At 39.8% G+C, this 61510-nt stretch overlaps 1 protein-coding gene and 2 non-coding genes across 6 annotated transcripts in view; 1 reads left to right on the top strand and 2 right to left on the bottom strand.

Annotated features, from left to right (window-relative positions):
* Positions 1-993: 993 nt before the first annotated feature.
* LOC112066744 (U1 spliceosomal RNA) lies at positions 994-1157 on the top strand. Its single transcript, XR_002892841.1, has one exon. It is a non-coding gene; the product is annotated as a U1 spliceosomal RNA (small nuclear RNA).
* A 17135-nt stretch (positions 1158-18292) lies between these two features.
* On the bottom strand, positions 18293-18399 carry LOC112066759 (U6 spliceosomal RNA). Its single transcript, XR_002892853.1, has one exon. It is a non-coding gene; the product is annotated as a U6 spliceosomal RNA (small nuclear RNA).
* A 34204-nt stretch (positions 18400-52603) lies between these two features.
* The window catches only part of SPOCK3 (SPARC (osteonectin), cwcv and kazal like domains proteoglycan 3), a 466152-nt gene continuing 457245 nt past the window's right edge, over positions 52604-61510 (bottom strand). For all 4 annotated transcript variants that reach the window (XM_024130846.2, XM_024130844.2, XM_024130847.2 and 1 more), the window contains 3 exons: positions 59128-59190; positions 56219-56319; positions 52604-53630 (listed from right to left, as the gene is read on the bottom strand). In XM_024130846.2, coding sequence (XP_023986614.1) covers positions 53427-53630; positions 56219-56319; positions 59128-59190 — 368 coding nt within the window. In that variant the 3' untranslated portion in view covers positions 52604-53426. The remainder of the gene's footprint in view (positions 53631-56218; positions 56320-59127; positions 59191-61510) is intronic.

The following is a 61510-nucleotide window of genomic DNA, read 5'->3' as shown; positions in this document are numbered from 1 at the left end:
TGTTCTCCATAGTGGCTGTATCAGTTTACATTCCCACCAACGGTGTAGGAGGGTTCCCTTTTCTCCACACCCTCTCCAGCATTTACTGTTTCTAGATTTTTTGATGATGGCCTTTCTGACCTGTGTGAGGTGATACCTCATTGTAGTGTTGATTTGCGTTTCTCTAATGATTAGTGATGTTGAGCATCCTTTCATGTGTTTGTTGGCCATCTGTATGTCTTCTTTGGAGAAATGTCTATTTAGGTCTTCTGCCCATGTTTGGACTGGGTTGTTTGTTTTTTTGATATTGAGCTGCATGAGCTGCTTGTATATATTGGAGATTAATCCTTTGTCAGTTGGTTCGTTTGCAAATATTTTCTCCCATTCTGAGGGTTGTCTTTTCATCTTGTTTATGGTTTCCTTTGCTGTGCAAAAGAAAAGTTGTACATATTTAATGCATACAGCTCAGTGAGTTTGGGGATTAGTATATAGACACTAAATTATCATTAATACCAAGGTCATGAAACCATCATCAAAATCAAGGCCATAAACATACTATCACCCCCCAAAGCTTCATTCTGCCTCCTATAATATTGTTATTATTGTTGTTGTTACTGCTTGATGTGATGAGAACATGTAACACAAGATCTGCCCTATCCTCTGAGCATATTTTAAATATGTGCTACCATAGTTTTAGGTGTAGGCATTATGCTGTATAGCTGATCTCCAGAACTTATTTATCTTGTATAATGACACTCTAAACCCTTTAACCATCACCTCCTCATTCCAATCAGTGTGAAAGGACATTTTTGGAAAGATTTAGAAAATAAACAAGCTGATAATTGATAGAAATTTTTGGCTCTCTAAGGCAAAATAATTCCTCTACAGGAAAAAAAAAAAAGAGCAAAACTTTGTGCTCTAATTGGGAGCCCCTAGAGAAGAATATGTGTAAATATTGTGAACAGGAAGGCCATTAAAGGAACCAACGACCCATAATGGTTAAGAAACGCAGGGATACTTACCTGGCAGGGGAGATACCATGATCACGAAGGTGGTTTTCCCAGGTTGAGGTTTATCCATTGCATTCTGGATGTGCTGACCCCTGCGATTTCCCCAAATGTAGGAAACTCGACTGCATAATTTGTCGTAGTAGGGGACTGCGTTCGCGCTTTCCCCTGTTAAAAAAAGAAAAAAAAAAGAAACACAAGGAAAACTGTCTAAAATCTGTTCAGTAGTGCTGCTTACAGGGAAACCTTGCATCCTGAAATTCCATGCTCTTCATCTAAACTCTCAAGGGAAATAGCCTATAATTATGTATGAACAATACAGCTTTCCATTTTTCCTTTTTTAAATATTTGAAATATAGTTGACACACAATATTACATTAGTTTCAAGTGTACAACATAGTGATTCAATGTTATATACATTACAAATTGATCACCATGTCATTCTGATTACTATCTGTCACCATACAAAGGTGTTACAATATTATTGACTACATTCCCTGTGTTCTATGTTACAACCCTGTGACTTAGTTATTTTATAACTGGAAGTTTGTACCTCATAATCCCCTTCACCTATTTCACCCATCTTCCCACCCCATTCCCTCTGGTGACCACCAGTTTGTTCTCTGTATCTATGAGTCTGTTTTGGTTTTGTTATGTTTGTTCATTTGTTGTGTTTTTCAGATTCCACATATAAGTAAAATCGTACAATATTTGTCTTTCTCTGTCCAACTTATTTCCCTTAGCATAATACCCTCTAGGTCCATCCATGTTGTCATAAATGGCAGGATTTCATTCTTTCTTATGGCTGAGTAATATTCCATAGCATATACATACTACACCTTCTTTATCCATTCATCTGTTGATGGTGATGTAACACTTTTCATCCAGTAATTCTCTAACACCCATAAAGGGAAATCATGTGACTGTATATTTGTAATTAAGGAATCGTTCATGCTCAGAACAGAATTTATGGACACTCCAAAAGCAGAATCTGACTTACTATGTTTGCTCTGGTTGCTTTTAAATTAAACATGTAATGGAAAAATATGTGTTCACTAAAATAAGTAGTCTAGTCACGACTATTGAACCTAATTTCTTACTAACAGTTAAATTGAACTGACCTATGACACTTTTTAGGACATGCCAAATTGTCTAAATAAAATAGTAAATCTATACACCAGTAACAGGTTCGATTTTAGAACAATTTTCTTCTTTGAAATAATATAGAAACAAAAAAGCTTCTCAGACTCTTCAGGTACTATTTAAACATGAACAAGTACATGAATTACTTGATTCCTTGACGTCTCCTAAGATAATTTCTGTCATAAAGGTAGATTCTCACAATAAACCAGATACTATAAGCGCTAGTATTTTATACTGTAAACAATATAGACTTACTTTAGAAATTCCATAGAAATATATAGGAATACTTTAGAAAGTACTTTAGCAGGTTTTCATCTGAACCAGGCTACTCCAACTAAAGTGTATACAAAAGGCCTTCTTACGAAATCAAAAAGTCACACATCTATGGAGATTTGTAGATACACAACGTCTACGCTACAGAATTCGGAAATAATGCCCCAGAGAATGATTGTGTTGTAAGAACCATGATCCCTCAAGCATCTGTTCTCATGCCCAAGTCCGTTTATTTATTTAATTCATTGCTTGTTCTATTCCAGATCACAGATATAGCCGTTTCAATATTCTTAGCTCCTACCCCCATGGGAAAGAAGTTTATAAAATAGAGTCCGCTGTTTATGTACAGCACATTTTGTCTTTAGTCTAGACATTCTGTTCATTTCTAAAGTTCATTTCTAAAGTTACTGAGGCCAGCACCTTTTGCCCCACCACTGACAGTGAGTTTTTCATACATTTTAGATTACGTGTATTCTACCCTGTGACACTCCAACTTCCTTGATTGCTTGATTTGAATAGGTTTCAATTGACTCGTGGAACCATAAAAATCTATGGTTTAGACAGATGCACGGTGGCAGAGGTCCATCGTTAAGGTATCTGAACTATGGCGTGATCTGTTTACCACCTCGTAGTTTGCCTTTTCCAGAACGTCATATAAACGGGGTCATACAGTGTGTAGGCTCTTGAGCTTGGATTCTTTCACTTGTGAAGGCAGAATCAAAACGGAATAGGTGATTACAAGAGAGCTCTTTAGAATGGAGCTGGGAGGTCATTTAGAAAGTGTGACTTACCACACCTCAGCCTGAATGGAATCTGACCTTCTGACTCTATGAAGTCATCCGGAGCATCTGCCAGAAGCTCATGACAGGTACAGTATTGCCCTTTATAGAGTGTCTTCCACGCAGTGACGGAAGAGAAGGGCGTGAACTCTGACCCGTGAGGGAGGCGCGGCCTGCACTTCCCGCACGGACCACAGGGTGGCGCCGAGCCCGCCTCTCTGACCCAAAGCGCATGCGCGTTCCCGGCGGACGCGGCTCTGAGCGCAGCTGAGAGGAGTTGTGTCTCCTCAGTCGACGCCAGGGCTGCGGGTGGGACGCTGGCCTTGGCGTCTCTGTTGACAGGAGCTCGGTCTCCTGAGGACTCGCTGGGGTTTCGGCTTCAGGACAACACGGGGCCGTGTCCACGCTGACGGGAGCTGGGTTTCCTGACGACCCAGGCAATGCTGGGAGGAAAAGGTGAGGAAAATTGGGGAAAAGTGGGGAGAAGCTTCCTGGGGGCGACTGACGGCTGACGGCGGGGGGTCCGTCTTCGTGCGACCCAGAAGGGCTTGGTGTGCAAAGCTGGGTTTTTGGTCAGGTTGGTGTGCGGTGGAGCCGCGTGGGTTATGGGGTGTGCAGTCTTCCCAGCACCGTTTACCTTGGGGCTGCCCTTCCCCTCGGTGTGTCCTTGGCCCCCTTGTCGTAACTTAACGGGCCCCCCCGTGCGGGGTGGGTTCTGGGCTCTGTGTCCCGTCCCTCTGGTCTGTGCGCCTGTTGTGAGCCAGTTCCGCACTGTTGTGGTGACTGTAGCTTCGCCATGTAGTGTGAAGTCAGGGAGGGAGGTGCCTCCAGCCCGTTCTCCTTTCTCAGGGTCGCCTTGGCCAGTTGGGGTCCTTTGTGGCTCCACACAGACATTAGGAGGATTTACTCCGTTTCTGTGACAAACACCATCGGAGGTTAGGCGGGGCCTGCATTCGCGGCGCACCCTGCTTTGGGCAGAAGGGACATTTTAGCAGTATTCATCCGTCCCATGAGCACGGGGTGTCTTTCCACTGATTCGTGTCTTCCTCAATTTCTTCATCAAGGTCTTAAAGTTTTCAGTGTGCAGGTCTCTCACGTCCTTGGTTAAATCTATTCCTTGGTCTTTTGGTCTTTTGGATGCAGCTGTAAACTGGATTCTTTCTCTTTCTGATGGTTTGTGATTCGTGTTGAGAAATACAATTGATTTTGGGGTATTGATTTTGTAACTTTACTGAATTCGTTGATTCGTTCTAATAGTTTTTTTGTGGAATGATGTAGAGAATTGGAACTTGGAAATTCCACTGCTTTTTTCACAGCCAGGTCATCCACGGCACGCAAGACACAGTGGCTCCTAATCGGATCTTCCCACAGTGCTTGTAAATTACACGTGGACTCCTAGGAGGGCAATTAGGTCCAGGACTTTGTGTGAGCTGGATCTGGGTAGGGCGTGGCCTCTGTTAGGAAGTGTGATGTTTTCTCCGCTTTTCTGGTGTGGTTTTGATAAGTTATTTACTTTCCAGTAATTTCAAACATACAGAAAACTCCAATAGCAGAACAAAGCCCTGTGTATCTGCACCCTCAGATTCCCCAGCCGTCCTTGCTTCACTGCATTAGCCACTCCACACAAAATACTCCGGTGTGTTTTACCCACACCAGGGCACTCTTCCAGGCAACTAGCAGGTAACCTCCAAATGAGGAAATTATTATCATGGTTTCCACATACTAATCCAATCCACAGGCCCACTTCAACTTCCACCAGCTGCCCCAAGTCAACGGAAATGTCTTTTCCCATACTGATCCAGTTTTCTTTTCTGGGAACCATTACTGATACTTTCTCTCATTTTCACAACTTTGATGGATTTAAAGCACACAAGGTGAGTATGTGATCTGGTTGGCTTTTTCTATATGGCTTTTTTTTTTTTTTTTTAAACTAAGGGTGTTTTTACTGTTCATCCATATTGTAACATGTATTGGTACTTCACTGATCTTTTGTTGTTGTTGTGATTAAATATACATTACATAACATATTCCATTTAAATGGTTTTAAGTATACAGTTTTATGACATTAACTCCATTTACATCGTTGTACAAATATCCTCATCATCCATCTCCAGAGCTTTCCAATTTTCACCAGCAAAACTCTGTAGCCATTAGACACTGATTCCCCTCAGCCCCTGGCAACTGCATTCTACTTTCTGCCTTTGAATTTGACTTGCCTGGGTACCTCGTATAAGTTGAATCATATCATGTTTTACCTTTTGTGACAGGGTTATTTCACTCGTCAGAATGACTTCAGGGTTCACATACATTGTAGTGTGTGTCAGAATTTCCTTAGTTTTTAAGGCTAAATAATATTGCATCCTGTGTACGATACAGTTAGTTTATCCATTCATCCATTAGGGGACACTTGGGTCACTTCCACCTTTTGCTATTGTGATTAATGCTATTATGAATATGGGTCTCTGAATGAATATTTCGGTCTCTGCTTTCAATCTGTTGAATATATACTCTGATGTGGAATTAATGAATCATACCTTAATTCTATGTTGAATTTTTTGAGGAACTTCTATACTGTTTTCTACAGAGGCTGCACCATTATACTTTATAAATTTTATGGTGGAATAATATGGCAGTTTATGGATCTACCCCATTTTGTTTGTGTATTTACCCATTGATGGACATTTGCCTAATTTCTACTGTTTGGCTGTTGTGAACAGTGCTGCTATCCATATATGTGTACAGGTGTCTGTATGAGCACCTGTTTTCAACTCTTTGGCCTATTTATATCTAGAAGTGGAGTTTTTGAACGATATGGTATTTGTATATTTATATTGTAGACATAAGTTGCACCATTTTGCCTTTACACAAGTAATATTTAAGGGTTTTAAAATCTCTACATTGTTGCCAAGATTTGTTATTTTTAGCTTTCTTGATTATAACTGTTTTAGAATGTGTGAAGGAGTTATTGCATTGCGGTTTTACTTTGCATTTCAATCATGACTAATGATGTTTGACATCTTTTCATCTGCTCGTTGACCATTTGTATGTCTTGTGTGGAGAACGGTCTATTCAAGTCCTTTGTCCATTTTTAAAATTGGGTTATTTGTCTTTTTGTTGATGAGTTGTAAAAGTTCTTGATGTAATTTGGTTAAAGACTCATCAGTGCATAATGTGTAAATATTTTCTTCCATTCTGTGGGCTGTCTTTTCACTTTCTGGATTGCATCTTTTGATGCAAAAAGTTTGTAATTTTAAAGAAATCCAATTTACCTATTTTTTCTTTTGTTGCTTGTGCTTTGGTGTCAGATCTAAGACACCATTGCTAAATCCAAGGTTATGAAGATTGATCCCCATGTTTTACTGGAGAGTTTATACAGTAGTCCCTGATGTCTGTGGGGGATTGGTTCCAGAACACCCAGGGACAACAAAATCCACGGATGCTGAAGTCTCGTATAAAAGGATATAGTATTTGCATATAACCTGGGCACATCTTCCTGTACACTTTAAATTATCTCTAGATTACTTATTATAACTAATACAATATAAATGCTACATAAATGTTGTAAATACAACGTAAATAGTTGCTGGCACATGGGAAATTCAAATTTTGCCTTTTGAAACTTACCTTAATTTTTTTTCTAATATTTTCTGTCTGGAGTTGGTGGAATCCACAGATGTGGAATCCGTGAATATAGGGGATTGACTGTAATTTACTACATTTAAGCCTGTTATCTGTTTTGAATTACTTTTTCTGTGTGTATGAGGCAAGGGTCCAGTTTCATTCTTCTGCATGTGGCTAGCCAATTGCTTAGCGCCACTTGTTGAAAACACTGTTTTCCCCCAATTTAATTTTGTTGACTGTTACCTAAAATCAGTTCATCCTAGATGGGTGGGTTTATTTCTGGGATCTGCATTCGGTTCCATTCATCTCTATGTATATCTTTATGCCAGTGTCACCGTGTTCTACTTGCTGTTGCTTTATATTAACATTTGATATTGGGAAGTGTGAGCCTCCAACTTTGATTTTCTTTCTAAAATTTGTTTTAGCTCCTTAGGTTCTCTTGAAATTCCATATTCTGTCATATTCTGCTCCCCTTCACATGGGTGTATGCCAATTAGCTTATGCATTCATCTTCTGAAGGCATCCTGATTCCTGTGAGGTTTAGACATTATGAGTAGAAGTTCTGTGCATAATAGCATCCTTGTTTTTGTTTGGATACTGTTTTTCAAAGCAGTTATGTGAATACTGGGGGCGTGATAGATGGATCTCAAGGTGTGAGACCCGTTTGGCTTGGAAAAGTACTGCCAGACTGTACCTCAGGAGGCCGTCTGTGCGCCCATCAGTGATGAAGAGCCGCTGATGTTCCCCACCCTCCAGTGATCGGTATTGTCATGTGGGAGGAGCTTAGCAGTTCTAATGGGGTGTAGAGCTGTCTTGCTGTTTTAATTGGTAATTCTCTAATGGTGTACAATGTTGATCTTGTTTTTGTCCACTTATTGATTATCTGTTTATCTTCTCTGGCCAGGTGTCTGTTCAGATCTTTACCCATTTGTAATGAAAGTGTTTGCTTTACAGTTGTAATAATGTGCGTACAAATTCTTTATCAGATATATGTTTTGCAAATATTTTTTTCTCCCAGGTTATTGCTTCTCTTTTGGTTTTCTGAATAAAGTAGTTCACTGAGTAGAAATTTTTAATTTTATAAAGTACGTTATTATTTTTCCTTTTATTTGTGGGCTTTTCCTGTTGTGTGTTAGAAGTCAAAGCTCATGATCTACGTGACCAAACCCATGGCCATGTAGATTTTCTTCTATATTTTTTCTGTAATATTTATAGTTTTCTGTTTTAAACTTGTCTGTGGACAATTTTGAATGACATTTGGTGTAAGTTGTAAAGTTTGTGTCTACATTCATTTCATTGCATATGGTTTCTTATTGTCCTGTAACTCTTTATTGAGACGTCATGGGATATTTGCCTCCTTCATTTTGAATTTTCAAAATTTAGTGGCTGCAGCAGGACGGCCAGCGCAGGACTTGCCTCCACTGAACTGGAGAGGGTGAGGCCTGCATTTGCTAGGTTGCCAGCAGAAGGCGACAAGCCCGCCCCTCTTACTAGTGCAGCCCCTGCCTGTTCTTTCATCAGACTTGGCTCCCTGCACAGCTGACCGGAGCCTGGTCTCCTCCGGACCCGCCAGGGGTTTGGCTTCAGGACGGTGCGGGCCGGCATCCATATTGAGACGAGCTCGGTCTCCTTGGGCCCGGCTGGGAGGTGCCGCCGTGGGGAGAAGAGGTGAGGAGACAGGAGGGAGAAGCTTCATGTGTGTGGCTGACTGCTGGGGGCTGGGGTGGGGCTGGTTAGTCTTCAGAGGACCCAGCGGAGGAAGGGCTTGGCGTGGAAAATTGTGGGTTTCAGTGAGTTTTGTGTGTGGTGCAGACGGTGTCCATTGTCCCTATTGGGCTTGTGATGTTCCATTTTCCAGGCAGTTTATTTAGGGGAGTGTCCTTTCCCTGATGTATGTCCTTGGCAGCTTTGGCATCAGTTAACTGGCCACGTGTGTGGGCTTATTTCTGGGCTCTGTTCTGTCCCTCTGGTCGGTGGGCCTCTTTCTGTGCTATTTCTACACCGTTTGCTTAATGTACCTTTGTAATATGGTTTGACGTCAGGCAGTGAGTTTCCTCCAGCTGCTGCTGTCCTTTCTCAGGATCCCGTTGGCTGTTCGGGGTCCTTTGTGGACCACAGAAATGTTAGAATTCTTTGTTCAGTTTCTGTGAACAATGCTGCTGGCATTTTGGTAGGAGTTGCACTGAATGTGTATATTGTTTTGGGTAGAATGGACCTTTTAACACTGCTAATTTTTTCCATCCATGAGCACAGGCTACCTTTCCATTTATTTGTGTCTTCAATTTCTTCATCAATGTCTTCACGTTTTCAGTGTGCAGGGATTTCATGTCTCGGGCTAAATTCATCCCTTGGTATTTGGTTTTTCTGATGTTATTGTAAATGGGATTGTTTTCTCAATTTCTCTTTCAGATGGTTCCTTATTAGTGTATGGAGACACAAGTGATCTTAGTGTATTGATTTTGTATCCTGCAGCTTTACTGAATTCATTTATTAATTCTAACAGTTTTTTTGTGGTTTGATGTGGAAAACTGGAATTAGAAACCCCACTGTTTCTACCACAGCAGGTCATGCACAACACCCAGGACATAGTGGCTACTATTATAATCTTCCCACAGTTCCCCTTAAAACGTGTGAAATCCTACAAGGGAGGTTAGCATCATCACTTTTGATTAGCAGGATCTGGGTAGGCTGGCCTCTGTAACAAAGTTTGGTGTCTTTTCTACTTTTCTGTCCTGTTATTGACACAGTTGTTTCGAAAAGTAATTTATTTTCCAATAATTTCAAATGTATAGAAAACTTTAAATAGCAGTACAGAGTACGTACATTTGGCACTTCACACAAAATACTCCCGTGTGTTTTACCCCAAACAGTGACATTCTCCCAGGGAACCAGCACATAACCCCCAAATGAGGATCATTACAGTTTCCACATACTAATCCAATCCACAGGCCCACTTCAACCTTCACCATCTGCCCTGACACTATGGAAATGTCTTTTTCCATTCTGATCCAGTTTTCTTTTTCAGGAAGCATTACTGAGATTTTTCCTTATATTCAAAACATTGATGGGTTTAAAGTACACAAGATGAGTTTATGATCTGGGTGGCCTTTCCTGCATGGATTCTTTCACTGAATATGTCGTCAGTGTTCATCCTTGTTGTAACACGTATCAGCACTTCACTTTTTTCATTGTGATCAAAGTATAATATATAGCATAGCCTTTACCATTTAAATCACTTTAAGTATATAGTTCAGGGGCATTAACTACATATCCGTTTCTACATTTCTACCTTCCATCTCCAGAACTTTTTCATTTTCCCCAAGTTAAACTGTATCCATTATACAATAAATCCTCTCAGCTCTTCACAACCACATCCTTTCTCTCTCTGAATTTGACTTCTCTGGATATCTTATGGAAGTGGAATCAGATAATTTGTCCTACTCTGACTTATTTCACTTAGCATAGTGACTTCAAGGTTCATCCACGTTATAGCTTGTGTCAGAATTTCCTTAGTTTCCAAGGCTGAATAATATTCCTTGTGTATTATATACCACATTTTATTGATCCATTGATCTGTCAATGGACACTTGGGTTGCTTCCACATTTTGTTATTGTTAATGATGCTGCTATCAATAGGAGTGTACAAATACTTGTTTCAGGCCCTGCTTTCAAATGTTTTGAGTAAATACCCTGAAGTGGAATCGATGGATCACATGTCAACTCTATGCTTAACTCTTTAAGGAGCTGCCATATTGTTTTCCACAGTGGCTGCAGCATTTTACTTTGTTCATTTATATGGCAGAATAAGATCTTACTTTATGGATATACCCCATTTTCTTTGTCTACTCATCTGTTGATGGGACATTTCAATTATTTCTACCTTTTGGCTATTGTGAACAGTGCTGCAATGAATATTCATGTACGAGTTTTTGTTTGAACACCTGTTTTCAATTCTTTGGTATCTATAACTAGGAATGAAGTTGTTGAGCCACATTGTATTGAACATTTAATTTTTTGAGGAAATGTCAAAGTATTGTACATATAGGCTGCACCGCTTTATGTTTCCATAAGCCCTGTTTAAAAGCTCCCTTTTCTCTATATTTTTGCCAGTATTTGTTATTTTTTTATTGTTTTTTTAAAAAATTATAACCATTCTTGTATGTTTGAAGGGCTATCATATTATGGTATTAATTTGCATTTCCATCCTGACTGCTGATGTTTGACATCTTTTCATGTGCTTGTTGACCGTTTTTTTTTGTTTGTTTTGAATTTTATTTTATTTATTTTTTATTGTTGACCGTTTTTTTGTCTTGTTTGGAGAATGGTCTGTGCAAGTCCTTTGTCCATTTTGAAAATTGGGTTCTTTATCTTGTTTGGATAAATTGTAAAATTTCTTATACCTTCTGAGGAACAGACTCTTATCAGATATATAATGTGCAAATATTTTCTTCCATTCTGAGGGCTGTCTTTAACTTTCTAGATAGCATCTTTTAATGTACAAACGTTTTTTAAATTTGAGGAAATCCAATTTATTTCTTTTTTCTTTCATTTCTTTTACTTTGCTGTCAGATTTAAGAAACCATCGCTTAATGCAAGGTTATGAAGATTTATTCCCTAGGTTTATTCAGAATTTATACAGTCATCCCTTGGTATACAATTCACTACGTTTTAGATCTGTGGTCAGAGTTGGTTTAGGGTCTCAGTTTAGGGTTATGGTCAGGGTTGGAGGGTCAGGGTAGAGGGTCATGGTTAAAGGGTCAGGATCAGGGATTAGAGGTTAGGTGGCAGGATTAAGAGTCCCGTGTCTCAGATTAGGGTTGTTAGGTTTAGGGTTAGAGGTTAGGGTTATAAGTTATCGTGTTAGGGTTAGAGTTAGGTTTAAGGATAACGTTCCCTCATCCCCCTTCTCCCTCTCCATCTCTCTGAGGCTCCCAAATGGACAGGATTCTCCCAGGGTCACATGTGAGTCAGGGTATTGTGCTGGGCCACTTTTTTTGTCCCCCAGTCCTGGGCTCTGAGAGAAGAATGAAATGTCTGTACTGTCTTAGACTGTTTCAAATCCAACTCAACCTCAGTCAAGGGTGTGGAGACGGTCAGAAGTCACGAAGGGTTTCTCTCTGCCCTCCCTCCCACCTGGGAAGGATGGTGCTGGCCCACTCTGCCTGGGCAGCCCCAGGTTCCAGCAGAGCCCAGACAGGAGGGCACTCAGAAGACATGTGTGGACTTACACAGGACTGGGTGCAGCAACTGGCCAGCCCTCAGGGGCTACCTTCTTGAGGGCTGGTGGGGCCCTCCTGGGACTGGAGGGATCATTTGTCCCATCTGAGTGGGTATCAGTAGACAATCAAGTCTCAGACAGGACAGACCTTGACTTCTTTTTTTTAAAAAAACATCTTTATTGGAGTATAATTGCTTTACAATGGTGTGTTAGTTTCTGCTGTATAACAAAGTGAGTCAGCTATACGTATACATATATCCCCATATCTCCTCCCTCTTGCGTCTGGGAAGACGCACCCTCCCTATCCCACCCCTCTAGGTGGTCACAAAGCACCGAGCTGATCTCCCTGTGCTATGCGGCTGCTTCCCACTAGCTGTCTATTTTACATTTGGTAGTGTATATATGTCCATGCCACTCTCTCACTTTGTCCCAGCTTACCTTTCCCCCTCCCCGTGTCCTCAAGTCCATTCTCCAGTAGGTCTGCGTCTTTATTCCCACCTTGCCCCTAGGTTCTTTATGACCATTTTTTTTTTTTTTAGATTCCAAATATATGTGTTAGCATACGGTATTTGTTTTTCTCTTTCTGACTTACTTCACTCTGTATGACAGACTCTAGGTCCATCCACCTCCTTACAAATAACTCAATTTCGTTTGTTTTTATGACTAATATTCCATTGTATATACGTGCCACATCTTCTTTATCCATTCATCTGTTGATGGACACTTAGGTTGCTTCCATGTCCTGGCTATTGTAAATAGAGCTGCAATGAACATTGTGCAGACCTTGACCTCTGACCATTTGTCAGGCATCTCTGTTCCTCTAGCTCAGGCCAGCCTGGGCCCTGTTAAGCCCCCATGACCAATTACTGAGCTGACCTTGCTGCTGGGCAGTTGAACAGCTACCTGGGCAGCATAGACGGCCCCTTGGGATGTTTCAGTTCTCTACATCCATGTGGTTGAGAAAAGGGCTTCCTGCTCACAGGCTCTTAACCTGCCAAGTGAGGTAATAACCCACCAAACGTTGCATGTGGCCCTGACCACAAACCAGACAGCAGACCGTGGCCCTGCAATCCTTTGGCCTCACAGTTGTAACCAAAGTCTTGACATTCATACTCATTAAGAATCAATGATATGGAAGCAACTGGGCCTCCCAGTAGGCAGTTTCACACCAAGGCTGCATGGTCTTGGAGAGCCACGTGCATCCGTGGGGCCTTTGGAGAAAGCCTGCCAACTATGGATTCCATGGTATGGAATAATCCTTGAGCTTCCTGATAATTAATTGAGCAAGAATTTCCTTACCAACCTAGCATCTGGTTCTGCTCTTCATGAAGGAGAGAGAAGAGACTGGAAAATGAGCACATTTGTTCATCAAGGATGGGTGATTCATGTGGCCAGGGGGCAGGTGTGACTCCTGGGCTCCCACCTCCCAGAGACACAAATGAGGTCTGTGTGTTTTCTGAGGGCACACAGACTATTCTGGGTGGTCTCTGATATTCTTGGACCCAGTGCCTAAGGCAGGAGCCTGGTGTTTACCAGGCGGTGTTTACCACCATCACCACCAGTCTTTTCAGCAAGTGGAAGAGCTTCTTGCTGTCCCAGGAGGACAGCAAGAACACTGGATGGGTGGCTGCAGCCGCTGACCCTACGTGAATCCCTTCCTGCCTTGGGCTTCAGATTCTGTGCTGTGCCGTGGGCTCTCAGTGACGTGGAATCTCATGCTTTCACCGAGCCAGCATCTGTCCTCATGTCCAAGTGCAGCACCTCAGCCTCCCTTTGGGAACTACCTCTCACCTGCTTCCAGTCCAAACAGTTTCAGAGGGCTGACCCCACGTTCCACCCACCTCAAAGATGGGTGTATGAGCCACATCTAGCTAGTCCCATTTTCTGTCCTCGGCTTGCTGTAACGGGTTCAAGGATGGGAATGTGACCCAAGCTAAGCCAAAGGCATCCCAAGCCATGGGTTTTCATGGAGCCCTAGGGAGGGAGAAACCCTTCCAGGTATTGATAGAATGGACATTGGGTGGGTGTCAGTCTGGAGCTGCTGGAAGCCCCAGGCACAGTGACAGAGACTGTGCCTGTGAATTGGAGCCATCCCAAGGCACTCAGCAGGACGGAGGGTTGAAGAGGGACCAGGTCAGATTGGAAGAGTGTGAGTCCCTGGACCTGTTAGGTCCAAACCCGCCCTTAAACTTGCCTCTTGCCAATATTAATTTATTTCCACCATTTAAAATATTAATTTATTTTACTTGAATAAGTGTGTCTAGTTCTTTGTAATCAAAAAAGTCCTGACACTTCAGGACCAATGATTCCTGAGACTCCCTCTGGTACAGTGTCCTCACTGGGTGGGCGTATGGGGGAGATGAACACACCGGGTGGGGTTAGATCTAAGGGGAGCTGCCAAATGACTCTGTGCCTGTTCCTTCTATGTCCTGGGAGAGGGAAACCCCAGAACAACATGAGGACAATTAGCAGGGAGAAGGGGACCCGGGATGTTAATTGGTCTGCTTGTATTTCCCTTATTTTAGAGTTCATTTTGTTTGTATGTTTTTTACTTGATAAAGTCATACAGAACATCTTCCAGAAACTCATGACAACCTATTTACTTAATGGAACCTTACCATAAAATAATTCATGACAGTCTATCTACTTATTTTACCTCTACCCTAAAACAACTTGTGATTCTTTAAGGACACATTTTATTTTACAGGCTTAGCAATATACATGTCCTTGTCTTAGCATGGGTTAATGGTTTATTTCTTTCTATTGCTAAATTGTATGAGAGGAAAAATAATTTTCCCTTTATTCTTCTTTGTTCTTGGTTGAGAGTCCCCCCGTAATACAAGGCAGATTAACAGGAGAAAAAATCAGAAATTTAATAACTTGTATATCTCTGGTATATACGGTAGATACCCAGGAAAACTGAATAACCCCCTGAAGTGGCCCAAGCCATCACTTTAAATGTTATCTTCAGCTAAAAACAAAAGGAAAATGTCAGGGGAGGAAAGTAGCCAGTAATGGGGGTTATCAGGCAAAGCACAGTAAACATGGTTATGGCTGGTGTGCAGATTTAGGTCAGGCCTTTTTCACTGACAAGAGTTTCTTGAGATTTATTTAGCCTTCAATTACTGGTACAGAGAGGGAGACACCCTTACAAGTGGAGATTTCCCTAATAAATGTAAATTTCCCTTATAAAAAGGCAACTTTTTTTATACCACTTTGCATTTTATTTTTTATTGACAGAGCTTTTTAAGTCATTTGTGACAGTTTGTAAAATTGTATCTCTTTGTACATACCTAAAAAATGAAAACAAAAAATTTGGTTAAATTTTCTTGAAGCTTCTCCACGTTCAGAGCCTGACTCCTGTGGATCCTGTTTGGACACAATGAAAAGGCAACTTCTTATGGGTTTACAGGTATTCTCTGGTGTTTGCAAGTTTTAAAAATTAATTGGCCCCAAATAATCCTTATGTCAAACATATTTTGGGGTCCATATTCTGCTCCCCTGACATGTGGGTGCCTCAATTTGCTTATGCATCCATCTACAGGACATCCTAATATCGTTAAGCTTTTAGCCATTACGAATAGAGCTGATGTACATAATTTTAGGCTAGTTTTTGTCTGAGCACAGTTTTTCAAAGCTATTGGCTAAATACTGAGGTCTGATTGTTGGATCCTATGGGGAGACTTGTTTAGTTTTTGAAAAAAAACCTGCCAACTGTCTTCTAAAGTGACTGTACCTGTACTCTACCAGCCAAGAAGGAGACCTTCCTGTTCTTCCCCCTCCAACAATTGATATTGTCATTTTTTGCAGTTTAGCAGTTCAGATAGGTGTTCAGGGCTATCCCATCGTTTTAATTTGTGTTTCCCTAATGGTATATGATGTTGAGTATTTTTTTGCATGCATATTTACACTCTGTATGTCTTCTTTGGCCAGGAGTCTGTTCTGATCTTTACCCATTTTTAATGGTGTTTTTTGTTCTAGGGTTTTTGGTACAATTTGAGTACAGATCCTTTATTACATATGTGTTTTGCAAATATTTTTCTCCCAATTTGTGGTTTGTCTTTTGGTTTTCTGAATAAGGTCTTTCACAGAGTAGAAATTTTTAATTTTATGAAGTCCACAGTACTATTTTTTTTTTCTTTCACAGATTGGCTTTTGGTGTTGTGTGTTAAAATTCATCACCAGACCCAAGGTCATGTATTGAGAGATTTTGTTGTGTTTTGTTTTCTTCTAGAATTTTTATAGTTTGTAATTTAAGTTTGTCTATGGACAATTTTGAGTGAGTTTTTGTGTAAGTTGTCAAGTTTGTGTCTATATTCATTTCATTCCATATGGTTTCTAATTAATTATTTGGAGGGTGGTGTCTAGTTTTCTCAGCACCTTTAACTGATGGGACTGTCCTCTCTCTGTTGTCTGTTCTTGGCCCCATAGTAAGGGAATCATTGACCGAAACTGCCCACCTTGGCCACACACCATGATAACCACTTGCATGAGTTGTCTCACGACAGAAGGTCCTTCCTCATAAGGAACATGATGCTGCCATCGAAAACTAACTGGGAGAATTCGGGAAGGCCAAAAGGAGGGAGGAGACACCAGCCCATAATATATCCTGCCAACCTCCCAGAATCCTCCTTGCTGGAATCCATCTTGGCTGAGATGCGTGTGCCACCAGGAAGGACCCTGAGTTGGACCACATATGAGCCAAGCAAGCTGACTGGCCAGAGGCAACCTGGAAACTAACCCCATCACCATAAAATCCGAGACTGTGAGCCACGTGGAGAGCAGTCCTCCTGGGTTCCCTTACCCCGCTGCTCTCTGCCCGGGCGCCCCTTCCCAATAACGTCTCTTGCTTTGTCAGCACGTGTCTCCTCGGACAGTTCATTTCTGAGTGTTAGACAAGAGCCCACTCTTGGGCCCTGATAGGGGTACCCCTTCCTGCAACACCACTGTCATGAATTAACTAAGCATACACACATGGGTTTATTTGTGGGCTCTGTTCTGTTGCTCTGGTCTGTGTGTCTGTGTTTGTGCCAGTTTCCACACTGCTGTGGTTACTACAGCTCCGTGATACAGTCTGGAGTCAGGGAGGAGACGCCTCCAGCTGTGTTCTTCTTTCTCAGGATCGCTTTGGCTGTTCAGGGTCCTTTGTGGTTCCATACAAATGTTAGGAATTTTATTTCTATTTCTATGAAAAATGCCATTGGAAATTTGATTGGGATTGCATTGAATCTGTAAACGGCTTTGGGTAGAATGGGCATTTTAATAATAGTACTTCTTCCAATCTGTGAGTATGGAATAGTTTTCCATTTATTTGTGTCTTCAGATTTTCTATCCGTGCATTATAGTTTTCCCAGTGCAAGTCTTTCATGTCCTTGGTTAAATTTGTTCCTTGGTATTTTGTTCTTTTTGATGCAATTATAAATGGGATTGTTTTATTTCCCCTTTTGGTGGTTTGATATTAGTGTATAGAAACTCAGCTGATTTTTTTACATTGATATTTTATTCTGCAACTTTACTGAATTTTACTCTGACAAATTTTTGTGTGTGTGATGTGAAAAAATTGTAATTCTAAGATCCCTCTGTTTCTGCTGTATCCCGGGTAATACACAGCACCCATGACATGGTGGCTCCTAATGTAATCTTCTCCCTGTGTCTCTTAATACCATGTGGACTCCTGAGAGGCCAGTTAGCATCACAGCTTTGGTTGAACTGGATCTGCGTAAGTCTTGGCATTTATAACAAAGTTTGATGTCTTTTCTGTTTTTCTGGCATGGTATTGACATAGTTACAGAAAACTTTCCATAACAGTAAAAAGTATTCACGTTTGCCACTTCCCACAAAATACTTCAGTGTGTTTTACCCAAAACAGGGATACTCCCCCTGAGAACCATCGCATAACCCCCAACATGAAGAAATTATATGGTTCCCACATTACAATTTAATCCACAAGCCCACTTCAGCTTTCACCAGCTGTCCCAGCTGTTTGAAATGGACTTTTTCCATTGTGATCCAGCTTTCTTTTTCTGAAACTATTACTGAGATTTTCCCTTATTTTGACAGTCTTAATGGATTTAAGGTGCACAAGATGAGTATGTGATCTGGGTGGCATTTTCTGTATGGCTTTTTTCACTAAGGATGTTGTCAATATTCATCCATGTTGTAACATACATCAGTACTTCATTCATTTCTCTTCATTGTGATTAAAAATATGTAACATGACATTTACCATTTAAACTTTTTTTTTTTTTTTGCGGTACGCGGGCCTCTCACTGAAAAATAGGGAACGCTTCATGAATTTGCGTGTCGTCCTTGCGCAGGGGCCATGCTAATCTTCTCTGTATCGTTCCAATTTTAGCATATGTGCTGCCAAAGCGGGCACTTAAACATTTTAAGTGTAAAATTCTGTGGCATTAACTACCTCACGTTGTTGTACAAATATCCTCACAGTCCATCTCCAGAACTTGTCATTTTTCTCAGGGGAAACTGTATGCATTAACTAACTGCCCTCAGCTCCTGGCGATGACATTCTTTTTGTCTCTGAATTTGACTTCTCTGGATACCTTATATAAATGGAATTGTACAATATTTGTCCTTCTGTGATTGACTTATTTCATTTAGCATGGTGATGTCAGGGTTCATCCACATTGTAGCATGTGTGAGAATTACTTTAGCTTTAAAGTCTGAATCATATCCATTGTATTTATTCATTCATCTGTTGAATGTACACGTGGGTTGCTTCCACCTTTTGGCAGCATTGTGAATAATGTTGCTATGAATATGTTTGTACAAATATCTGTACGTACGCTGAAGTGGAATTGAAAGGTCGTACATTAACTCTGTTTAAGTTTTTGAGGAATTACCATTATGCTTTTCTACGGTAGCACCAACATATTACTTTATTCCTGTATATGGCAGGATAACAGGACAGTTTATGGATCTACCCATTTTGTTTATCCATTCACCCTTTGATGGCCGTTTCAATTGTTTCTACCTTTTGGCCAATGTGAATAGTGTTGCTGTGAGTATTCATGTACAAGTTTCTGTTTGAACACCTGTTCAAACAGAGTGGTGTTCTGTTTGAACACCTGTTCAAACAGGAGTGGAGTTGTTACATCATATAATTGTATTTTTTATCTTTTTGAGGAAATGTCAAAATATTGTAAACATAGGCTGCACCATCTTCCATTTCCCCAAGCAAAGTTTAAGGGTTCCAGTTTCTCTAAATCATTGCCAACATTCGATATTTTCTGTTTTTTGATTATAACCATTCCATTGTGTGTGAGGAGTACTGGATTATGGTATTAATTTGCATTTCCATCACGACTACTGATGCTTGCCAGATTTTCATGTGTTTGTTGACTATTTGTATTTGTTGTCTGGAGAAGGGTCTCTTCAAGTCCTTTTCCTTTTTAAAATGTGGGTTTTTTGTTGATTTGTAAACATTCTTGATGTATTCTGAAGAACAGGCTTTTGTCAGATATGTTATGTGCAAATATTTTCTTCCATTCAGTGGGTTGTGTTTTCTCTCTCTGGATATCACCTTTTGATGCACAAAAGTTTTTCAAATTGAGGAAGTCTACTCTATCCATTGTTACATGCAAATTGTAACCTTCTGCCTTTGTTTATATGTACCTTCGGACCCCAAATGTAAGATACCTGGCTTCCACTTCTGTCATATACTGAATTCATTGCTTGCTCCATTACAGATTGCCGATGTGGTAGTTTCAGTATTGTTAGCTCCTACCCCCATGGGAAAGAACTTAGAGAGTCCAGTATTTACGGATGGTACGTTTTGCCTTTGCTCTCCAGTTCTGTTCTTTTCCATAGTTACTTAGGTCAGCCCATTTTGTCCCACCACCAACAGTGAGTTTTTTTCATACATTTCTAAATCAGTTAGATTCTTTGTCACATTCTGTATTCATCCTGTGACACTCTCACATCCTAAATAACTAGATTTGAGTGTGTTATGATTTATTTGTTGGGTTGTAAATATCTATGTATTTAGACAAACACATAGGGGCACGTCTCCATCGCTAAAGTATCACAAGGGACATTTCAACCCCTACCCATAACCTTTTCCCATCTTTATTTTACTAGTTCCAGAATGTCATAGAAATGGGGTCATACAGTGTGTAGCCTCCTCAGATTGGATTTTTCACTTAGCAATATATGTGTATGATTCACCCATGTTTTTTGTATGGGTTGATGGTTTATTCCTTCCTATTTCTGAGTAGTATTCTGAAGCATGTGTATAGGAGGAAAAATAATTTTCCTTGTACCCTCCTAGGTTCTTGGTTGAAAACAGCCCCTACCCCTTGTAATAAAAGATTATCAGGAGAAAAACAAAGAGAAGTTTAATAGCATTCGTACCTCTTACATGCATGGGAAAGGTAAGTCCCTGAAATGGCCCAAGCCATCACCTTAAGTAACATCTTCATTTAGAAACAGAAGAAAACAAGTGTATATTTGTTCTGCAGATTTAAGTCAGGCCTTCTCCTTTGATAAGAGTTTCTTGAGATTTAGTCATCCTTCTATTCCTGGTATAGAGAGGGGAGACAGCCTTTTAAATGGAGATTTCCCTTATGAATGTAAATTTCCCTCACAAAAGGGAAAACTTGACTTGGTTTTCAGAAATTGTGTCTTCTTTTTTTAAACAGTCAGGCCAAAGTAAGCCTTATGCCAAACAGATAGATTTTTGGGGTGGCATCGTTTGCTCCCCCGACGTGGATGTACCGCAGTTTGCTTATGCGTTCATCTACTGAAGGACATACTGATGTCTTTAAGTTGTTAGCCATTATGAATAGAGGTGCTGTGCTTAATTGCATCCTTGTTTTGTTTGGACCTAGTTGTTCAGAGCAGCTGTCTTAAATGCTGGAGGCAGGATGAGGGCTCCTCGGGTGAGATTTGTTTAACTTTGCTGTACAGTCATTTCAGCAGCAGTGAAGGGCGGTTTCCGTTGCGCCTCATCCTCCATCAGTCGGTAGTGTCATTTCTTTGGAGGTCAGCAGGTTAATAGTTGTGCAGTGCTATCTCGTTGTTGTTTTAAGTTGTCATTCCCTAAGGGTATACGTTGTTGAGCACGTTTTTGTATGCCTATTTACTATCTGTACCTCTTCTTTGGCCAGGTCTCCATTCAGATATTTACCCATTTTTAATGGGGTTGTTTGTTCTAGAGTCCTTGGTATAATTTGAGTACAAATCCTTTATCAGATAAGTAGTTTGCAAATATTTTTCTTTCTGTTTGTGGCTTGTCATGGGATTTTTGCCTCCATTTCAGTCTGAATGTTCAAATTTAGTGGATTCATCAGACCTGCCAGCTGGGAGCAGAGCCTCCAGTGGACTGTAAGCGACAAGGCCTGCACGTACCAGCGGGCAGAGCCAAGTCCGCCCCTCTCACTTTTGAGGCTCCTGCGTGCTCAGCTGGGGGACTTGATTCCATGCTCAGACTTGGCTCCTGCTGCTGCTGACAGGAGCCTGGTCCTCTCAGGTCTTGCCAGGGCTTTGGCTTCTGGACAGTGCCCGGCTGAGTCGACACAGAAGTTCAGTCTCCTCAAGACATACTGGACCTTCACCTTCTGGACGACACTGGACCTCATCCACGCCACAGGAAGCCAGTGTCTGGGAGGTGCCACCATGGGGGTAAAAGGTGAAAAAAAAGTGGGGAGAAGCTTCCTGTTTGTGGCTGACTGCTGAGGGGGTTCCATTTTCAGAGGACCCAGCAGAGGAAGGGCTTGATGTGGTAAAGTGTGGGTTTTAGGTAGTTTTGTGTGCGGTGCAGACAGTATCAAGTTTTCTCGGCATCATTTATTGAGGAGACTTTCCCCGCTGTGTGTCCTCGGCAGCTTTGTCGTAAATTAACTAAGTTAATTAATTAATTAATTGTTTTTTTTTGGTGGTTTGTTGTGGAAAATTGTAATTCAAAGATCCCATTGTTTCTACCATATCCAAGATCATATGCAGCACCCAAAACATAGTGGCTCTGAATAGAATCTTCCTGTGGTGCCTCTTAATAACAGGTGGACTCTTACAACAGCAATTAGCTTCACCACTTAGATTGAACTGGATCTGGGTAGGACTTGTCGCCTATGATGAAATTTGATGTCCTCTCTGCTTTTCTGGCATGGTATTGACATGGTTGTTTTGAAAAGTTATTTACTTTCCAGTAATTTCAAACAGACAGAAAACTTGTAGTAGCAGTAAATGTACTCTTAATCTGTAAATTCAGATTCTCCAGGCATCACTGATATTCTACATATGCCAATTTAAATGACAACTTCCAGTGTGTTTTATCCCAAAAGGGACACGCTTCCAGGGAACACCCACATAGCCCCCAAATGAAACTCATTATGGTTTTCATCTTCTAATCCAATCCACAGGCTCAGTTCAACTTTCACCATCTGCCCCAAAGCACGAAAATGTTCTTAAGGAAGTTGCCTCATTTTCACAACCTTGATGGATTTAAAGCACACAAGATAAGTATGATCTGGGTGGCCTTTTGTGTATGGTTCTATTGCCTTGGGATGTTTTCAGTGTTCATGCATGTTGCAACATGTATCAGTAATTCATTCACATTTTCCATTGTGATTAAATGTATTGAACGTAATATTGACTAAACGATTTTAAGCATACAGTTCTATGACATTAACCACATTCACATTGTTGTACAAGTATCCTCACCATCTATCTCCTGTATATTTTCATTTTTCCAAGTGCAACTGCATCCATTAAACACCAACTCTCTTCAACTCTTGTCAACCGCATTCTGCTTTCTGTCTCTGAATTTCACTTTTCTGGATACCTCATAGAAGTGGAATCATATATCTATTCTTTTGTGACCAGGTTATTTCACTTAGCAGAATGACTTTGTTGTAGCATGTGTCTGATTTTCCTTAGTTTTTAAAGCTGAATAATATAATTCATCTATCCATGGACACTTGGGTTGCTTCCACCTTCTGGCCAATGTGAGTAATGCTGCTATGAATACGGGTGTACAAGTATCTGTTCCACCCACTGCTTTCAAACCTCTTATGTATATTCCCTGAAGTGGAACTCACGGATCATGCATTAATTTATGTTTAAGATTTTGACAGACTGTCATACTGTTTTCCACAGCTGCTGCACCATTTTACTCTATTTCACTCTATTTCTGTATATGGCAGAATAATATGGAAGTTTGTAGATCTCCCCTCTTTTGCTTATCCATTCATCCACTGATGGCTATTCAGATTGTTTCTGTTTCTACCATTGGGCCAATGTCAACAATGATGCCATGAATATTCATGTACAAGTTTTTGTTTGAACACCTGTTTCAATTCTTTGTGGCATATATCTAGGAGTGGAGTTCTTAAACCCAACTCTAGTTGTGTTTTTATCTTTTTGAGGAAATGTCACACTGTTTAACATATGGTCTGCACCATTTTACATTTCCACAAGCAGTGTGTAAGGGTTCCAGCTTCTCTACATTGTTGCCATGATTTTTATTGGTTTGTTCATGATTATAACCATTTATTGTATGTGAATGAATGTCACATTGTGGCTTTAATTTGCATTTCTGTCATACTATCAAAGAAATATACCTAGGAGGATCTTATTAGAATCTTAAACCTCGGGATACTGCTCAGTAGACATAGTTGTTATATAACTGAAAAGTAGTAACATTCCCCTTAAATAAATGTTAAAAACCATTAAGCACAACAATCCACCAAAATTTATTACTATACCACTACCACTCACAATTAACCCAAGCCCACCATAAATTTGTGAAGGTTTTGAAGAAAAACTAACTACAAATCTAACTACAAAAATAATAGTACTTAAAATGAATACAATGTATGTCATTATTATTCTCACATAAAATGTAACCATAGCCAATGCCATGAAAAATTATTGTATTTCAACTGTAGGAACACTGTAACGACCAACATTCAAAAGTCCCACCCATTATTAAAAATTGTTAATGCATTTATTGATCTACCAGCCCCATCACATATCTCATCATGATGAAATTTTCGTTCCCTGCTTGATATTTGTTAAATTTTACAAATCTTAACAGGTTTATTCCTAGCAATACATATCTATCAATATGTAAACTACAGATTAATTATCTGATGTTTGTATGCAAACGGAACTTTCATATTATTTGCTTATTTACCCATGTAGGTCAAGGCCTGTATTATGGATCTTACACCTTCCTAGAAATATGAAACATTGGAATCATCCTACTATTTAAGGTAACAGACACAGCATTTATAGATTATGTCTTACCTTGGGGCTAAATATCCTTCTGAGGAACAATGGTCCACATTGGGTGTTAATGAATTAAATATAGTGGACAAACACACAGGTATGTGCTGATGGGGAGGAACGCTATAGGCTACATATATTAGTAATCGTATTGAATCGTCACACAAACAATGTCCGTATGCTGGTGTAGCATTAGACTTAAAGCAAGCAGTGACACGTCATGAGTAGCTTGATAGGAAAAAAATGATAATACATATTATGAAGTAGTAATCATCTGTGAAGCAGAGTGAAAAAAATTGTCTCTTTCTGAGGGTTGCCAACTAAACAGGTAATTTATTTATTTATTGTTTTTATTTATTTTATTATTGGGGTATAGTTTTACAGTGTTGTGTTAGTTTCTCCTGTACAGTGGAGTTCCCTGTGCTATACAGCAGGCTATTTTTTATACATATTAGTGTACACATGTCAATCCCAGTCTCCCAATTTAAACAGGTAATCTAAAGGGTCAGTTTTTCTTACATCCTGTAACCATTTTGCCTCTGGGAAATTCTTTCTAGGCGTGTCTCAACTTCTCCAGAGGTGTTGACGAAAGTGCAGCAAGCAGTAAGAGCAGTAGCACAAACACCTCCTTGTTTAGCCAGTAGAGAATCTAAGGCAACCTGGTGATCTGATGCGAACTGGGCTAAGAGATTTAGGGATGTCTGTAGTGCTGCAATCTCTTTGGCTATTTGACCAACGGTGGCTGGTAAATTTCTGATAATCTCTTTGTTCACATACATTCTTGCATTAGGAACCAAGATTCCCCAAAGATTTTGCCACAGGTGTCTTGGTATCTTGCTAACATAGATTGCTTGACTCCATAAAGAAGAGAGAAAGGAGGTTCATCTATTTCCTGAGGTATAGACAATGGGGTATCATAATGTCCTAATAAACCTGCTATTTGTCAGTTAAGGGACAGAGGGAAGGGGGTCCTTGGGTAAGCTGTGCTCAGTCCCCTAAGGACCGAAGATAGTATCGCACAAGGGATGGACATATTAACATGTTGAAGAGTTTAAACTTGAAAGTTTAGGTCAGAGGGAGGTTGGTCTGGGCGAGCGGTCACATTAGGAACATCTGAAAAGTCAGGGATAGGTATTATGAGGGCCTAGCCCAGTAGCTGTGCTTTGTGAGAGCTTTACTAAAGAATTTTCTTTCCATCCTGAATATTGGGGCAAAAGTATAGCTAGAAGTAAAACAGTAACTTTCAATTTGGATAGGGAGACAAACATTTGGTAAACAGTTCAATTAAACTAGTAGGATGGATCTTACAGGCCTGGAGCCGATTCTTGGGTCAGCTGTCTATCATCACTGTTGTCTTCCTCTTCTCGTCCTGGCTCGATGGTTGTTTTAAGGTACGTTCGAGGTGAGCAGTCCCCTCTGTAGACCAGTCCAATGCAGAGACCCCTGTTAGGTGGGAAATGAGTTTAGGAGTTCATTCCCTTCAGTTTCACTGTGCATGAGCTAGTTAAGAGTACCTGATAAAGGTGGGTCCTTCCATTTAGGTTGGAAATAGTCCTTCAGATGATGTCTTGTACCAGTCTGCACAGTCTCCAAGGTGTAGGTCATGGAGCATCTGGTCTTCACTCAAAGATAAATCACAGTAATCAGATTCAGAAACAAGCTTCAAATATCCTTTTAATAATTCAATTAAACTTTACAATAACGTAACGTAACAAAGCATCCCCTTGAAGGTAGGTGGTAAACACAAAACCTCAGGATATATAAAACCTCAATATCTGCAAAGGTGTATTATTGAAACTTAATTTTTCTCTCTAAATTATCCTCATTTTGACCAAACATAGTCAAATTAAGACTAATTTTTCTGCAAAAGAAGTCTGGTTTCAATAAAATTGGCCTGATTATTTGCATACGTGTAATTGATCGTATAGGCTCTTTTAAATTTATATTTATTGGAACTTTTCCTAAGGGATCTCAAAAGGCCTCTCAAGGCCAGGAAAGCCATGACATTAGGTTCAACCTGCCATACCTGCAGATTTAGGTAGATTCCTCTCTTCTCAATTTCCAAAATATCTTGAGGTTCTTACAGAAAGTGGCCTTCCTTATTCACCTGGAAAGGCTGCTAGGAACCTAAGAGATTCCAAATCAAGGAGGAATCAGGTAGGGAGAAAAGATAAATGCTTCGATTCTTACAAAGGTTATAATTTACAAAGGTTATAATTATAACCTTACAAAGGTTATAATTTACTAAAAAATTAGCTTAAGGGAAAAGGTTCCCTTTTATCTGGAAAGCAAAGATTAAAAGCCAGTAATATTTCAGACTGAATTGTTATTAAAGTCTTGTAGGATTTGCACAGTGAAGTGGATGCCTTGATCACCGGAGATTGTGGAAAGTATACGCAGGTGGAAAGCACATTTTCTAACCATTTCTTTTTTATTGTCAGGCAGCAATGGAAGGCTTTAACCCAGCGAATAAAAATGGGGTTTGCCAGGGAGCCGGGAAGAACCGAGCGGCTGTCTTGGGTTTCCCGTAGCCCTGACTGTTTAATTCACAGCTATTATTAACCCATCTTAATTTCTCCGATTTAGGAGCAGACTGTTGCCATGTTACAGGGATATCAGGATGGCAAAAGTCTGACAAGGAGTGGTTAATCATTTGTAGAAGCAGAATGGCCTTTATCTACTTGTGCCATAATCTTCACAGATCCTGTTGTTGTTGCCTTGGCATGAAGGGGCATTTTCCTAAAACTTGGGTCCAGTCCCTTTACTGGGAGCCTCAGTTTTGATGACGGAGAACATTTTATGTCAGGACATATAAGATTTCCAGGAATTTCATATAATTTCTAGAACATTTATTTGACAATGTTTTCCATGAAACTTAATAAACCAAATAAGCATAATTAAATCTCTGTCTTTGAGACACTTCAGGACAGTATCAATCACTTTTCCTTTCTTCAGTCCTTTTACTGAAAACACACCTCTTATTTTTCTTGAATGAAATGTTTGTTTACCTAATTATTTCTACAAATTTAATTACGTATATGTTATAAGTTTTAACCCTTAAAAACCTTAATCCATAATGAAAACCAAGAAACAAGCAATTGTGAACTGTCTGTCACATTCGCATTTCGTGATTGGCAGGCTTACAAACATTCCACAACCTCTAGAAGCATACGTTTACTCACAGCATGATTTCTTTTCGAAATGTGGTATAAGACGTGTGTCCAATAAACCTAAACATCTTTAGTTTTTCTCCAATAACGCAAATTAGGTAAATTTAGACATGCTTAGCAATGAATGCGTATTTTTATCTTAATTGGAAATGATCTGGATAGTCAGTGAGTTCCCATCATTTAATTTAATTTAGCAAAACTCTAAAGTTTCAAGTTACCAAAAATCTGGAGAAACTATTTTTAGGTAGAGGTACCATAAAACAATCATCTTTAAAGACTTCACCTAAAAACTTTTATCGCATTTGTCTCTATTTCATCAGTTATGAATATATCATCATACCAAGTTAATTTTCTTGTTGATAGGTTTTGTAACAGAGATAACATGAACTCACTGACATTTAGAAAACCTAGGTACCAAATAAAATATTATACCTAATGTTGATGACTCTAAAGACATGTCTGCATTAGTCACCAACAACTTTTCATTTACTGAAGATTAATCCTAGATCACATGATCCTTTTAAAATTTGTTTTTTTTTATATTTAGAAATATTTGATTTTTAAGTGCTTATTGTTAACTCAGTAAAATAGAGCTCTTTCACAAATTCATTTTGATAATATCATCCAGAGGAAGAAACAGATTTATAACATACACATAGGCATACTTACATCCACATAGACAAAGAGATCTCATAGTTTTCCTGCTTGCTTTTAAAATTTGTTTTTTTTTGTTATATTTAGAAATATTTGATTTTTAAGTGCTTATTGTTAACTCAGTAAAATAGAGCTCTTTCACAAATTCATTTTGATAATATCATCCAGAGGAAGAAACAGATTTATAACATACACATAGGCATACTTACATCCACATAGACAAAGAGATCTCATAGTTTTCCTGCTTGAGTTTTAAAATGCCTTTTTTTCCCCTTCAGTTTTACATTCCACTAATTGAGCCATGGCTGCAGTCTCAGGCAGTGTGGGCTGTGTTTGCATTTCAAGGACATAAGAGTTACAGCTTCAAATTTTCTCCTAGGAGTACTTTTTTTCTCTCAGGGTCAGAATTTTGAAAAGATGTTTTATTAAGCCAGCTTTCTTTAATTGTGCATCTAAACTTCAGTTTTAGTGTCAAAAAAAGTTCCATCCTGGCTCTTTCAGTGTTGGATAAGTATTTGCAAGTACTAGCTCCATACCAATTGTAGAAGCCCGCCAAAGCGCCAGTGGGAGCTGGTAGGCTCTAGGAGCCTGATTTCCTGCTTTCTTTTAGCTTCATTTTATTATAAATTACAAATAAATTTAATTTTCCAATTTTAAGCCATATATATATATATATATATATATATATATATATATATATATATATATAAAATTAGAGTCAGCCAGCCCAGTTCACTGAAATTCCTTCCAGGCCTTCCTGCTTAGAAGTTCCCTGGATCCTCTGCCTAGAAACCTCTTCACCTAGGAAATGTACTGGTACCCCCTTAAGACTCCAAGTCTTGAAGATAACAGCTCAGATAAAAGGCGTGGAGCATCACTTAAAACAAGGAGATCTGATTATGAGGAAGAACTCACCGAATCACCTGAAGGATGCCCCGAAGCCAGAGGGGCTCAAGAGCCCACGCTTGGTCCTGAGCGCTGGTCCACAGTAGACTCCAGGTGACCTCAGGTGGGTTTATCTGCTATCCTGCCAGCTGCGCCAAGTTTCGTCAGTGACGATCATCAATCTAGAATAGAAACAGAAAAGAGTTTTCATAGAGCCAGACTGAGGACCGAAGCCAGGGAGACAGCCTCTCTGACAGCTCTGAAACTCTGCTCCAGAGAAGCACGGTTTTCAGTACAGTTGTATATCTTGTCAGAACAAAGAACATTAAACAGGTCAGGGATACATTCCTTCAAGACTTCAAGAAAAAAAAAAACAAAAAAACACACGTACACAGCGAGTCAGTGTGGCCTGGGCACTTGGGAAGGGAGTGTCATCGAAGGAGGACCGGCTTTGGCAGCCCAGGAAAGGAGGCATTTAACCTTTATTTTTTATCATGGTCATGCTTCACTTCTGGTCAGTGTGCCCTTTCCTTTAATAATTATAGCAAGTGTACAATGTATGTTTGATAGGCTACAAATGGGCTGTTTTAGCATCCGATTTGAGTTAAGTCCTATATAAGCCAGAATATCTCCGTCCCTCAACATGTGAAAATTTCTTTTATCAATATCATTATAACACTCACTATCTTCTTCCTATTTATGCCCAGCTCAGCTACCACAACACTATCATTATCACACACATGACATAAAACACCTTTCATCACAATCCTTATCCTCACCATCATAGTATCATGGGGAGGTCTCCTGCCACTATCAGGGGTTTTACCCAAATGAATAATTATCCAAGAGGTAACAAAAATGATAACGTTATTCTACCAACACTAATAGCCATCATAGCAGTTACTCAGCATATATGTCTACTTGCAGCCAACATACATCACTAAGTATATTTCCATCAATAAAAAACATAAAAACAAAATGACAGTTGGAACATACAAAACAAATAGCCCTCCTATCATTACTAATCATAATAGCCACACGATTACTACCCTTAACACCCATTCTATCAGTGCTGGACTAGGAACTTAGGGTAGTTTACACCAAGAGCTTTCAAAACCGTAAGCAAGTGTAATTTACATAATTCTTAAAAATAAGGATTGCAAGACTCTGTCCTACATCAACTGAATGCAAATTAAAGATTTTAAGCCCAATCCTTACTAGATTGATGAGCTTCCACCCCAGGAAATTTTAGAATGTGTATCTATAGATATCTCTCTATATAGATAGATATAGATATCTATATTGATAGATATATATATTTGCATAACTGAGTCACTCCTGTACAGCAGAGATTGGCACAGCATTGTAAGTCAACTATAGTTCAATAAAAAGATGAAAGAAAAGACATCTCGATGGACTATCAAATCAGCTTATGCTCACACATAACTGGTTTCATGCATTTGGTATTTTTTAATTCTGGGGGCTGCTGTGACTCAGCTGTGGCCATCAGAGGCCTTAACACAGTCAAGCAATTTGTAGCTGAGCTTAAATTGAATGTTATTTGCCAACATCATCAACCGTAATGTGTTCCTGAGTCAATGGTCACAGGACATAGAACAATTACACACATACATACGCACATGCATTTCAGGTAAACAGCTTCCTTAATCAAACCCTCCCACTAAATCTCATACTTTGTACAGTATGATCGCCCTGACAGACCCCCCCAAACAAGGCAAAGCGTATAATGGCGTGAGTCAACTAACTCGTTTAACAAACATATTGCCCTTACCTGAACAACCCAAAGTTAGTATAACTACAAACTAGCCTCCTCGTAATACCAGTTACTTAGATTGATTGCCATGTACCCCCTAGATCTGCCATGTACCTCAAACAAAATAAAAAAGTACATTTTTAAAATTTATAAAAAAGAATTTCATTGGAGTATAGCTGCTTTACAAAGTTGTGTTGGTTTCTACTCTATAGCAATGTGAATCAGTTATATATATATATATACCTATATCCCTTCTTTTGGATTTCCTTCCCATTTAGGTCACCACAGAGCATTGAGTAGAGTTCCCTGAGCTATACAGTAGTTCCCATTAGTTATCTATTTTATACATAGTATCACTAGTGTATATGTGTCAATCCCAATCCAAAAGAAAAAATATTAAATATTTCAATACCAATTTTAACACAACCCAAACTACTACACTGAATACCAGTATGTCACTTCAATACATAAATCCTATATGTACGAAGTCCTACTCAGCCTGTTGCTGTAGCTTAATAATTAAAGTGAAGCACTGTAAACGCCCAGATGAATTTGCTAACGCCATAAACACATAGGTGTGGCCCTGGCCTTTTAATTTCTAATAAAATTACACATGCAATATCTGCACCCCAGTGAGAATGCCCTCTAAATCATAAAAAATTAAAAGGAGCAGGCACCAAGCACACTAAAAAGTAGCTCACAATGCCTTGCTTAACTCCATCCCCATGGGAAACGGCAGTGGTGAAAGTTGAGCCATAAAAGAGAGTCTGAGTCAGTTATATTAACTACTTAGGGTTGGTGCATTTCATGTCAGCTACCTTGCTCATAAGATTAACCCATATTAATAGAAATCCAGTGTGAAGCCTGTTAAAGATTACCCTAAAATAAAGTCCTAGCTAAGCTGTAAAAAGCCATAGTGAAAATAAAAATAAACTATGAAAGTGACTACCATTTCTGATTACATGATAGCTAAGATGTCCCACTATGCTTATCCCTAAATTCAAATAATTACAACAAAAAAGTTACTCACCAGAGTACGACTACCATCAGCCTAAAAGTCAAAGAACTTGACGGTGATTCATACTTCTCTAGAGGAGCCCGTTCTATAATCAAAAAACTGATAAACTTCACCAGCCTTGTATACCGCCATCCTCAGGAAACCCTGGTAAGGAACAATAGTAAGCAAAATTATCAGACATAAAAACGTTAGGCCAAGGTGTAGCCTATGGGAGGAGAAGGGGGCTACATTTTGTACCTCAGGAACATAAAATATTTTATATGAAAGTTTTTATGAAATGAAAGACCAAAGGAGAATTTAGTAGTAAATTAAGAATAGAGAGCTTAATTGAATCAGGCCATGAAGCATGCACACTGTCGTCCCCTCCAATATCAATAACTTCATAACCCATTAATAAGTTCTAAATATATAAGAGGAGACAAGTCCTAACAAGATGAGCATACTGGAAAGTGTGCTTGGATGAATCAAAGTGTAGCTTAAAGGAAGGCACCTAGTTTATACCTCATGAACACTTTGTACTAAAACTAGCCCAAACCTCCCACCAAATTCAACGATCATAAGTAAAGACTCATTTAGCATCTATGTATAGAAGGTAAAAATTTAAATCGGGTGCTATAGATAAAGTTCTATAAGGGAATGATGAAAGAAGTTAAATACCCTGAAACCAGAGGAGCTACTTATGAACAGTTTATAAGAAAAACCCATCCATATGGCAAAATACGGAGATTTATGAGTAGAGCTAAATAAGCCTTATAAGCCTGGTGATGGTTGTTCATAAAAGAACTTTAGTTCAATTTTAAATATTACTTTAAAAACATAATTTTAATGTAATTTTAAATGTTATTCAAAAATGGTCCAGCTTTTTAGATACAGAATACAACCTTCCCTAGAGAGTAGCATATACAATACCACGGTTGGCTTAAAAGCAGCCACCAGTTAAGAAAGCATTAAGCATTCAAGGTCAACCACACAGTCACCTTAATACCAATAATAAATAAATCAACTGCTAATTTAATACTGGACTAATCAATTAATAGACGCAATACTGTTCATATGAGTAACAAGAAATATTTCTCCTTGCATAAGCTTATATCAGAAATTATAACCCACTGACAGTTAACAGTAAAGTAAAACTAAACCAATACCTAATTACTTATTAAAACAATTGTTAACCCAGCACAGGCATACATTTGAGATTAAAAAAGTAAATGGAACTCAGCAATCACAATTCCTGCCTGTTTACCAAAAACATTACCTCTAGTACTTCTACTATTAGAGACACTGGCTGCCCAGTGACATCGCTTTAACGGTCCTGGGATCCTGAGTGTGGAAAGGTAGCATAGTCATTTGTTCTCTAAATAAGGACTTGGACTTGCAAGAATGGCCACATGTGAGTTTTACCGTGTCTTTTAATCAGTGAAATTGACCTTCCCGGGAAGAGGTGGGAATAATAGGAGAACATCCTATGGAGCGTTAATTAATTAATCCAGAAAAAAAAATGCCTGAACTTTAAGGGATAACGTAGCTTTTAATCGATTAACAATTTTGGTTGGGGTGACCTTGGAGAATAAAACCACCTCTCAGTGATTAAAATTTAGAACCACTAGTCAGAATGCTTTATCACCTGTTGTTCTAAAACACTGATCAACGGAACAAGTTATACTAGGGATAACAGTGTGATCGTATTCTAGAGTTCTAGACAATAGGGTTTATGACCTTGATGTTGGATCAGGACATTTCAGTGGTATAACTGCTATTAATGGTCTGTTTGTTCAACGATTAAAGTCCTGTCTGATCGGAGCTCAGACTGGAGTTATCCTGGTTGGTTTCTGTCTATTATAATTTCTCCCAGTATGAATGGACAAGGGAAATAAGACCTATTTTACAAGATGACTTCAAACTAATTGATAGTAAAATCTCAATTGAATTAATTTGTCATACCCTACTGTAGTCAGGGTTTGTTAGGGTTTGCAGGGCCCAGCAACTGCATAAAACTTAAACTTTATCCGCAGAGGTAAGTCCTCTTCCTAAGAATATGTTTGTCATCAACATTCTTTCACTAATTCTTTCACCAATTTGCTTGCTATAGCATTCCTTACATTAACTGAATGGAAAATCCTAGGCTATATACAGATCCAGAAAGGGCCAAAAATCATCAGCCACTATGGATTATTACAACCCATTGCTGAGGCAGTCAAATTATTTATTAAAGAACCACTATGTCCGTCAGCATCATCAATTTATATATCATTGCCCCAATGCTAGCCGTAACCCTGGCTCTCACAACATGAATTCCTCTTCCCATATCTTATCCACTAATTAATATAAATGGAGGCATATTATTTATATTAGCAGTATAAAGCCTAGTCATTTATTCCATCCTCTGATCTGGATTATAAATGTAGGCATATTATTTATATTAGCAGTATAAAGCCTAGTCATTTATTCCATCCTCTGATCTGGATGAGCTTCAGATTCAAAATACTCATTGGAGCTTCAGTGTAGAAAACACAGCAGGCCCATTCGCCCTGTTCTTCCTAGACAATATGTCAATATCATTATAAAAAACATTTCCACAACAATCTGTTTTTAGGAGTACTTCACAACCCCTATGTGCCAGGATTATATACAGCCCAAGTCATCATTAAAACACATCTAACAATCTTCTTTCTATGAATTCGAGCATCCTACCCATAATTTTGATATGATCAACTTAGACATCTCTTATAAAAATTTTTTTACTACTAACGTTAGTCCTATGTATATGAGAGGTTTCACTACTTGTCATCATACCAGGCAACCCACCACAAACTTAAGAAAAATGTCTGACAAAAGAGTTACTTTGATAGAGAAAATGACAGAGGTTTAAATGTTCTTATTCCTGGAAGTGAACTTACTTCTAAGAATTTTATGTTCCCCATGCCACCATGTTACACCACATGCTATATAGTACGGTTCTCTAGGTAAGCTATCAGGCCCATACTCCCAAAATACTGTCGTATATCCTTCCTGTACTGATAAACTCTATGGCTTTTACTGTCATTCTACTGCCCATTATCTCAGGAAATATAATTTTAGTAACAAGCTCACGCTGGTTAATGGTATCCCCATTCTAATAAAAAACATGAACCCATAAGCTATAAGCATCCAACAAATATTTTCTAAAACAATCCACCATGTCAATACTACTTATAATGGCTATTATTATTAATCTAATATGGTCAAGGAACACAGTGAATTACAAAAATCTTTAATTCAGCAATATCCACCATCATAACAATAGCCCTTGTAACAAAAGTAGGACTTTCCCCATTTCACTTCTGAGTGCCTGAAGTAACACAAGGCATTCCATGAACAGCAGGCCTGATGCTATTAACGTGACAAAATTGCACCCCTCTCGGTTTTATACCACATGTCACCATCCATCACCCTAAACACACTATTAATCATAGTGATGTTATGAATCATAATTGGAGGCTGAGGCAGACTTAGCCATACTCACCTAGAAAAAATTATAGCTTCCTCATCAATTGCCCATATAGGATGCGTAACAGCTACTATAATGTATATTCCAATTATAACAATCCTAAACATACTAATTTATATCATAACAACACTACACCGTCTTCTTACTATTTATGCCCAGCTCATGTGTGACAACCGTATCATTATCACACACATGAGATAAAACACCTCCCATCACAATCCTTATCCTCACCATTATAGTATCGTTAGGAGGTAGCCCACCACTATCAGGGTTTTTACCCAGATGAATAATTATCCAAGAAATAACAAAAATGATAACATCATTCTACCAACACTAATAGCCATCATAGCAGTACTCAGCATATATTTCTACTTTCAGCTAACATACTCCGCATCACTAACTATATTCCCTTCAATAAACAACACACACACAAAAAAATTTGAACATACAAAACAGATAACCTTCCTATCATTACTAATCGTAATATCCACTCAGTTACTACCCTTAATACCCATTCTATCCGTGCTGCACTAGGAATTTAGGGTAGTTCAGACCAAGAGCTTTCAAAACCCTAAACAAGTACAACTTACTTAATTTCTAAAAATAAGGATTGCAGGACTCTATCCTATATCAGCTGAATGCAAATCAAAGATTTTAATTAAGCCAAATCCTTATGAGATTGATGAGCTTCCACCCCAGGAAATGTTAGTTCACAGGTAAATCCTCTAGTCAATTGGCTTCAATCTACTTCTTCAGGCTTCAAGGAAAAAAAAAAAGGCAGGAAAAGCACCAGCAGGGTTGAACTGCTTTCTGAATTTGCAATTCAATGTGTTGATTTACCACAGGGTTTGCCAAAAAGAGGACTCAATCTCTGTCGTTAGATTTGCAGTCTAATGCTAGCTCAGTCATTTTACCTCTGTTCATAAACTGATTATCTGCTACAAATCACAAAGATATTGGCACTTTATATTTACTGTTTGGTGCTTGAGCTGGAGTAGCAGGCACCGCCTCCAGTCTGTTAATGCAGTCTGAGCTATGCTAATCTGGAGCGCTACTTGGAGATGACCAAATCTGTAACGTAGTCATACAGTCCCTGCACGTGTAATAATCTTCTTTATAGTTGTTCCCATTATGATTGCAGGGTTTGAAAACTGACTTGTGACCCACAGCAAGCATTGTACTCAATGGTGAAAAACTGAAAGCATTTCCACTAAGATCAGGAACAAGACAAGGGTGTCCACTCTCGCCACTCTTATTCAACATAGTTATGGAAGTCCTAGTCATGGCAATCAGATAAGAAAAAGAAAAGGAATACAAATTGGAAAAGAAGAAGTAAAACTGTCACTCCTTGTAGGTGACATGATATTATACATAGAAAATCCTAAAGATGCCACCAGAAAACTACTAGAACTAATCAATGAATTTGGTACAGTTGCAGGATACAAAATTAAGGCACAGAAATCTCTGGCATTCCTATACACCAACAATGAAAAATCAGAAAGAAATTAAGAAAACAGTCCCATTTACCATTGCAACAAAAAGAATAAAATATCTAGGAATAAACCTGTCTAAGGAGGCGAAAGAGTTGTAGTCAGAAAACTATAAAACACTGATGAAAGAAATCAAAGATGACATAAACAGATGGAGAAATATACCTTGTTCTTCCATGTTCTTGGATTGGAAGAATCAATATTGTGAAAATGACTATATTACCCAAAGCAATTTACAGATTCAACGCAATTCCTATCAATGGCATGCTTCACAGAATTAGAACAAAAAATTTTACAAACAAACTCCAAATGGATTAAAGACTTAAATGTAAGACCAGACACTATAAAACTCTTAGAGGAAAACATAGGAAAAACACTCTTTGACATAAACCACAGCAAGATCTTTTTTCGACGCACCTCTAGAGTAACAGAAATAAAAACAAAAATAAACAAATGCGACTTAATTAAGCTTAAAAGCTTTTGCACAGCAAAGGAAACCATAAGCAAGACAAAAAGACAACCCTCAGAATGGGAGAAAATATTTGCAAATGAAACAACAAAGGATTAATCTCCAAAACATACAAACAGCTCATGGAGCTCAATATCAAAAAAACAAAAATCCAGTTAAAATATGGGCAGAAGACCTAAATAGACATTTCACCAAGGAAGACATACAGATGGCAAAGAGGCATATGAAAAGATGCTCAACATCAGTAATTATTAGAGAAATACAAATCAAAACTACAATGAGGTATCACCTCACACCGGTCAGAATGGCCATTATCAAAAAATCTACAAACTATAAATGCTGGAGAGGGTGTGGTGAAAAGGGAACCCTCCTGCACTGTTGGTGGGAATGTAAAGTGATACAACCACTATGGAAAACAGTATGGAGGTTCCTTAAAAAACTAAAAATAGAACTACCATATGACCCAGCAATCCCACTAGTGGGCATATACCTTGAGAAAACCATAACTCAAAAAGAGACATGTACCACAATGTTCACTGCAGCACTATTTACAATAGGACATGGAAGCAACCTAAGTGTCCATTGACAGATGAATGGATTAAAGAAGATGTGGCAATATATACAATGGAATATTAGACATAAAGAGAAATGAAATTTGAGTTATTTGCAGTGAGGTGGATGGACCTAGAGTCTGTCATACAGAGTGAAATAAGTCAGAAAGAGAAAAAACAAATACCATATGCTAATCTAAAAAAAAAAATGGTACTGATGAACCTAGTTGCAGGGCAGGAATAAAGAGGTAGACAGAGAAAATGGTATGCTACTCTAAAAAAAAAAATGGTACTGATGAACCTAGTTGCAGGGCAGGAATAAAGAGGTAGACAGAGAAAATGGACTTGAGGACATGGGTTGGAAGGCGCAGCTGGGGCGAAGTGAGAGTAGCATCAACATATATACACTACCAAATGTAAAACAGACAGCTAGTGGGAAGCAGCCGCATAGCACAGGGAGATCAGCTCAGTACTTTGCAATGACCTAGAGGGGTGGGATAGGGAGGGTGGCAAGGAGGCTCAAGAGGGAGGGGATATGGGGACATATGTATGCATATGGCTGATTCACTTTGGTGTACAACAGAAACTAACAGTATTGTGAAGCAGTTATACTCCAATAAAGATCTGTGAAAAAAAAAAAAAAAAAAGCTGACTTGTGCCACTAATAACTGGGACACCTGACAGAGCATTTCCAGGAATAAATCATGTAAACTTTTGACTACTTCCCCCATCATTCTTACTCCTACTCATATCACCAGTAGTAGAAGCTGGTTCTGGTACAAGTGGAACCGTACATTCAGCTCTAGCCTGTAATGTGGCCCACGCAGGAGCCTCTGTCGACCTAACCATTTTCTCCTTTACATCGAGCAGGGTCTCTTCAATTCTTGGTGCTATTACTTTTATTACTATAGTCTTTAATATAAAACCAGCAGTCATATCCCAATACCAAACACCATTATTTGTTTATTTAATCTTCTCCAACTATAGCCATATTACTATAGTTACCACTCTCAGTCCGAGCAGCCAGAATTGCCATACTGTTAAGAGACAGAAATCTCAACACTACTTTCTTTGACCCTGCAGGAGAAGACCGAATCCTATACCAACACCTATTTTGGTTCTTTGGTCACCCTGAAGTCTGTATTCATGGCTTACCAGGGTTTGTTATGATCTCACATATCATTACATACTATTTAGGACAAAAAGTGCCTTTCAGCTATTTGGAAATGGTTTGAGTCATGTCCACTGGCTCTTTAGGATTTCTCTTGTGGGCCCATCATATGTTTACCATGGGGATAGCTGTCGACCCATGAGCATACTTTGCATCAGCTACGGTAATTCTATCCCTGCAGGAGCAAAAGTATTTAGCTGATTAGCAACTCTTCACGGAGGTAATATTACGTGACCTCTCACTATATTGTGACCTTTAAGCTTTAGTTTTCTTTTTACAGTAGGTGGTTTGACAGGAATCATCTTAGCCAACTCATCCCCGGACACTGTCCTCCAGGATACATACTATGTAGCAGCACACTTCCATGACCTCATGTCCATGGGAGCAGGCTTCACTATTATAGGAGGCTTCCTACACTGATTCCCACTATTCTCAGGTTATACAGTTAACATGAGCAAAAATTCACAAGTATATTTGTGGTAGTAAATGTGACTTCCTGCAGCACTTCCTTGGCCTCTCAGGGATGTCACTACGTTACTCCGGGTACCCTGTTGCACACACAACATGAAATATTTTGTCTTTAGGCTCATTCATCTCAGTAACAGCAGTAGTGCTAGTAATCTTCATACTCTGAAAAGCATTTGCATCTAAACAAGAAGTCTCAGCAGTGGAAACTGCTACTCCTAACCTAGAATGGTTACGCGGATGCCCTCCACCATATCCTATGTTTGAAGATTCCACCTATGTAAATGTAAAATAAGGAAGGAAGGACTCGAATCCTTTTCAACCAGTTTCAAGCCAACGCCATAACCATTATGTCTTTCTCAATAAAGGAGATAAAAGTAAAAAGTGATGTAACTTTGTCAAAGTTAAATCATAGGCTAAAATCCTGTCTATCACTAAGGCATATCCATTTCATCTAGGGTCTCAAGATGCAACATCACCGATTATGGAAGAACTTTTACATTTTCATGATTACGCATTAATAATCATTTTCTTGGATAAGTTCTCTAGTCCTCTATATTATTTCAGTAATATTGACAACTAAACTGACCCATATACGTACAACAGATGCACAGGTAGAGAAAATGTGAACAATTTACCAGCCATCATTGTAATCTTAATTGCTCTATCATAACTGTGAATCCTTTACATGATACATGAAATCAATAACTCCTCCCGAACCATGAAAACGATGGGTCGGTAATGATACTGAAGCTACAAATACACAGATTATGAAGATTTAAATGTTGACTCCTCTGTAATCCCCACATCAGGGCTAAAACCAGGAGAATTATGACTAATAGAAGTCAACAACCGCATAGTATAGAGATAGTCGTTGAATATTAGTTTCATCTGAAAATGTTGTACACTCCTGAGCTGTTCCTCCTTTAGGCCCAAAAAGAGCTGCTATCCCAGGACGCCTAAATGAAAGAATCCTAATACCGACAGGACCAGGCCGATGCTGTGGACAATGATCAGTAGAGGTCGTTTTCCTGAGTTCAAAGACAGGACAGAAGGATAGGACTGAGACATGGGGTGAATCTGGAGCCCATGGGGATGCACTCTCCAAGCTCCAGGATAGGAATGGGGCCTCGGGGGTCCCAGGCCACCCACCACACCCTCCCGAGCAGGATCTCGGCAACATTCCCTGTCAGTGATGAGGCGGCCTGAGCACCTGTCACGGCCCCAATGCTGTGACATATGTGGGCCCCAAGCTCTTGGGACCACACCCCACACTCTGTGGGTCAGCCCTGTAGGAGCTTCCCTGCCACAGGAGCAGCGACCACCCGGCAAGCAGGCCCCTCCCAGGAGCCCAGAACAGACAGCAATGACACAGATGACGCAGAGCCCAAGAAATGGGACCAGAGGGCCCAACAGGCAGCTGGTCAGGTCCCGGCTCATCTGCACCCCGGACACCCTTGTCCCTCATACACCCCCTTCCTCATACAGCCTCCCGAAATGCAGATTCTTCAGATGGAAAGAGGCAGAGCTTCAGACTGAAAGGCAGCTCTTCCAAAATGACCCGTCAGCGAACACTGCAAGATTCCACTCAGATGGGGGCCCTGGTGTCGACAACTCATGGACCAAAGTGGACATCGGTGCCGGGGCTGTGGGAAGGGGTGGGGAGTGGAATGTTGTGGAATTTGGTTTTGCAAGATGAAAAGTTCTAGGCATGGTGGCGATGGCTCCACGAGAAAGTGAATAGATCTGATGCCTCAGAAACGTGCACTTAAAATGGTGACGATGGTAAACGCTCTGTGACGTGTGTTTTATTTCACTTAAAATAAATTCATAAAATAATGTCTTTTTAAATGAGATTCCATTTCGACTCCCGTTCATCACAAATGTCAGAGGCCCAGACACAGTCCCCTACCTTAGGGGCCATCACGGTACCCTCACATGGCACATGGGAGACCATTCTCAGGGGGGGCCTAGTCTGTGCTCACCTCACCTCTGCCCAGGGGGACCCAGGCAGTGGTGACCCCCATGGATTAGTAGATGATATACTATGATATTAATGTGATTCTGTAACCAAGCAGGACCCTATGGAGCCTTCCCAGAACAGTGCCCCCTGCCCCATGTCCTCTGCCTGCCTCTTGTCTGTAGAAGAACTTCAGTCTCCCAGGCTTCCCCGAGTTCCAAAGACTACATTTAATCAGAGAAATGAGAAAATCCACGAGGGAAAACAGCCAAACAAGACAACATAATAATACTTCAGCCATTAAACAAAGCCAAGAACCTCTAGTTTCTCCTCGAGGGCTGGAGATAATATTCTGAGCCATGGCCTTCGAGCTGTTTTGCAGATAACTGAAGCCCCCACCAGGTGGGAGAAGTTAACTGCGTGCTGCCCACAAGCAGGGAGACCCCAGACCGGCTGGAACCAGAAGGCGGATGATGCTGACTCACCACCAGCCAGTCAGAAGGGTGTCTATCAGCTGCCCACACCCCCCACAAACCCCCTCCCTCACCCTGTCTTTAACAACCTTTCCCAGAAAGCCTGAGGGGAGTTTGGGCCTTTCCAGCATAAGCTGCCCTGGACTCCTTGCTTGGCGCCTGCAACGAAAGCTGTACCACAACCCAGGGTCAGTAGACTGGCTTTACTGCACACAGGTGAGTGGACCCGAGTTTGGTTTGGAAGCAGTACCACCAAGGGTTACTGGTCACTCAGCAGAACACGGAGCAGCAGCCTGCTCAAAGGTTCCTGTCCTCATATGAATGTAACAAGATTAAGAGAAGGACCACGGGTTGATTACAGCGACACCCTCAATTCAGATGTTAGAAATCTCAGAGAGGACAAGAACCACTGCAGGCAAAGAGCACATAGGGGGTCTCCCCGTACACGTGATCCGGACCCATGCAGATGGGGAGAGACCCACACGGTCTCCGCACCCTGCACCTGGGGTCACACGTCCACACAAACCAGGGTGACCCCACCTCCCCAGACCCTGCACCTGGGGTCACACGTCCACACTCACCAGGGTGACCCCACCTCCCCAGACCCTGCACCTGGGGTCACACGACACCACGGCCCTGCTGGTTGGCCCCCTAATGTGGAAACGAGCTGGGTTCCTGGGACCTCCTGCGATGGCAGAAGTGTAGGATTGGTCTCCTCTCCCCACACTTGTCCCAGAGAAGTCCTCCTCTTTTCACTTTGGTTCTGTGATATTTTAACTGTTTTTAAAGCTTTCATGATAAGTTGAACATGCTACCTTGGTTCTGGCAGGCTCAGTCCTTTCTTGGCTCGCTGAGGTGTTGAGAAAACACGGGACAGCAGGGCTGAAAGCCGAGGGGCAGCTCTGGTCTCTGCTGAGTAGCGATGGTTGACCGGAAGTAGATTACAGTAGCAGCCTCACCTGCTCCCCATCAGCCTTTTGCCCAATCCGTGTGCCCTGCAATCAGTTCACCAGCTAAACCTGCCTGCCTACTCACCATGCACGGGCTGGTAAATTGGGATAATTTCAAGGTAAACCACCTGAGGAGTCTCCACGAGGCCCAGGGAAGGTGAACATTATGGAGGGAAAGACTAAGGCCCTGACCACAGCACTGACCCCTGGGAGGGCCAGGTAACCACAGTTGGAACAGAGCGCTGCTACCCAGACAAGCCCACCTGAGCTCCAGACCCCAGACATCTCAGCATTGACATTCACACACAGGCACCGAGCTTTCCAGGACTGAGGCCAGGACAGGTCTCTACCCTGCTCTCCATAGTCCTAGTGTATGCAGAACACAGTCAGGTCTAAATGTTCTCATTATAGACAGCACATGGTCAGGTCTAAACATACTCAGCGTAGACAGGACACGGAGAGGTCTAAATCTGCCGTGTAGACAGAACTTGGTCAGGTTTAAACTAGCTTAGGGCTGATCTCATAGGAGGTACAGGTTACACACATGGGTCTCTCAACTTTGGACAGGGGGCTCACCCCCGTGTGGGAAGGAGGATGTACATTTCTTGGAGAATAAATCAACATCGGGCTCCACACTTCATCCACATCAGCAAGCTGAACAAAATCTTTGTCATTAAACATTTCAAAAGGCAAAACAAAAATGTTGCCAGTTTCTCTGGCCACGTGATGGTCAGGATCCAGGGCTGAGCCTGGAGCTTCTTGTAGTGCGGCCCCGTCTCCTGCAAGGACAGACGGGAAGTGGCCTGATTCCAGCGTCCCAGGCTTCCAGCTGGAGGTGGCAGCACTGGAAGCCCAGGTGGGACAGTCCATTCTGCAGGCCAGTTGCGGGCGGGGCGCTCAGGGCCGCCGAGAGCCCTGCACTCAGGTCCTGCTTCCTGGCAGCATGGGCGGGGTCGGGAGGGCTGGTGTCCCCCACGGCTCCCGGTCAGGTGACCTCACGCCCCGGGGCTGACAGGAGCACGGGCACTGAGCTGTCTTCGAGGGGAGACACGGGGAGAGGTTGGGGCACAAAAGCCGTCTGAGTGGAGAGCCCATTGGCAAGCTCCTCACGCACTGGCCCATTTCCACCCAGTGACCTGCCTGCCCATCGAAGTTCTGGGGGCGTGGCACCCTCTCTGCCACCCACTTGTAAGTCTCCCGAGCGTGCTATTCTAATAAATCATTTCTCATGTATCACTTTGCCTCTCGCTGAATTCTTTCTGCACTGAGACATAAAGAACCCAGCTCCCCGGAGCCCCCGAAATGCCACCTAGTGGTTTCACAACCCTGACCTCAATTCTACCTCTCTGGTGTTTGCAGACGTTTTGGTGTCTCACCTGTTTCAACCTGGGGTTGCTCTTCCAGACTTCTGCTGTTTGACTCATAGATGCTTTCAAAATGATCCATAGACAAAGACATCTCCTTGGTCCTTCAATTCTAGAAAACTTGGTAAAAGTGTTAAATAGTATGTCTTTTATGGACATGATCTTAAAACAACTCAATCTACTCTTACTTTATATGTTTAAAGGCATCTTAATTAGGAAGGCATAGGTCAGAGATGACATGGTTATTCATTCTGGAGAAAACACACTAGTGACTTTCGATGCCAGTTTTCCTCAAATCTCATTGAATTCATGGCAAACTCAGCCATCTGCTTTGGTAGTAAAGACTTAAACACACGAACAAAACAAAAGGTCAACGACCAGCGAAGGACTGGTGGAAGGACAGCTTACATTGAGTGCTTATAAAATAATGTCAGTAAGAAATATAGCACCATTATTTTAAATTAAATTTGTAATAGTCTTCCAAGTTACTGTACTCAAGGCTGTAGTTCTTGTTTGCTTTTTATTACCCTAGACTGAATGATTATATTCTTTTACAAATGACAGAAAAAGTTTAAAATATCAAGTGTACTTAAATATTTTCAAGTTTGTAAAAGAAACAAATATTTTAACACTTTAGTTCTGCTCAGTTAAGTAAATAAATTACACTGATGTATTTTGTTATTTCTCTCTCTTTGGGATTCTGGAGAAGAATTCTGGAAAAGTATATTCTTTTTCAGAATGAAAATATATTCCTGAGATTGGCAAGCATATTAGTTGTTATTTGCAAACCTAAAATATTCTTAAAAGCTTGGCACCCTGACCTTTGCGGCTCCATTGGTTCCATTTGTGTTCAGATTTTCTTGCTAGAAACAAGCTATCATTTTAAATTAGTTTCTCCTAATTGTGTTCAAGTTGTTATACTATGAATGAAAAGCCACATTAAAAAAAAAAGTTCCTGGAAACAATTACTGACTCAAATAGCCTGTAAGCTGCATATACTTTTTCTTATGACAGTTTCATTTTTCTCCCTGAAGAAACCTGAAAACAATAGGCCCACTGATCTTTTTGCTGTTCCGTTCAGACTGAGCTAAACTGAAATTTATATTCTTATCAACAAGTAACAGTTTTTGAGTTTTGAGGTGTCATACCAAGGTAACAAAGCTTACCCTACCTCATTCCTTTAAAACTGGTTAACATGATATAATGTGAATATAATGGGTTTGGAATTAGGCAGACAGGCAAACGTGGTTTTAAATCCTACCTCCCTGCTCGTTCTGTGGCTTAGAAAGATACTCTATGAGCCTCAGTTTCCTCACGAATGTGTGAAACATGGAAAATAATAGCCAGTACGTAGGTTTTGTGGTGAGGTAAAGTAAAACCGCATAGCTGAAGTAACTAAGTTTTTTGCACCTAGTAAATGTGCAATTTGTGTGTCATTACAGCCATAAAGGGACGTTAGCTATTTATTTAATTGAGGGTAATGAGAATAGAGAGAAATTTGGTTAGAATACACACAAACGCATTTATAATCAGATATATAAATATAAATCTTAGATACATATATAAATCAACCTTATATATATGATTTATTTTCAAGATCACCCAACGGAAGCAGGTCTCTCTTAGTGGATACGCCAAGTCATTCATCTGTCATGCAGGCTCCTCCCCAACAGCCTTGGGGGACGATATATATGAATCGAACGTTAAGAAAAAACGAATGAAGTAGCTGGTAATAAAAAGTCCGCTGCCAATTACATGCCTCATATATTTGAAGAAAGAGGACATGCTTTATGTATAAACAGCTAATGCTTGGAAGCAGACAGTTGATTCAGCAAGTAATAGTCCATTTTAATAAGAATACTGTCTTCCTAGGAAATTTCGTAAGACTCTGTGCGTTGGTTGTATCCATGACGGATTTGGTATAAAGTAGGTGAAATTGGGTAAGTGCCATCATACAGAAAGGACCAAAATCTCAAGTGCTTAAAAAAATAGAAATGATCCAAGTAGTACCAATTTTATAATGAAAATATCGATCCTATTCGTAACATTATTTTGATGCCATGTTTATGGGGAGTGGGACGGTATGCTGAGGAATAATTTGGGGATAAAAACTCACTTACCCGTGGTCTCTGTGTCCACACCACTTAGTGGTAAGCACACCTCCTGCTTAGGAGACAGACTTTCTTTCCCGCAAGAGTTCAGCCTGGTTTCTGATTTGGTGACGTAGCTGTCATCGGACTCTCCTTGAAGAGATACCTGGAGATCATTTCAGTCGTTTGGTTCCCAAGTTCCACTGTCAAGAAGAAACAGGCTGGGAGGAAGCTTTTTTATTACTTGTCCGGATTCGGGCAATTTGTTCTCAAATTATAAAAACCCACTGAGCCTACTTCATTTTCAAGACAGAGATAACAGTAATTCTTATTTGGCACAAGGCAGAGCTCTATAAAAGTTGTGTCTTCACTGTGCTGTAGTTTACAACCAGCTCTTGGTAAAGAGAAAAAAGCCCCGATTTGTAGGTTTTGCCATTAGCATGGCAAAAATATTCCAACTGTGACCAATCTGACTCTTCCAAAGTGATGTCACTAAATATGGAGACGGGAAGAGAGTTGATGAATAAATGAAAATACGGATTTTCAAATCTTTTTGAATTAATGAATAAATCCAGAGGCTGACCAGTAAAAAAAAAAAACTTTTTAACTAAAAGAATTAATTAATTTGATTGTTCTTTTGCTAAAAATTCCAAATTCTACATTAAAAATTCAGTCGCTCTTCAGACGCACTGCCCTCATTTCAAGTGTTGATGAGCCACATTGGCTGGTGATAAATGTATCAGACAGCGAGATTCTAGAACAAACCACAAGACAGACTTGACTTCCTAATTTGTTAGCCAGTTTAGGTGGCTCTTCTTCCCGGTTTGCTGCTGTTCTGTGTGAGAACCTGCAGTGTATGTATCAGCATTTGGGAGGGTCCTCACCCCACCCCTGGACGTGTAGAGAACACTCACAGCCCTTCACCATCACAACATAGTCAAAGGCAGGGCGACTTCCGGATGGAGAAAAGTGCACATTAGCAGAAAACAGGTTGATTAAAAAGGAAATTACACATATCTAAAAAGACCAATGGGCTCCCAGATCAGCAAAACTTATTTGCAAACACTTTCAAAGAATACTCAGTCTAAAGTGTGTCAATCAAAGAAAGCCACCAAGGCAGAGGTGAAAAGCACTCATTCTGAATCCTCCTGGGACAGTTCTACCTCCGCCACAAATATTTTCCAGGATTCACCAGTTCTCTACTGGAATTTTATTTTTCTCGGTATCAAGTTATATAATAAAATGACCCATTAAAATCAATTTAATTAATACTCATTAAAATCTTATTTATCATTTATCAAATTCAAATGTATCCTGTTTATCCTATTTATCATTCTATTTAAAATATCCTCTTTTATATATAAAGTCTCCCTCTTAAGAACATCTAAATAATCAACTACTACACAGTTTCAGTTTTTCTATTTGTGTTTCAAACACAAATCATGCGTTTCAAATCATGTTTCAAACCAGGTAATTCCTTGAGGTAATAGCCAGTAACTTAAATTTTAGTATTGCATAATCTAGGTCTGGCATATCCTGTCAAATGTACCCAGGAGAGATGGTGCCCTCTTATTTCAGAGCTTTGCGTAGTTAGTACAACAATCTTCCACTTAACAGCTAAGCGTCTGCTTCACTCAGAGTGCTAGGCATTTCTGAAGCAAGGAAAGCAGGGCTCTGGCTTTATTTAGGAGCTGGGGAAACTAAGAATCGCGGCTGCATTCCGGAAGTACCAAGCATGTGAAGGGATTCTACTCCAGGGCTTAACTCTGGACCACGCTGTCCCTGGGGGGTGGCGGCCGCCGTGACTGCCCTCCGCGTGACCCACATCACAAAACATGCAGGAAAGGCCCTCTGCTTTCACCCTTCATGCCTCCATCACATCCTTCAACCCATGTTAGCAAAGTAAATTGAAAACGACATTTCTAATCTATCACTGACTTGCATCTGCAGATGTACTTCCCCGCACCTTGAACTGGATCACCACAATTCTACTGGCCTCAGATCCCAAAGGGACCAACACTGCTACAAGATTGTCAAATGTTTCAATTTGTCATTCTGTCACCCAAGATGCCTTCTCCCACAGGCCCCAAATAACTGTGCGCCGAGGGATGTCAAACAAGATAAAACGCTGAACAGGAATCTTGATACACGTCAGACACCTTGCCTCGTGGAACAGATGTTATTGCCCGGAAGCAGCTAAACTTGCTAAAAGAGAAACATATGATACCAAAGACTGAAAAATAGCCTTTTATATTAAGATAACATCTTTCATTTGGAAACATCCCAAGGTGCTTTCCTCAAGCCGAACAGTTTGAATTTGCTGCCCTAAACTGAAATGCAGGAAAAGAGCGAACAATTTCCCTGTAGCTGAAGTATGCATTCTTTCAGAACATGCAACTTTAAAACATTCCTGCTCCTTCAGGGTAATCTCACCCTCCATGTCCCATGGTCCATACTTCCTCCTGTATGACTGCTTGTATGACGTTCATGTGACCTGTTGATAACATATGGCCATCAATCTACCACCTGCTTTAAGATATTTGGTTTACAAGGAGCAGAAACTCTCAAGTTCCCAAATGGGTGGATTGTTTTAAGGACACACAGGAAGCGTCTAGGAGACAGGCATGTTGCCTGAAGCCATGGAAAGAATCCAGGACACAGCAGAGCCCCTGGGGTCTGGAGCCCAGGCAGGTCTGGAGGCCAGGGTAGCAGACGCTCCACGAGGGACATGGACATCTCGTTTCCCTGGGTCCTACAGCTCCTCCTCACTCAACAGATGACTCTCTGTCTCCAATCTCACTGAACCTTCTTCTCCTAAGTTTGGTTGCCATTCTCACCTTCCATCATCAGCTTGCACTGCAATTGGTAAATTCCTTCAATTTCCCAAATTCATGAGAAAGAAAACACGTTTGCCCCAGCTCATCTTTTTTACACAAGGCCACCACTTAAAAATCTCTGGCCACGTCTTGAGTTTCACCACCCTCCCCACCCCGTCTATTCTCCATAGATCCATAGATGGCAATTTCTATATCACGAAACTGGTCTTGTAACTTCTTTTCATAAACGTTTTTCGATGATTTCCCCAGAGATTCTGCGATAACTCCAAACTGCTCGACAATGGCATGTTGGAGCCTCCCAGTCTGGCCTCGATCCTTCTCCTGTTCTCACCAGCTCACGCTCTGCTCATCAACTGCTCTCCTTCTCCACGCTCTCCCTCCATCCCAAGCCTGCCTGCCTCCTCTTCAATTACCAAGCCGGGTTCTCGGATGCTTTAATCCACAGAAATTGATAAGAGGCCAGACCACGAATTCAGGCAAAGCTTTACTGGGACTCATGCTGTAGTCCGAGGGAGCGAAAACAAGTACTACTAGAGCTCAGCAATGAATTTGGTAAAGTTGCAGGATATAAAATTAATACACAGAAATCTCTTGCATTTCTACATACTAACAAGGAAAGATCAGAAAGACAAATTAAGGAAACAATCCGATTTACTGTCACATCAAAAAGAATAAAATATCTAGAAATAAACCTACCTAAGGAGGCAAAAGACCTGTACTCAGAAAACTGTAAGACCCTGATGAAAGAAATCGCAGATGACACAAACAGATGGAAAGATATACCATGTTCTTGGACTGGAAGAATCAATATTGTTTAAATGACTCTACTACCCAAGACAATCTACAGATTCAGTGAAATCCCTATCAAATTACCAGTGACGTTTTTCACAGAAATAGAACAAAAAAATTTAAAATGTGTATGGAAACACAAAAGACCCCAAATAGCCAAAGCAATCTTGAGAAAGAAAAACGGAGCTGGAGGAATCAGGCAGTCTCTTCCCATTCTCTGGGAAGACTGGACAGCTAAAAGTAAAAGAATGAAACTAGAACATTCTCTAACACCACACACACACAAAAACTCAAAATGGATTAAAGACCTAAATGTAAGACTGGATAGTATAAAACTCCTTGAGGAAAACATGGGCAGAACACTCCTTGATGTAAATCGCAGCAATATCTTTCTGGATCCACCTCCTAGAGTAATGAAAAAAAAAAAAAAAACAAAAAACAATGGGGCCTAAAATTAACCTTAAAAGCTTTTTCATAGCAAAGGAAACCACAAACAAAACGAAAAGACAACCCATAGAAGGGCAGAAAATATTTGCAAACAAGGCAACCGACAAGGGATTAACCTCCAAAATATACAAAAAGCTCAGGCAGCTCAATATGACAAAAACGAACAACCCAATCAAAAAATGGGCACAAGATCTAAATAGACATTTCTCCAAAGAAGACATACGGATGGCCAATAGGCACATGATAAGATGCTCAACATCACTAATCATTAGAGAAATGCAAATCGAAACCACAATGAGGTATCACCTCACACCAGTCAGAATGGCCATCATCAAAAATTCTACATACAATAAATGCTGGAGAGGGTGTGGAGAAAAGGGAACCCTCCTACACTGTTGGTGGGAATGTTAATTGGTGCAGCCACTATGGAGAACAGTCTGGAGGTTCCTTAAAATCTAAAAATAGAGCTACCATATGACCCAGCAATCCCACTTGAGCATATACACAGCCAAAACTATAATTCAAAAAGATACATGCACCCCAATGTTCACTGCAGCACTATTTACAATAGCCAAGACACGGAAGCAACCTAAGTGTGCATCAGTGGAGGAATGGATAAAGAAGATGTGGTATGTATTTACGATGGACTATTACTCCGCCATAAAAAAGAATGACATAATGCCATTTGCAGCAACATGGATGGACCTAGAGATGATCATACTAAGTGAAGTCAGACAAAAACAAATATCATATGATATCACTTACATGTGGAATCTAAAAAAATGATAGAAATGGACTTATTTACAAAACAAAAAGACTTACAGACTTAGACAACAAACTTATGGTTACCAAAGGGGAAAGGTAGGGGGAGGGATAAATTAGGAGTTTGGGATTAACATATACACTCTACTATATATAAAATAGATAATCAACAAGGACCTACTGTATAATACAGGGAACTCCACTCAATATTCTGTAATCAACTAGGAAAAGAATTTGAAAAAGAATAGATATATGTATAACTGAATCAATTTGCTGTACACCTGAAACTAACACAACATTGTAAATCAAATATAATCCAATATAAAATAAAAATTAAAAAAAAAGCGGCTTCACTAAAGGACCACCATATTTGTTACTGTAAATTCATTTGCTAAACCTCTATATAGCATTTGATTTTTTTTGTCTTTTTCCAACCAATCCACAAGTTACATTTTGTGATTTCTATACCTTTGTTATACAGATAAGGTTATTCTGTCACTCTTCAAAACATGCAGCTGCTATAGATATTTAGCTAAATATGTTAAGTATAATACCACAAAAATGGGCTTAAAAATACCACCGTCAACAAAGGAAATGATCTACTTTGCAATGCTATGACAAATGAAAACAATTAAAACAATCTGACAAAGAAAAATATTTTTAAATGTATCTAATAAAACAATATGCAAGATGTCAAGAGCTGACTTTGAAACTCAAAATTTAAAAAAAAAACCCGTTTCTAGCTAGTTTGTGATGTATGGTTTTTAAAAATCAAGAAACAGATTAAGAATCCTGCATGCTACTATCTATACCCCAGAAAATCATTAAGGAACAGTTTAATTTGGTTGCAAGATTCTTTATTTTGTAAACTATACATAAACAGTAAAAAAGAAAATGCATTTTACCTTAAATATTACATAAAGTTAACATTAAAGATTTTTTTCTTACTGTATATAAATCAAATGGAAAGAATCCAACAACTTTATTTCAGTGGACTGTATACTGGGAAACCAGCTGACCCACTGTTTAAGTGGTGACACCAGTGTGTAACACCCAACAGGTTTTTCCACTTTTATTATGGGCACAAAACCATAGGTCTGATATCCTTAAAAGCGATGGTGTACCAGAAGGGCTACATGATTAATTAACATGCTAACTTAAATACAACAATTAAAGTAATTTTTGTCGCAGTTAAATCTTAAATGCTACTCCACACGATAGTCATAAGCAAGTCCACATGGTAACTATGTAACAGTAGAAAAAGGAAAGAAAGTATTCTATTTTCTTCATTCCAGCAGCAGTACCGGGACTGGTATTAATCTGTGATTAGGTGCGCCTATCTATGGCCTAATGCCCTATGTGGGGGCGCATGCTGAAACCTTTCTATTTCTATTTTGCAAGGCACCATACAGTATGTTCTCTAAGTTTCGACACTAGGAACAAAAATGGCATAATTCTTAGATTAAATGCAAATATTTATTTAACATAGGAAGTAAAATAAGAATGAAGATTTTTAAGTTTGATATTGGGGCAAATGACAAACTTTTTGTAAAAATACGGTTTAAAAGAATCTTTCCCTTTGTCTTTCTACTTTAAGTTCTGCACCCTAAGTTGCTGGTCAGAAAGATAAAGAAACCTAGAAAGATAAAGAAATCATGCTGGTTAAGATTATCAAACAAATCAACATGAGACTGCTGTCTAAATTCAAATAAAAATTAGAAAGGACAACTATGTTTTTAACTTTCAAAATCCACGGTTTTTCCCTACTGGCCATTTTGTAAGATATCTGGTCACATCCAGAATAACTTCATAACGAAAAACATCACTAAAACTTCATAACTAAAGACATACAAGCATGGTGGAGGTCTCCAGGATGGTGACTCTGTTCTTCTCACTTTGTACTATTCCCTCACTCACCTCTAAATCACTCCAGCTCTGGGAAGAGTCTACTTGGAAACTGCAATTAAGGTCATGCATATTTTTATAAAATCCTTAGAATCCAGGTCACTAGTATGTTATCGTAGATTCAACTTAGAATTTCTCCCAGAAAGTACCACATATGACCTCAAGCACTGGTTGTTTTGTTTGCGGCAGACTCACATAGATCAGTAGCTCTTCATAATTTTCTCTCGTCTGGCTAGACTCCATATGTGTTCTCTTTTTCATATAAAAACTCAAAGTAAATGATACTTCTCTAAACATAAAGTTCTATGACTTTAGTTGCAATATTTGAAATAATTATACAAAATCTAAGTGAGTTTTAGAATCATTCTGTTTGGGCAAGAAGGTACTCCTCCGTAGGGGATCACTTGGTACATAAAAGAGACGCAGAATTTGTTGCTCTCAGCTCTCATCCATCACATGTACCCATCTTGGTCACCACCACCATCATCATCGCCTTCATCCTCATCATCATCTTCAATTTCATCTTCATCGTTCATGATGTCATCTTCACCGTCATCAGCAGCCCATTCACGGAAATCTCCACTTGCAAAATCTCCAGAGATCTCAAAATCAATAGCACAGTCTGCAGCACCGCGCTTCCTGGACCCCACAACTTCCTTTCCATATCGGTCCACAAACCAGCACTGCCCAGTGCTGCCGTGGCACTGCGTTGGCTTGTAGTAAAGCCCATTCACGGAAATCTCCACTTGCAAAATCTCCAGAGATCTCAAAATCAACAGCTTAGGAAAAAAGTAAACATTAATGTTATGTGACTGAGTGGCGGGATAATTTCTGAGGGTCAGAAAATTCTGATGAAAATTGAGGAAATTAAGAAACTGAGTCACTTCGCTGTATCCCTGAAACTAACACAACACTGTTAATCGCCTACACTCCAAGAAAAAAAAGAATCTGAAAAAGATAAATAAAATAAAATTTTAATTTGCTCTTTAGCTTTCTTAACAAAAATAAGGTAAAATCCATTCTTTATCCTTTGTTAAAATATACAGTGCTCAAAAGCGGAATTGTTGCTGAGGTCTGATATGTACGATTTCCAGTTCAGTAATATGGAGCTCAGCCCAGTTTTTATAAAGTCCATGTCAAACTTTGAATTTTACAAAGAATTGAGAACTTCTTCTCTTAGTGTGCGGGCAAAATAGTTGCCCCTCGAAGATGTTCCCTTGCTCATGGCTGAAACCTGTGACTATGTGACCTTACATGGTAAAGGGGCTCCGGAGGCGTGATTAAATCACGGGCCTGGAGCTGACAGGTTACTGTGGGTAACTTGGGTGGGCCCAGGGGATCACCTGCATCCTTAAAATCAAAGAACTCTTTCCAGATGAAGTCAGAGGGCAGTGTGATTACAGAAGAAGAGTCAGAAGCTGGGTAACGGTCCCTGGGCCAAGGAACGTGAGTGGTCTTGAGAGAGGACAAGGCCAGGAAACACCATCCTCGGGAGGGAGCCCTGGAAGGAACCAGCCCCGGAGACACCCTGACCTGAGCTTGGGGAAGCCCACGCTGGACTTCTCATGTTCAGAAGTGCAAGGTCACACGTCTGTGTGGGTTAAGCCACTAACTTTGAGGGATTTTGTTGCAATAGCAACAGAAAACTAACACAGCCAGTAGGTATTTTAAAAAATGTTTAGAAATTTATAATGACTATGGAGGCAATAATGCACACATATCTCAGAATGTAATCACTTCCCAACTCCCCTAGTACCAGTGTGTTTATTTTCTACCCTTTCTAATATTTTGGTCTAATAATTCTTTGGTAGCCTAATTACAGCAGATCCTATTCATGTCATCCAGTGCTTATGAAATGATTGATTTCACAATACAACACCCTGAAGTTCATATCTTTTGTGAAGAAAATGTTATTTGTACTCTTCTACTTTTTCATTTTCTTAATGATTTCAACATGCCAAGAAAACTCACAAGTCACATTCCCAAAACAATTTCCCTGTCACCTATTAAATTCATCTCCGTATAATTATTATTTATAAAATAAACACCTGAAATTCTTTATCCCTCACGGATAACTGGAATAACTGATAGTGCAAGCCATTTAAACTGTGTGTTACAAAGCTGTGTTCTCCACATGTAACAAGTATGTAACGTAGCTATTGAGTATTGCACTCCATCCTATGGAATCTGAAAACGCTGGGCGGGAAGCCAAAACCAAGCTATTAAAGGTGTTGTGGAATAAATAAATGCAGAACAGGCATTTAAGCATTAAACGCCATTGCTTTTATACCGTTTACCATTTATCTATTTCTAAACAATCACAGTGTATCAGTTTAAAAATTGCATAAAGGAGAAAACGAAACTTTTTCTGAAACACAAGACTGACCAAGTACTTTGTTTACATTTTGGTCATTTGTATGAGCTGAAACATAATCCATTAATTCCGTCTGTGTGTGTGTGTGTGTGTGTGTGTGTGTGTGTGTGTGTACAGCTAAGTGGCTTTTGTAGTGAAAACTCTCCACAGTACAAACAGAAATACTTGAAACTTGCATTCTGAAAAAATATTTCACGAAAGACAAAAGACATCACACTTAAAACTTTACAATGTGTGTATGCTGTGTTCAACTTAACTGTAATATTGTTTTCTTAGGTTTATATATAAAATGCATGCTCAGAAAAAGAACTAGAATAGTAATTATAATTACCCTACAAACAATGAAAACTATATTTTCTCACCCAAACATAAGGAAACATGCTCACACAGCTGCAATTTATGGACCTTTACTTTAAAAAGGTTACTTTTTCTTTCCTTGGTGCGCCCATGTTCTCCCTGAGTGACCTTCCCCAAAGGCACACAGATGGGAGGGGGCTGTGTGGTGACACGGCACCCACCAGGGCCGGGTGACAGGGCCCAGAATGGATGACACAGTCTGCCTTACCCGAGAGGAACACAGAAGGCATGCGACAGCCTTCCCGTACTTGAAGGAGTAAAAGCGGCCCACCTTTCGTTATTCTTCCTTAAAATATCTAAGTTACGCAGTTCTACTTGTTAGTTACACAGCTTTTTCTAACATGCTAGGAGTGAGCCTTCCTGTCCCCCCACCCAGTACACTCCGTAGGGTTTGCACAGAGTCGGGCAGAGAATGCGACTCTCCAGCACTTATCCCGCGGGGGAGACATCGTGGCACGCGCGGCCCTCCTCCTTACCACAGTCTGCAGCACCGCGCCTCCTGGACCCCACGACTTCCCTTCCGTATCGGTCCACACACCAGCACTGCCCAGCGCTGCCGTGGCACTGCGTCGGCTTGTAGTAACCATCTGCGTCACACTGGGGCACGTACTGTCCTGTGAGACACGCACATGCGGTAGGAACAAGAGTCACCAACCACGCACTGACTCACTCAAGACACACACACATGAGCTCCGGCTCCAGGCTACGAGCTACGGTGCAGGTAGAACAAAGCAGGCGCTGTCACAACGAACTCCTTGCATTTCTTCTGTTGAGCAAATTTACTGCCTTGTCTTTTTAATCACTCTGCAAAGGGGGCTGTTTCCAGATGTACAATATACAGAATTAGAGCGGATGAACGCCATGCATAAGAAGTCACCCAGACCACTCGGCAGGGCATATGAGACCCTTCACCGTCTCATCACTGCCAATTTTTGACTTTCATTTCCCCCAATTTTCATTCATGTATCCTCAGCTCTTTCCACATCAAGCTGTTTTCTACAAATCCAGTCCTGCTTCATCTCTCTACGCATCTTCTCCTCACCTGGAATCCCTCTCCTTCCCTCCCTCTTGCAATGTAAAACTTGACCGAAATGTGACCCCCTTCTGTGAGGCTGGAGGGTTTCTGATACATTTCTTCCATCGTGTGTGTCTCTCACTGCATGCGCTCACCACTACTCTGTGGTAGCCTCTGTACTGGGAGCTTTCGGTTCTCTTGCTTTTGATTGCTATACGAACAACTCACACTCAGTCTAGTGGGAAGCCAGACACTTACTTTCATACTGTATAATATCTAACATATACCTGGCACACTGCCAGTGATAAGTGTGCAATAATAATTGAGAAGTGAATTCACATTCTTCAATAAACACTCCCACACTACAGTGTAAGCTTTCGGAGATTAGACAATTTTCTTGTCTTTCCTGCCCAACTGTCTGCTCAGTGACCAGACACACTACAGTTACTTGGTGAAAGAAAAAAGGAAAAACAGTGACTAATAAACAGATAAAACATGAAACTGTTCCATTTAGTCCTGCAACAATATGGGATCATTATTTAACCCTTTAAAAAAGTTGCAAAATTCTGATATATAAATAATCAATTTAGTTTAAAAATTATAATTCATTTGAAGGATCTGAACTTCTGGTCTTTCAGTGAGGTGGACCGGATATCACCAATATGGGAAACTCGAGAACACTTTCTGTGGATTTATAGCTGGAAAGATAAGGAAGATTTTCAACATTATTATCTCTACCTCTTAAAAAATACCATAATTTGACATACTCGACATAAAGATTTTTTAGATGGCCAGTCAGTGTGGCCATTTCATTTGTTGTCTCTGCCAGTACACTTTAGAAACAGAAGAGCATTATTAGGAATTAGCCTAGAACCGCAGACGCCAAGACAGCTTGCAGCCTGGAGGCATCGCACCTGCTGCCGCATAACAGTGGACAGACCGTCAGAGGAGGACGCTTTTCTACCCATTTCAGAAGGAATATTGAAGGGTCAGTGCTCTCTAGTAATGACTTTCATTTTTATTATGTAAGATGAATAAAGGTGACTCCTCTCAATTGGGCTCTAAATATGTTTTCATTTTATGTAACATCAAATAATCAAAGCCTGGATGTTAATAGCTTTTTGTCACTAATAGACCTTGACCAAGTCGAAGTTATTTTCCAGTTGAATGTCAATGGCTTTTCCCACTGCACATGGCTGAACTTCGATTTGTAGAAAAAACCAAACCCAGGTGCCATGGTAACGTTTCCACCTGTGAGCTGGAAAGGTATGTCTTGTAGCACAGTTAAAAGAAATGTGATACATTGTAGCTTTTATCTAATGATGTGGCTTCACATCTAAAATGCTGTATTAAGAAATTTAGTCTATTTATTGTGAACTGTGAATTTTCAAGTAATATGAAAAATCTTCTCATATAAACATACAATATTGTAATTACAAAGACAGCATATCATAATATAGATTAATCAGATCTAAAACCATAAAATTATGTGCCACTAAATACACAAGAGCATTAACATACATGAAAAACAACAACAACAAATGTTGCATATGTGGTGTTCTACACTGTATGCTAAAATAGAAAAAAGGACACGTGTGGACAAACTGGTGAAATCCACATAAAGTGTGAGGCTTAATTAATAGGATTATAGCAATGTTAATTTCTTAGATTTGATAAATATATGATAGTTAATCTATACATGGTAAGATGGTAACTTTAGATGAAGCTGGGTGAAAGATATATGGAAACTCTACTGTATTTGTAAAATTTCTGAATCTAAAATTATCCCAAAAAGAGTTTATTAAAAAACTGTATGTTGACAAAAATAAAGAAAATAATCATATGTAATAGTTTAACAATCAGTTAATAGCCAAGCATTCTAATATTTCAAGGCTTTGGGTGAAATTTGGAATTATCTATGTATCTATTTATCATCTAATACACACATTTACTTAGTAAAAGTAAGTTTATAAAAAGTGCTGATGAGAAACTAAAAAATCTGTTCCAATTTTCCTGAGGAACTCAGCCCATGCTTTTAACCATCTCTCTCTCTCCCTCCCTCTCTCTTCCCCTCTCTCTCCATACATACGTGCCATCAATTCGTGAACTGTCAACCACACAATTAGAACCGAAGTTTCTGCCGCTTTACCTTTAGCATTGTTTAAATTTCTTTTTTACTTAATAACTTTCAAAATGAGCATTATATTAGGGTAATAAAACAGGCATCATATCTTTCAAGAGGTAAGATAATAAAAGTAAGGCTAATGACTTTCAAAAACGTCATAAATTTTGTTGCTGAAGTTTAGTGAGGTCCACGTTTGTTGGATAAATACCGATTTTGTGTTGCTGTTTCCCCAGGGTTATTTATGTAAGCAGTAAAGGTGTCAGAGAGTGATCCACAACTCACCGAGGAGCTTCTTCACCCCGAGCCGCTTCTGAATACTGCCGAGCTCCGTCTGGCAAGGTGGGTCTGCAACGGCATTAATGTCACCTCAATGGTTATAGGTAAACAAAGAGGGGGCGATTTCTATGTTACCAAACCTTAGTTAGATTTACAAGGCTTTAGAAGACACGTTACATATCAACTGTTTTACTTATGGAGACACATACAAGTAGATACATATATGTATACATATACATGTATATACACACACATCCATCTACACCTACCTCTATGCCTACACCTACCTCTATACCTACAGTACATCTGCACCATCATGTACATCTACATGTATGTCATCTACATCTACATCATCTACATCTACATCCACACCTACATCTACATCATCTACATCTACATCTGCACCTACATCTACATCATCTACATCTATACCTACATCTACTTCATCTGCATCTGCACCTACATCTACATCACCTATATCTGCACCAACATCTACATCATCTACGTCTACATCTATATCATCTACATCTACATCTGCACCTACATCTATATCATCTACATCTATACCTACATCTACATCATCTACATCATCTACATTTGTACCTACATCTACATCAACTACGTCTACATCTACATCATCTACGTCTACATCTACACCTACATCTACATCTGCACCTACAACTACGTCAACTACATCTACATTTACGTCTACTTCTCTATAGAGAGGCTTTTCTACTTATTGTTTGATTATCTTAATTTCCTCAGAATGACAGAATTGGATGAAAGAAACGAGAATGGTATAAAATACTTATAGGATGGAAAATGGTTCTTTTCATTGAGTTTTAAAAGGTCAATCAACTCATTAATGTAAATACAACTGACAGGTTGCTTCCCAAACTAACTGATTTTGTTTTCCCTCATTTAAAACAGTTTCCACGATCAAGAGAAACGGCTTCACATTGAAACATATTCTAGGAAAACATGAATGCTTCCAAGTTACTCAGAGACACTGTTATAAATTTTGATACTGAATAACACTGACAGACTTCAGTCTTTTCAGTTTCACCCAGATGTTTGCAGTATATACCCAATCTGGAAACAGGATGTAACACACAATAATCTCTGAGAAGCCATCTTTAAAAAAATAAACTTAGAACATTAAACCAATTTGGAAATAAGTATATGCCTATTTTTCAAACTCTTTAAAACCACTTAGAAGGAGATTAGTTTCAGAGAAGTATAAAATTCTAAATAGACATAATATAGTTTGGCTTATATTATTATATTTAATTATATATTTTCTAGTATGTATACATATTCTTATCTGAAAACAGTTCAATGTACTTTAGCCTCTTATTGTAAAAACTTGCTGTTAATACTTGCTATATAAAAACTGTATCACAAACTACTGAAACAGCAAAACAATAAACTAGTACTTGCTCCACTACAACTTTTTTAGTGAAAAGGCAAGATATAATTCAAATAATTTAAGAATTTTTTACCAAACCAAGCTCACAATATTCAGTTATTAAATTTGCATGTAAGCAGCAGAGTGGAAAGAGACCATGAGACAAATAACTTAGTATGTATTTTACAGTTTAATATGTCAGGACAGCAATGCTTTTCCTGGAGGAATCAAAAATGCGAAGAAAAAGTAATTTGCTTGAAAAACCTGATTACCTTATTGTTCTACTTCACGCTGATACTGGCTCAACTGACCCCTTTGTTTTTTTCTAATAATTTGTGAGTCTTATATTATTAACAGAATAGGAATGAAGTTGCATAATATGGACTTAGAGAGTAGACCTAAAATTTACTGCCCTCCAAATATGACATTTAAAACCAAGAGGAAAGATTCTAGCTGAAGTTTCAATACTACATTGAAAGCAACTCTTCTCACTGCTATGGGACAGTTATTGTAAGTAGAAGTGATATTTCTCTTATCTTCCTGTGAGATTGCCCGAAATCAGGCATGTCTGAGTCTGACTCTCCCTGAATAAACCCGGGGAAGCCACAAGCTGTGTGTAGGGGAACCTGCCAGATTTCGAGAGAAGTCATGACAGACTGGGCTGTTCCACTACATACAGTACTGGATTGTGAAAGCTATCCTGTGCTCTGTCTGGCCTTTGACTCACGTACACTCGGAGGGCGTGGCTGAGATTTCGCCTGTCATTAAACTCTCTTGCAAACAACTGATGTAGACGAAAGGGCAGTGAGGTGGCAAAGTGCATGAAGGTTTGAACACGATTAGGCACAAGTGTATACACAAGATTTATTTCCCCCAATCTAATGGTGATTTGACTTTATGGAAAATTCTGATTTCATATGCTTAAAATTGTATGAAAATCATGAGTTATAAAATATAGGCTTTAATGTAATCATTAAATTT

This window comes from Physeter macrocephalus, chromosome 9 (genome assembly GCF_002837175.3).
Source record: "Physeter macrocephalus isolate SW-GA chromosome 9, ASM283717v5, whole genome shotgun sequence".
Classification (NCBI taxonomy): Eukaryota; Metazoa; Chordata; class Mammalia; order Artiodactyla; family Physeteridae; genus Physeter; species Physeter macrocephalus.
Note: the sequence above shows the minus strand (reverse complement) of the source record. Positions and strands in the feature narration are given on the sequence as shown.